Source organism: Sphaeramia orbicularis, chromosome 11, assembly GCF_902148855.1.
Source record: "Sphaeramia orbicularis chromosome 11, fSphaOr1.1, whole genome shotgun sequence".
In the NCBI taxonomy this organism is placed as follows: Eukaryota; Metazoa; Chordata; class Actinopteri; order Kurtiformes; family Apogonidae; genus Sphaeramia; species Sphaeramia orbicularis.
The window spans coordinates 7,134,753-7,206,841 of NC_043967.1; the positions used below are offsets into that span (position 1 = coordinate 7,134,753).

The 72,089-nt window shown below is 41.8% G+C and overlaps 1 protein-coding gene, 1 long non-coding RNA gene and 1 pseudogene across 3 annotated transcripts; all 3 read right to left on the reverse strand.

Annotated features, from left to right (window-relative positions):
• Positions 1–3,038: 3,038 nt before the first annotated feature.
• LOC115428827 (piggyBac transposable element-derived protein 4-like) lies at positions 3,039–5,666 on the reverse strand (annotated as a pseudogene).
• A 12,236-nt stretch (positions 5,667–17,902) lies between these two features.
• LOC115428801 (uncharacterized) lies at positions 17,903–18,681 on the reverse strand. Of its 2 annotated transcripts, none has more exons than XR_003936684.1 (4): positions 18,555–18,681; positions 18,332–18,462; positions 18,186–18,252; positions 17,903–18,067 (listed from the first exon to the last, which is right to left on the reverse strand). It is a non-coding gene; the product is annotated as an uncharacterized LOC115428801 (long non-coding RNA). The 2 variants fall into 2 exon arrangements; XR_003936685.1 differs by having other exon boundaries at positions 18,573–18,665.
• A 7,003-nt stretch (positions 18,682–25,684) lies between these two features.
• Positions 25,685–33,468, reverse strand: LOC115428797 (uncharacterized). The gene is made up of 2 exons (XM_030148020.1): positions 32,583–33,468; positions 25,685–26,996 (listed from the first exon to the last, which is right to left on the reverse strand). The coding sequence occupies exon 2, from the start codon at positions 26,989–26,991 to the stop codon at positions 25,978–25,980; it is 1,014 nt and encodes a 337-aa protein (XP_030003880.1). The 5' UTR covers positions 26,992–26,996; positions 32,583–33,468; the 3' UTR covers positions 25,685–25,977.
• Between the last annotated feature and the right edge of the window lie 38,621 nt (positions 33,469–72,089).

Here is a 72,089-nt window from a genome sequence, read left to right on the forward strand (position 1 = left end):
TCCTATTGTTTAAAGTCCCTAACCTTGTTTTTTCTCTCTTAGCCTCCCTTTAACTCATTCAGTTTTTGCACACTCAAAGTTGGCGTTTTAGGAAAAATACCCATGCTTACCCAATAATCAGCATATTAAAGCACAATTTCCCCATATTTTCTTTTTACCCATGGGTTTTGGAATAGGGGCCTCTCTGTCCACACCCCCGTCACTGTGCCCCGGCCGGTTCCCTATTTTACACTTAGAACGTCTTCTAAGTGGTTTTTGTTCCTTACTTGGTGTACAAATACTAAAAAAGCCTATTTTGATTTTTCTTTTCAGTTGTCAGCGAAAAAAATCACCTAAAACACTTTCAAGTTTGTTATAAACTTTACTCTACTGTATTTACATACAGTTGCAACCTTATACAATTTTTCTTTTTGGTTGAAGGCGAAAAAATCTCCCAAAAACACCTGTACTCTATTGCATTTGCATACAATAGCAACCCAACTCAGGTTTATATTTTTTATCCTTTTTTTTTTTTTTTCCCCTATATAAACCTGAATTATATACCACTGTTACAGTGGTCACTAGTGACGTGAGTTTAGAACACAGAGAGTAAAAGCCCCACACACCCCAAACTGTAACTTTCTCACCGTGTGTGGCGTTGAACTCAGTCCTGATTCCAGTGGTGAGACGGGCGGGGCTCGGGGCCGGTCCCCCGTCTGCGGTGTCGTTTTACCACGGGGCTACAGCCGCTTTTTGGCCCATAGGATGATCAGTTCACCAACCTCCGTTCCCCGCCCGACAGCACACATGGAATCCTGCCGACAACGCCAATTTGTTGTGGAAATGTTCAACTGATAACCCACACACAAAGAGGAGGAGAGAAAGTTAGAGTTAAAATAAATAAATGCATTTATTGAGAAGTCAATCACAGAGAAACTCTCTAAGTGAAGTCTGATTAACCATGAAAATTTTAAAGATTATATAGACCAAAAATCCAACCCCTCAATGGTGACACCCAAATGACAACCCCATATGTTAATCATACCACTCCATACCAGTCCTTCCAGTTCCGGGGGGGAAGAGGCCATATTGGCCTCTTACCCCTTACCTTGTTTAAATAATATCTAGCATGCAGGCGCCATCACATATCCAAACATTTAGGTGTTTGGGTTTTAACTCAAGGTAAGAACTCCGTTTCCGAGTCGGGGGTGTTACAGAGTGGTAACCATCACATAAGCATATGCATGAAGAATGACTCAGCATTAAAAGAATATGTACTAACAGTATAAAATATTAAAAGTATAAAATATAAAGAGTATAAAATATAAAAAGTAAATTTTTCCACCACAGGTTCAGTTAATGGTTTTTACTTCAGTCCTAATTGAACAGGTGGTTCAGTATCTAGTTTCGACTTAAGTTGTACTTAAATATGTTGTTCAGTATATGGTTTCTTATTCAGGTCTACTTGAATATGTGGTTCAGTATACAGTTTCTAATTCAGTTCTGCTTGAATATGTGGTGCAGTATATGATTTCCACTTCAGTTCTACTATAATATGTGATTCAGTACATGGTTTCACTTCTACTCTAATGTGTGGTTCACTATATGGTTTCTACTTCAAGTCCACTCTAATATGTGGTTCAGTATATGTTTTCTAGTTCAGTTCTACTCTAATTTGTGGGCCAGTAAATGGTTTCTACTTCAGTTTTACTTGAATATGTTTTTCAGTATGTGGTTTCTACTTTAGATCTACTGAAAAATGTGGTTCACTATATGATGTCTACTATAGGTCCACTGTAATATGTGGTTCAATATATGCTTTCTACTTCAGTTCTACTCTAATATGTGGTTCAAGCATATGGTTTCCACCTAAGTTCTACTCGAATATGTGGTTCAGTATGTGGTTTCTACTTAAGTTTTATTTGAATATTTTTCAGGATATGGTTTCTACTTCAGTTCTACTCTAATATGTGGTTCAGTATCAGGTTTCTCCTTCAGTTTCCTCTAATATGTGGTTCAGTATATGGTTTCTACTTAAGTTTTACTTGAATATGTTTTTCGGGATATGGTTGGTTTCTACTTCAGTTCTACTCTATATGTGGTTCAGTAAATGGTTTCTACTTCAGTTTTACTTGATTATGTTGTTCAGTATATGGTTTCTACTTCAGTTCTACTGTGATTTCTGGTTCAGTATATGGTTCCTACTTCAGTTCTACTCGAAGTGCTCCATACTGTGGGAGACATCCTGGTGGTGACCAATCACCAAACCCAGATCTTTCAGTGCAGAGAAATAAGCGTAATGTCTATCACATCTTAGGTTAGTATGTTTTTGATATAAAGTGTTATGTTAATTGCTACAAAGAAAATAGATAAGAGTCTGACAAAAGAATCAAAAACCACTTATTATTAACTTGTTTTTAACCCTTCCACTGCCTTTGTCTTGTGTCTTTGTCTTGAGCTCGATAGGCCTCTTTGACCTGACAAAGACAGCAGGAGGGCAGGTTTATACACAACAGTGTGGATCGGTCCGTCTGACCTGACAAGGGCAGCAGGGAGAGGTTTATACACAACAGTTGAAATTTATAGGGGTCTGTTCAACCCGCCGAGGGCAGCAAGAGGAGGGCTAGGTTTCGTACGCAACAGCTGGGATCCTGAGGGCCCGTCCAACCCGACAAGGGCAGTGGGGAGAGCAGTTTATACACAACAGTTGGAATTAACAGGGGTCTGTTCAACCCGCTGAGGGAAGCAGGAGGAGGGCTAGGTTTTCGTGCACAACAGTTGGAATTCAGATGGTCCCTTTCCGACCAGATGAGGGCAGCAGGAGGGTGTGGTTTATATGCAACAGTTGGAATCCAGAGGGTCCAGTCTGGGTTGAGTGAGTTTTTTGTCACTAAACGCCTGGTCAGCACAATCAGGGCAGTATGTGAATGAACGGGCTTTGCAGACGTATTTCTGACAATGGTGGCACACGGTATGTGTCTTACAGCCCTTTCTCGAAGGACAAATCTGACACCTCTTGCATTTGCTCGGCCCAGCGGTCGCCATTGCTGCCGTTGTCGCTACAGCCTCTGCTGCTCATCATTTGCCTCCACATCAGCCGCCAGTTCAGCTTTGTCGGCTTCATCAGCTGAGCTGCTGGCTTCTGTCTCAGTCTCATTCGTCAGCACACTGGGTTTGTTGTTGTTGTTGAACTTGTTGTTTGACAGGGAGTGATCACGGCGTCTAGTTCTAGCAGTAGTAGTAGCAGTAGTAGCCGGAGGAGGGACAGCAGCAGCACCAGCACTAGAAGCAGAAGCCCTCCACAGGCTTGTAACGATAGCCACAGATGCTTCGGTGCGGGGTACATACCGCCTTCTTTTGATGAGCGGAGTCGCGAGCACCCTGCCCAGCTGCTCCAGGAACACTCTCCTCTTGTTGCACTTATGGGGCATCCAAGTAGGGTTGACCTCTCGCCATATCATGAAGGTGTTGTAGGCGGACACGTCAACGATGTTGTGGAAGATCGCCAGGGGCCAACGGACGGTCATCCTCCTGCAGCTCATCCAGGTTATCTACTCCCCCTTTATTACTGTTGTAATCCAGGATCATGGCCAGCTTTCTTTCCCAGCAATCGCTAGTTTCAGCCTTGTTGTGCCTGGTGCTGAGGAGCAGCACGTTTTTGTTTTTCTTGGGGCTATAGGAAACCAAAGCTGTGGTTGATGTGAAGGCAAACTTTGAGGAATTGACGTCTCTGTTTTTGAGGCCAACAACGTGGGTGGGAGCTCTGGTTTGTTTCGGACCGTGACGATGAGGGTGACCTTCCTGCGGAGGAACCGCCGCGTGCATTCATAAGAGGTGACGAAATTGTCACACGTGATGTTGCAACCACTCAGTCCTTCCATGATGTTGAGTACGAGCCGCATCTGACACAAGCACATGGAGAACCCAAATGCAGCACCACAGGATCGAGTCTTTTAACTGGTTTATTTACAAGCAAACAAGATTCAGACAAGGGGGAGATGATGGGATGGTCAGGGCAGGCAGGGGTCGAGAACCGGGAAATCCAGAAATCCAGAGGGGCAGGCAGAGCCGTGGTCGGGTGTCAGAAGGAGGTTCGGTATCCGGGGCAGAGACAAACAGGCTTGGTCAAACGAAGGGGGTCGGTACTGAGGGCTGAGGACAGGCAGGCAGAGTCAGACGAGTGGGGTTCAGGGATTCCAGACAGGCGGGTAAGGTCGAGGCAGAACAGGTTCAGGAACGGAGATTCAGACTGGGTACGCTGGATAGTAACTCTGGGTTAACAATCTGGTGACATACACATGCAGAGGGAGAGGTTAAATAGGCCCAGGCCTAATGTCGGCAGCTGGGAACAACAGGTGAACGGAGTTGAGTAATTAGGGGAAAGGTCAGAGAGAAGAGGAGATGTGAGAGAGAGAGAGAGAGAGAGAGAGAGAGAGAGAGAGAGAGAGAGAGAGAGAGAGAGAGAGAGCAGAGCAAAGCAGGTAGAGATGTGACAGCATCCCCTGGTTTTCCTTCTTGTCCGTCCCTCCTCTCGATCCTCTTTCTTCTTCTTGGTTTTTCTTCTCTTCTTCTTCTTCGTCTTCATCTTTTCTTCTTCTCCTCCTCCTCATCCCCTCCCTTGTCCTCATCCTCGCCCTCTTCCTCGTCCCCATCCTTGTCCTCTACTCATCCTGTGTATTTTTCCTCTTTTTTCTCATTTTTTTCTCCTCCTCCTGCTCCCTCTTCTTCTCCTTTCTTCTTCTTCTTCTTCTCCTCCTCCATCTCCACCACCTCCTCCTCCTCTTCGTCCTTCATCTATTCCTCTGATTGCACCTCTACGAGTGCTGGCCGACTTCCCGGTGTAGACTTGCATCTTCCAAGCATAGCTGGACTTGGCATCGCAAGCCACCAACAACTTGATTCCATATTTCGCCGGCTTGTTGGGCATGTATTACCTGAACGCACAACAGCCTGTCAGAGAAGAAGAAACATAAAAAAGTGCATGAGGGCCAGCAACGTGAAATTCACATCATCATTACCATCACAGTCCATGTTTTTTTTTTTCTTTTTTTTTTACCTCTGAAAGGAACCATTCACTTGTCCACCATTACTTTGGGCCCCGGGTCATACAGGTATGACAACTGCTCTACCCACGCATCCCAGACTTCTCTTACAGCCGCCAGTTTGTCCTCAGCTTGCCTGGCGCTCTCAACTTGTGGTCTTCGAATCACAGCACTGTGGAGTACGCATGAAACACTTTCAGAGGCATTGTGGCCTGGAAAATCGCCCTTCCACTCTCTGCGTCCCACAGGCTGGCTGCTGCTTCACCCTGGGACCTGCAGAAGCTGCTAAGATCAGCAGCCCTACGTAGGTGCGCAGATCGGTCTCATCCATCCATTTCCAGTTGTCTTTGTATTTTCGGGAGCCATGCAGATTAGTCATCTCCAAGATTGTCCATTCTATCATCGGTGTCACAAAGAGGCGCAAAGAAGACGCGATGTCTAGGGCGCGAGTGATGGCGTACTCTGTGGGTCCTCCAGCGGAGTCCTTGGCTCTTCCGTCATCACTGCCGCCATCCTAATTGCAATACGCCACTGAAGACCATTTTATTTTTCCCTTTTTCGACACAAACATCTTTCTTGTTTCATGACCTTTGGGGATTTCTTGTTCTTCTGGTTCTTCTTCATCTTGTACTTGTTCTTCTTCATCTTCTTGTTGTTGTTGCTGTATATCCATTTCTTCATCATCTTCTTCTTCTTCCTTTTCTCCTACTTCCATTTCTTTGTCTTCTTCGTCCTCTTCATCTTGCTTGTCATTTCTCACAGACGAGGTGGTAACAATAACTATAACCAGAACTGAGTAAACTGGGCAGAAGAGAGAGGAAAAAAAACAGAACAAACAAAACTACAAAAAAAAACCAAAACACAACAATGAAATACATAAGACCTATGAAATGAAGAATATAAGAAAGCATGACAAATATCGTATACCACGTTTGCACAAATAATACCTATGACAAATAATACCAGTAACAAATCCACACAACATCAGTTGTTCACATTCATCTGCTGTGACCGAGTGAACCAGGCAAACAGACTGAGGTGAAGAACACAGGCATGCAACCACAACCGCACTCCCTTCAAGGATCAGGGACCAACCAAGAGGCCCCAAGGCCCGGCCATCCAGCAGACACCACAGAGAGGGGGGATCCAGCCCGCCCCCCCGAGAGGCAACAGCGTGCCTGCCCCAAAGATGGTCGAGGTAGGCCCCCGCCAGAGGCCCCACAGCAGCCGAGCACAGGCCCCAGGGGGCCAGGGACACCAGCCGCCACCCCCCACCGGGGGCTGGCACCCAGGGGCAGGCAAGGCGCCGGTCCCCGAGCCCCACGAGCCCAGGAGCCACCCGTCTCCCGGGCAGGGGTCCCACCAGCACACTGGGCAGCCAGGCCGGCCCAGACCACCACCCGCTGCAGGCCAGTGCACACCCTGATGCCACAGCCAAGTGCCCTGGGGCCCGGAGGCCCACCTCCCAAGCCCAACCCCCAAACCCCACCTGTATTCAGATGAGAAGCCCCTCCCACAGTCTGTGTCAGTCCTGTTAAAGCAGTGTTTAAATAGGCTCCTTTAATTGAATAATTCCATGTGTGTGTCTGTGATCCCAGGTGAGCTCATTCATTCATTTAGAGAATTTATGGGAAGTTTTTAAGCTTAATTAATTGTAATTCATTATATTTTAGCTTTAAATGAATGGGCTTTTTTGTTTTGGCAACATGTCACCAAAACCTGTCTGGGTGCTGTATGTGTGTGTCTGTGTTGAATGTGAATTGCCTACATGGTGGATTTCCTGTCAGTTGGATGTCTGTGCCTCTGTGAAGCCTCAATCAGCTGTATTGTCTTCAGCTGTGCCTGACTCAGACCAGATATAATAATAACTACGTGTGATGTAAAAGAAGAAGAAACAGCAAAGAAGGACTGTTTATAAGTACTGTATATATTGGATGAAAGTTATGTTGTTCTACATTGCATTTGTATCTCCAAGTTATGTATTACAAAATAGTTACAATCACGTAACAGCACAACAGGAAAGATAAGGAAAAATAAGGATCAGCTGACCTATTGACACTTTCAAACCCTAAATACACATATCACATAAGATTAACAGCAGAATTTGTAATTTGCATGAACAGTTCACAATTTAAACAATTTCCTGCAAAGGATCAATAAAGTATCTATCAATTTTGAAAAAGGTTAATGTAATGTGTTACATTTCTCCTAAACACAGACACACCTAAAACACAACTCATGAATGGAGTTTGCAAATTGGGAAAGCCTCAAAACAAACTGCACAAAAACCATGAAAAGGGGTCTAACCTTAAATAAAGGGCCCTTTTAGGGATTCTAAAAGGAGACTGAAAATATAATTTATAATCATCCACTAAGTCGATCACATAGAGAGAGAAAACTAAAAGACGAGCCTTACACAGAATTTAAAATGGGAGACAGTGGTCAGGCTGGGGGGTGGGGCTAACTGAGGTGGGAGGAACAATCTCCTTATAGAGACTTTTTTTTGTTTTTTTCTCATACACTTGTCTTGTCCAGCATCCTCACAGTAGAATGGTAGTCTAGCTGCCTTTTGGTGCCGAACAAATTTGTTTTGCCAAGGGAAACTTCATAAGGTATATGCTAGTATATACTTTATACTAGCACAGTGGTTCTTAACCTGGGTTCGATCGAACCCTAGGGGTTCGGTGAGTCAGTCTCGGGGGTTCGGCGGAGGTCAAGACACTCACTGACTCATTAGTCAGATGTGTGTGTCAGGCTAGGTCCGTGTATGTAAACAAACGGCTTCGGAGACTCTTTCTCTGATTGACATCCAATATACACGGTGTATTGTTGTTGCTTATAGCACTACAACACAATCCGGAAGTGTTTATAATCCCTTCCACTCGTCTGACGATGAATTATTTGAATATTTTCCACATCGTTATGACTTTTGCTACTTCTGTTAACCACGGAGGCAGCCATGTGTAGCGTTGTTTACATTTTTCAGTCACCGCACTGGTCAGTTACAATCATGTGACGACCGACGCACCGTTGCGGAAAATGACATGAGAGTGGCACTTGCCAAGGTGAAGCCACGCATTTCTGAACTGGTCTCTCAAAGGCAACAGCAGAAGTCACACTGATTTGCAGTAAATATTCATTATTATGTAGCCTGATGGAAATTAGGTGATGGGTGTGTGTTAAAATGTTAAAAATGATAAATAGCATAAATACAATAAGTTCATTATTGGAATACATAAGGTTAAAAATTAGAACCATTTCAGTGTGGTTGTATTAAAAAAGGTCATGTCTTTGTGAAAAGGTATGGAATTTGTTGTGAGTTCATGCACTGTATTGGTTTTGTTCTTTGAACACAGTGATGTTAATGCACGGTTCATTTTGTGCATCAGTAAACATATGCCTGTGTCTTGAATTTCAAAAAAATCATTTACCTCCGCCAAGGAGGTTATGTTTTTTCCAGGGTTTGTTTGTTTGTTTGTCTGTTGTTTGTTTGTCTGTTTGTTTGTTTGTCTGTCTGTCCGTTAGTGTGCAACATAACTCAAAAAGTTATGGACAGATTTGGATGAAATTTTCAGGGTTGGTTGGAAATGGCATAAGGAAGAAATGATTAAATTTTGGTGGTGATCGGGGGTGGGGGGGCCCACGGGGGGGGCCACTGATCAGCCTTGGCGGAGGTCTGTGCTCTCCGAGTGCTTCTAGTTTGTTTTTAATAAAGAAGGGTTCGGTGAATGCGCATATGAAACTGGTGGGGTTCAGTACCTCCAACAAGGTTAAGAACCACTGTACTAGCATATACTAGCTTTATAGTATAAAGCTTTCCTTGATATTCTGCTATCTTAATTTTGAATTTTGTGAACCCCATTTCAATGCCAGACCTGACATGAAGGAAGAGGGGGAAGGAGAAGAAAGGGGGAGAAGAGAAGAAAGAGTGAAGGGGGAGAAAAAGGAAGAAGATGGTGAAGACCCTCACAAGAGGATATCAACAACACCAACAATAATAACCATGGTGATAATTATACTGGTAACCATAACTGTTATATAGAGACTTCAACTGACCAATGACAGCCAGGTGAAGAGAACAAAAATATCACTAAATTTACAAATGACATCAGATTAAGAATAGAATTTCTGATTAATTAATCAATCAAATGTTATTTATATAACAATAATAACAAAACTTATCTCATGACACTTTCATTTGCATGAAAATCTTTAAAAAGATAAATGTTATGACAGTGAAAAGATGTGAAGTCTAGGTGTTCCTGTTTTTTTGTTTGCCAAACATGTGAACTACCAGTGCAGAGTGGAAAATTTGTTGTCACAGTACTTTGCTACATGGGCAAAACACAGTGAACTGAGCATCAGTACGGAAAGGACGATGAATGATGTGTGAAAAAGGTGTGACGACATCATTGGCTCAGGGATCGTATCTGAAACAAAGGAAAAATAAAGAGCAGTGAATGAGACGATTCACAGCATCACATGCAAAATATTGTGTCATCTTAACCTGCAGCCATATTCATATTTTAACAGCTATCTCTCCAGTGGCTTTGTGAACCAGGTCTGTTGGTCATGCAGTCATCAAAGTTTGGTCCTTTAGTGATGAAGGTCTTGAAATGCTGTCATCAGGGGGCGAAGACTGGATCTTTGCTGGCTGATCGATCTGAATTCATTCACGTAGTTCTGAAAAGCAAAGAAAATAGAACCATACTTGATCAGAGGGGTCAGGATAAAACTGAGGGACTTTTGAGTTACCTATACAGAGTAACAGTTGACATAATTAACATTTTTGCTGTTTTCAGACTTAAAATCAACATAACCATAACACCACATGGAGTTTTTACAGAAAGGTTCTTCTAAATTCATATATACAATTGAGTAAAACTGAAAGTAATTTATAAATATATTGTAGTAACACTGATGCCATGAATGCAATAAATACACACTTGACACACACTACTTTATATTAAGTTAAGTAACTCAGAAAAAGGAGAAAGAACATATCTTGGAGTCTTGTCTGTTTTCTTCAGGAGGAAATGACATCACATTTGATTTGGAATTAACACGCTTCCTTCAGAGGTATTTTTGTAGTGGGTAACTTAGATAAAAGTGATTTCTCAGACACAGATACAATGTTATTTTCCATTTAAATATGATATTGCACTGAAAAAGTGTTACTTTCATCAGAAATAAAAAAAAATGCCAAATAAAAGCCAAAACATTTGAACATGCCAGCCAGTGGCAGCAAAGTGCATATTTTCTTTGGCAACAACAAGCCCTTTTCTTAACCAAAAATAATAATAATAATGATAAAATAAAATACAGTAGTGTGATAAAATTCAGTACTGCGACATATATTTCAAGGATGATAGGAAGCTCAATTTTATCACCAAAGCCACATCAGACAACTGGTGACTAGGATAAGACTTAGGTTGGGCGATATACGTCACAATTTTTTAAAAATTTTTGACTTACACAGAAGATTACTGCCATCATTGCCTTCATAAAATCTTTCTTCAGCAAATTCAATCCAATGTTCATCATACATAAATATTTACAATTTTTTATATGTACACTGACATTGTTGCAGTAAAAATGATGACAAAGAACAGAGCATAAATGAATACACTGTATCGCTATGCAACAAGCTTCCCAGATTACCAGATCATCACAGTTAAATGTTTGATAGCCATATCTCTTTTTTTTTTTATTATTTATACTATGTTCAGTGAGAATTCCAATACTATCTGCCGTGTACTATTTTTGTCTAATGCACATGTAGTTTGGCAAGTCAAATCACTGAATCACTCTGCTATGGCTGTAACCATAGCAACGTCTAAAAGCTGAAGCAAATTAAGATCGGCATAACTTGTGGCACCAGGTGAATGAGGGAAACGCGGTGTACCATGGATTTTGAAGTGACTTTCAATATTATTTGGCCAAAAAAACTTGAACGGAGAGGAGGAGAGCTGAAGTTCTCTGTGCACGTGAATAAAATCTCGGGCCAAGTGTTGTGTTTTGCCACTATGTGGATTATTATTTGAAAGTGTTTTTAAGATGAGTATTGACCGTGCATTTGTGAACAGACGGTGCACATCGCTAAAACACACAGTGCATCGAGGAGAAAGTCCGCAGTGCCCTGCTGAAACAGACATGGTAAATCTCATGGGAGATAGCGGGAAGGGTCATCAGTGACTGGCAGTGAGTGCGCCGCATTCCCTGTGCCAGGAGCCGCGATGCTCAGGCTCTGTGACCCGCGTTTGCGCGTTTCATGTTAAATGTCAGACTGATGTCTACCCAGACCAGGTGTATAAAAGTTCCACGTCATAAAAACAAGGACTTTCAGACTGAAGTCGGGCGTAAAGTGAAGACCAGGCTACAAGCAGCGGATGCACGTGGCTTCTAATATTAGTCACATCACTTTCACTTGACAATGATTGTTATGCATAAAAAACACATTTGGCAAGTTTTGCAAAATAAATACACATTTGTTATGAAAAGTTCACTGTGTGGGACCATGGTATGAGCGGAAACAACTCGGAAGAGTGGCTTCTACGGTTTCAATGCATTTCGCCGAGTAACACCGCTCCGATGTGTGTCGTGTCTTAACTCCACAATGTGCATTAAAATCATATAACGCATGCTTCCTTGTTTGAGCTGACTAATAAGAATTAATCTGCTGTAATTAATATTCTTTTACTTGGTACATTTGCTCACTTATCTTTACTTGAGTAAATCTACAGATTCAATGTACATCATATCCAGTGTCCATCTTAATAATTACTATTGATCCCTCCCCGTTTTTTATGAAATTAAACAGGCATTGGTGCAGTAAAAGACGAAGAGCTGAGCATAAATGAATGCACTGCATCATGATTAGCTGATTTTCATAACTTTATATCACAAATTGATTTTTATTGCCAATTTGCCCACCCATAAGAAAATGTATTTATGTAATATAAGGATTGTGTTTATGTAATATAGGTAAGGATTAAACTACGGACTTTCCCCTCGATGCACTGTGTGTTTCAGCGATGTGCACCGTCTGTTCACAAATGCACAGTCAAGTCTCGTCTTAAAAACACTTTCAATAATATTCCACATAGTGGCAAAACACAGCACTCGGCCCGAGATTTTATTCACGTGCACAGAGAACTTCAGCTCCTCCTCTCCATTCAAATTTAGTTTTAGCCAAATAATGCTGAAAGTTATTTCAAAATCCATATTACATTGTTTCTCTCATTCACCTGGTATCACAAGCTATGCCGATTTTAATTTGCTTCAGTTTTTACATGTGCTATGGTTACAACAATAGCGGAGTGATTTAACAGTGATTTGACTTGCCAAACTACATGCCGCAGATTAGACAAAAATAATGCAAATACTTAGAATTGGCATTCTCAGCAAGTGACAGCAAGACAAGACCTCTGAGTATTAATTTGATTTTTGTACACTTTTTGTATATATATCATCCTTTTGAAAACTGGTTATATCAACATTGATGACAATAGAAAAATGAAAGATTTTAAACCAGTGCAAAATAAGAACTTCAAACTAGTTCTAAAGTACTTGTGATAACGTTAGTACAGGCACTGAATCCAAATGCAGAACTCGGACACAAAAAATTAGGTTCAAAAGATTTATTAATTACACACAGGTGTAAAAATAATATCAGTGACAGAATCTTGAGGATAATGGTTGGGGATTTCCTCCTTAGATTCGTCCTCCAGATCGAGGGCGACAGCCCGTCTCCCCGAGCGGCCTTTGGGGTATTTTTCCCGACTAGGGAAAAGCAAAGGGAGGTCAGGGACGGAAACAGGTCATGCACAGGCAGGCTATCAATCAGGCGACAGGACATATGGGCTAGGCAAAACTCACGTACCAGTAGTCAGGGTGAGAAGGTCAGAACCAGGGAATCAGATGAGGCAGACAAACCGACAGGGAGCAGGCAGAAGGCAAAAAACCGAGGAATCCAAAAACGGGTCACAACAGGCAGACAAACGAACAGACGAGGTCAAAACGCTGGTAAGAACTACAAGAGTTACAAACTGGCGTCTGACAAGGGGAAGAGACAGGGTTTAAATACACAAAAGGGAGGGAAGACAACTAGACACAGGTGGCACAAATTAGGGCGGAGACAGGTAATCAGGGGAAAGGTGAGCACGATCAAGGAAAAGGAAGTAAGGACGACAGACAAGACACATGAGGGGAAACTCAAAAAAAAACAGGAAGTGACAAACAAAACATAAAAGACAGACAAAACCAGACTAACGTCTGGCTGCAGGTATGACAGTACTGGAGAGAACTGATAAGTGATTGACCATCTGCTTAATGATGCAATCATTGTAAACCTAGGTCAATTTCTTGACTAAACCTGTGTAGTTATTAGAGGGTTTGGGGCGCAAAGGATTCAGCCCAATGAAAAGTCTCTGGAAGACCTCAAAGGTGTGCTTAACTTTGGGTGGATATTTCAAATCAAGAGCATAGATGATACCAACCAGAAGACAACAAGATTTTGCCAACGTGGCTAAACCTTTCACGACTGGCTGGCCATCGATCGCAATCTCGTAGGTCTCTTCACACATGAAGATCATCACTGGGTAGGAGCCGAGATCCTCAGTAAACCCGCTGGTCTGTTTAAGGATACAAATATTGTTTAAACTTGACAGTCTGTTCAATGTTTCAAGACAACCTTTTTAACCTTCAGATCTTTTTAAAATTGTTCACATCAAGCACCACCTTGGAAAATATATTTGGTGTTCCAAGTACCACTTAGAATTAGCACATTCTGTATAAAAACAAAGTCTTAAATCAGAGTCTGAGCTTATCATATTTCATGATACTAGTGCAGGCTTGTCCCAGTCAAGCTCACCCGAGTTGGACTTATTAAACAGCGTACACAGGCAACCCTTGGGAGGAGTCAAGATACAATCAAATGTAACTCACCCACCTACGCAAATATAGGACTCACGTGCTACATTACAGAGGCGTAGCCTGAAAATTGAGCAGAAAACTGAGGAAAAGCACAATCTTCATCGGCGCACACAGCATGAGGAGAGGAATGAAACAATAAGCGAAAAGGGTGAACTTTAGAGCACTATAGTGTGAGGCTGACCAGTGTTCCACTGCCACACACCAACACCTCAACAGTTTGATTAGACCCAATCTGACGCGAGTATTTAAGTGCTCCTCCTTAGTTCATTATCTGACTTTCCGCTTAAAATAAAATAAACGGACCATATGTATCGAGGTCAATATTTTGTAAAATATGGAACGATTAACAATATCAGCAATAAGTAAGTCTTTACTCCACATTTAAAGTTGACAAACTAACTTTCTGAATTCAGTTGCAATGATCTGTTAAAATATTTTGGGGCTATAAAACGTGAGATAAAAGCACAATGTTTACAGTTTGTTTGTTTACAATGTTCAGGTTCATGCAGAAACTTAGGCCAAGTCTCTGGCTCAGTTTCCATAGTAACCGAGCCAGACTCAGAGTGAACCAGGGTTTGAAACTAAAATGACAATTAATTGGCCAGACTTGGCCAAGCCAATTTACGGAGTAAGCCATTTTTATGAAATAACCCTCCAGTGTAATCTGGGATTTAACCATGTCTAAACCAGAGATAAACTACAACAAGATGGATACAACCTTGTCTATTATATTTTAGACATAAATTCTATTAAAAATTGTTTTAGGAAGTAGGATATTAAACTTGTACTTTTTTTTTTTTTTAAGTCCTTACAAAAACGTTAAATGACTAAAATCATATAATACCAAGATACTGTATATTCTACCCCTCACCACAAACCTACTTTTAGTAACATGAATGCTCTTTAATTTTGGCCAATAAATTGAAAAATACTTTTAAGGATCTATACAAAATGGAATACATGGTACCTGGTTCTCACAAATAATGTCAGCTTGTTTCTCCCCAATGTACTTGATGAGGTATCTCAGCACAGTGTCTCTCCTCTTTTCAACCGTTGAAGATGGATTCTAAAATGCACATGAATTTAATTCAAATTTATTTAGAGAGACATGATTTATCCCCCACCACAACCAGCCAGGGACCCACATTAATTCACACTGCAAGACTAAAATTTTCATACACTGCTAAAGTACATACCTGAATTAACTCCATAAGTAAAAGCTTCATCCTTTTGCCGAGCGCTCCACCTTTTGAGTTGAATAGTGACAACATCTTGGCTGTGTGTTTGTCCAGCTCTCGGATAAATGTTGGCTCCAGAGATATTCCCGTAAGCCTCTGAAATGCTTGACAAATCTGCAAGCGGATGTGTAGTAGTGGTTAGTTTTAATGGAAGAAAAATCACAACTTTCTGTGCAACTTTTGGGAAATGTGCCGCGAAATCAGGCATTTTGGGCTGCAACAATCAGAAAAATTGGCTGCGAAATCCTGGAGGGACTGACTAATATTCCCTCCTCAAGTTATTGCATTACCTACACTACATATAGCAGAGTGGATGGCATTTGTCAAAATAATCTCATTTTGCAGTATTTTCTGGCTAAAGTTAATCTCTCCATTGAACATTATGGTCTTGCCTTTAAAACTGTCCGTTTACTAACTTTGAAAGGGTCAGTAAACAGACAAACAAAAAAAAACAGCTCCTGTGTGGCTACCTTTTTCAGTGGAGTAGAAGTGTATCCTTGTCCACTACCAGACATCTGAAACATCAGTAAGTCACCAGTCTGATAACAAAAGACAGCAATTATTAGAAAAAATATATATGCATATGTACACCTCTCCTGCTAAATATGTATAAGAGAAACATAAAAGCGAATGACGAAAGGGGTCTGTGTCTGCTCCGCAAATGCGATCTCAGAAAGCGGCAGTAAAACTATTATCGACTACAGTTAGCCACTTCGCTCCTATGTAGCTTGTGGCGGCTAACAACATGCTACTGTCTGAACGCTGCTGGGCAAACAGACTCAACTATCACCTTTCGTCCTCGCTGCCTTGCACATACAGGAGCACATGCAGGCACATATAGACACTTGGCTGCCCTACAGCGAGCACAACACTCACACTTTCTCTAGACATTAGACGAGGCTAACTTGTTAACTGTCAACAACAATGAAAATTAGCCAAGCTTAAATTCTTGCCAGTAGCCAAAAACTGTCGCTAACATTATGTACGGTGAATGAGACGTCTGATGTTATCAGTACCCCTCTTCGCTCACCTCTGTGCTCTCCATCCGGTCTGTTTCCCTCCCTCCTCCGGCACCTGTGTACACGCTGTGTTCCCCCGCCGTCTCGGCTTCAGCGGCTCTGGACCAGACCCCCCCCTTTTTTTTTTTTTTACGGATCTACAATATTTACATGAATGGTCCCTTTCGAGTTCAAAACGGCGATTTACGTCTAAAGGTGACAAGTTTGCAGCCCTGGGACATCTTAAACAGGTTTAATCGATGCATAGTTTACCCTTACCGAATAAGGCCATATTACAAAGTAACTAGAAACTTACAAAAGGAGAGAAGCTACCTGCTCAGACGCAGTGCGGCTACAGCACAGCCCCCAGGCAGCGTGTTACCCCACACGGCTTTGCGTAGCCGTTTCGCGAGGGAAAAATACCTCATCCAATACACCCCTCTGATCCCTCCACATACAACGATACAAACGGGCCCACCACCTCCCAGAACCCAGGATCCAAGCACTTCATGTTGGCTGAATGCAGGCCCCGCTTAAAATGGATAACTAACCCTGGGATGCGTGGATATTCTTGGCTTATTCTTGGCCCCTCGGGTCGAACTGGCCTCTAGATGTGTGTCGTATACTCCCCTTAATGGTGGCCAGTGTCGTGGGTAGCGGAGACTTTCAATATGACCCTCTCTGTTCAGGATGGTCCTCCCCAACACGCTAGCTTTCACGACCACATACAATGTTAAACCAAATCTATTCTTCCAATTTGCATTCAGGATCTCTACCGGTATTATTTGTATTTTGGTATTTCAATTCCGTTTTATTAAAAAACGTTTAACACATAGAATTTTTTCCAAAATAGTTTTTTTCAAATGACCAACAGCATGCTAACATCAGCTAATGCTAGCTGATTAACAAGCTAGCTGGAAAGCATGTATTTCAAACACAACTATTGCCTAATTTTTCCGACAGTTTTGACAAAAATAGCACCCACCGTCTTCGCAGTAAAGGATACACCTACCTTGTCCGTTTCACCAAGAAAACATTGCGAGCCACCCATGGATATATTTAATAGGAGCCACCGCGACGACGAAGGCACACTTCTCTTCAGATCCAAGCTGTAGCACCAGACTGGCTTGAACTGGTCTGAAATCCAGCCTACAATCCCGCCCAATAAAATTTGCTTTCGATCAACACTTTATATTTGTTTTGTCATTACAGGACCACCACTCAGACAAAATAAATACTAAAAGTGTTTTCGCTCAAAGCAATAAATCTGTATTGTATACAGTGCTATGATTATATTATTTAGTACTTATTTGTCAACTAAAAATAAAAGGAAAAAATAAAGTATATAGCAATTACTTAAAATATCTGAAATCAAAGTTTGGTCTGCAGCACTTATTACAGTGTGCCAAAAAGAAATATCTGTCATGATTATCTCAACTTTATAAAAAAAAAAAACACAATCCAAACAATTTTGAATAAGCTCATTTTATTATTGTTTAGCTAATTAGAAGATGGTTGTTACTAAATTTGGTTATTTAGTTGACATTTTAGTGTATGTAGTCATTTATTAATTATGTTTTAATAAGTGACTGTTTCCATAATTAAATAATTACGGAATTTTTAAGGTCTTGATGAACATGAAAAAAAAACTTCTTTTTTTTTTATTTTTTATTTTTTTTACTTTTCATAAATATATATCCCATGGACTTTAAAAGTTCCTCAGTTATATATTGACCCAGAGAAGCACATGTGTTTTACGAGTTTAATGATAGGGAGTGAATGTAAAGAAAAACACTTATCTTCATGTTTTAGTCTCCCCTTGGCAACACCATTAATCTGGACAGTCCTGGAGCCTCATGCCTCTTCTTTGTAGTTCCTATATATGACACAGCACATCCATGTGTGTATACCTGCAGTAAATGTTGTAAATGATAATTTAATTTTGTCAATGTGCTCTTCAATCAAATATTGAAAAATGATTTCAGTAAACTCACTTTTGGTTCCTCATTCTAGAAGGACGGAGACTTCTGGAAAATCACTGGTACTGATGTAGCAGTGTTCCTGCAAGCATACATGGAGTTAGGATACAATGAAAAGACAGAAAGGTACTGGAGTAGCTTTGAAGATGAACTTTTCCTACTTGTGTTTGTGATTATGGCAGGATCATGAACAGGAAGGGGGGTGCCTATTGCTTGCCCACCCCACTCCCACCCCCTTTGCTATGCAAGCCATGATACTTCTGGAAAGAAAAGCCCTGGACCCATCTTGTTTCTGTATAGACATGAAAGCGACAGCCATGATGCTGTAGTTATCATATCCATGCATGTAAATATGTACTTGGGTGGCAACAGAAAGGTACAAACATGACAGTGAGAATTCACCTTCATTAAAAATATCTCCTACTGAAGGCTGATGATGGTAGGATGCACAGGAAGCACAGGGTTTGCAGGCTGTAGAAGATGCTTCTGGAAACAATGAATCTGGAACCAACTTGTGCCTGGATTTTTACTACAGGATCATTTCAATAAGAAAAAAATAATGTACTGAGTACTAGCAATGATCACAGTTGTGAAATCTGTTTGATTAGGTTTGGACAGGCAAACAATTTGCAAAGCAAGGTGTAGTTACAGCAAAAAAATGTACCTCAATGTCTTTTCGTGGGATGGCTTATCAGGGCTTAATCTGCCAACATCCCTTCTGACTGACAGGGATGTGGTAAAGCATTTAGTAGGATACAAAAGGAATTTATCCTACTTTTGAATTTTGTCAAGTTTGTGTTCCAGTTTAGTAAAAAAAAAAAAAAAAAAAAAATTGTGCCAATTATTGAATTTACAATTTGTGGTTTTGTTGAAACCAAAACATGGCACAAATTTCCAGCCAGTACATAGCCCCACAACATCATACAGGAAAATCACATAAAGCATTAAGTGATTAAAAATAAAATATTGAAATATGTACAAATAGATAAATGTATAATATATGCAAGTATTACACATAAAATCAAAAATAATTGTTCTACAGCAACAGGATAAAAGAAAACATGATTAAACACAATGTGTTTTTTTTAAAATATAACACACAGTGGTTGTAAAATGAGGTAGTACAAGGACGAATATAGATGTGACCCAGACACTATTTGCTGGTAGAGAAGGAGGTGTTGACATTATTTTCCTCTTGCAGACCCAGAACATAGTTATAAATAGACATAAATAAATAGTATAAATAGATACAATAATTTAATAAATAATATAAATAGATAAACAGATATAAATAGAAATATATGCAAGTGACATGATTGGTGGAAGAGCAGGAGGTGTTGACATTATTTTCCTCTTGCAGATCCTGAACATAGTGTGATGAACATGATTTTCCCAATACAGATGGTTGAATCAGCAGTCCACAAGACTTAGACCAAGTCGCTGACACCTCAGGTTTGTTCGAGTAAGCCCACTCTGAGGTGTCAGTGTTACACTCAACTACAGCTGTGGCTGAGCATTCCAGGGAGCACTGAGGAGGAGGCAGTGAGGGAGATGTTAGACTTTGATATAAATAAATAAATAGTATAAATATATGGACAATAAGTTAATAAATAATATAAATAGATTAAAGCTGCAAGCAGCATTGGGCGGGACCTTGCACCGGACATTCTGCCTCCTGTGCGTTCCGCCTCCCGTGACTGTCGACACCTCAGCTCCACTCACACCTGTCCGTCCCGATACGAGCTCCCACTGTTTAGTGTCCGTCATCTTTACATCCCTACAGAACACCAGCAACCCTCTGCTGAAAGCACTATAACTTTTTAATGAGGCTTTTATTTTGGAAATCCTTACTGTGTATGTGTGTGTGTGGGAAAGAGACAGAGTTACTCTGAATGAATTGAAATTATACAAATAGTTGAACATAAAAGTCATGATTTACCACATTTCAGGCTTTTATTTTGAAAAAAACCTATTGTGTGTGCGTGTGTGTGTGTGTGTCTTTGAGAGAATCATTTTTAATGAATTAAAACTGTAGAAACACTTGAGTGTTTGGTATAAAAACGGAGAAATTATTTAATAGTCATTATGTATTATTTTAGATAAGGCTTTTATTTTGAAAAACTGCACTCCTTGTACACTGTAATGTGTGCAAAATGTCAAATATCCGCAACACAATGCAGAAAAACCTCTTTTAAAATGAACGGGGAAAAAAAAAAAAATCACTTAAACTGCTTGGGATTTGAATCAGGGTCCTCCTGTTCAACAAACAGCAGCTCTAACCACTGCACGATACACAGACGCTTCACAAGATGCACCAGCAAGAGTTTCATTGGGATTTTATTCAATGAGATCAGTAAAAAACAAGTACTCTTCAAAAAATCACGATTATTCCATAACCGTAGGTCGTATCTCAAAAATTCTTTCAGTTTTGGATTCTGCAGACTTGTGGGAATTTAATGAGATATAACTTTTGTGAAAAAAGTTGGAAATTAATAAGCAATAATTGCAGAAACGTAGAGTAACTTTGAAAGGCAGATTGCCAACTTCCTGTTGGAGTTAGCTCATGAGTGTCAGTGTATGATTTGTTGGGCTCAATCAGACCAACATTTTGGCATTTGTTTCATGTTTCTGTGACATTCCTACTGGCTGCTAGGGCAGTTTTTGTCTATTTTTTTAGTACATAGGTGGCGCTACAGAGACCATTTTGGCACCCAAGGGGTTAATTTTGATACTGAATCAAAGTGTTCACCAGCCATGACATGCATGGCAAATTTGGTGAGTTTTGGAGCATGTTAAGGGGGTCAAATGTAAGTCTAAAGTGGAAAAAGTATGAAAATAAACAAATTGTTATAAATCAATAACCGTACATCGTATCTCAAAAATTTTTGCATGTAAGAGTTGTGGTGAGTCCCGTGAATGGATAGATGTTTCACATGTGGGGAAAAACTCCAAAGTGAAAAATGAGTTCCAAACATCGCAACTTTGCGGGCTTCAAAAAAAAAAAAAAAAACTAAGACAGTTAAGACTAAGTACTTAACTTTTTTGAGGAGGAATCACTCTATCTTTTGGTGCTATTTAGAAGTCAATACGACATACAGTGTCATACGAGTTAGTTTTAAAAATTTTATTTTGAAAGGCATATTGCGAACTTCCTGTTGGAGTTAGGTCATAATGGTGTTATGGAAAAAATAATACTCTTCTAATTTGTCTAAAATGAAGAAGGGTCAGTTCAAGCGATCAGTGTCTTCAAGGAAGAAACTTTATTGGAGCTCCAATAAAGGGGTACAGATCAGAAAGAGGCTGAGGCTGTCTGTCTGAGAGTCCCAAGAATCATCTGAGTTTCTGTGTCTTATACCAGCACCAGAGGGACCCAGAACTCAGAGATAAGGCCTCTCTGAGAGTCTGTGAGATCTCAATTTTACCCCCCTCCCAAGTGTCACACTGGTCTGTGGCCTAAACACAACAGATAAGAAAGGTCATAAAAGGTTAAGAATTTACAGGTGCCATGAACTACAAAGAAAGTTATCCACTCTTATGTGATCTATGCGAAGACACATGGAATAGATGTAAAAGCCTATGTGACAAATAGAATGCATGCAAATATATATAGAATACATGTAACTTCCTCTACAATGATCAGTGTATTATTTGTAGTGCTTCATCCAACAAACATTTTGGCACTGGTTCCATGTCTCTACAACATTCCTTCTGGCCACTAGGGCCGTTAAGGTTTTTTTTTTTTTTCATAGGCGGCGCTAGAGAGCACATTTTGGAAGTTATGGGGTGAATTTTTTCATTTTATCAAATTTTTCGCCAGGCCTGACATGTTTGCCAAGTTTGGTGAGTTTTCGAGCATGTTTAGGGGGTCAAAATCCAGGTGAAAGTGGTGGAGTAAGAATAATATCAAAACGAACGACAAACAATAGGGCCTTGCTTGCAGGCAAGGCCTCTCACTGTGTGAGAGGGCCTTACTTTCGGCTCGGTCCCTAATAAATAGATATAAATAGATAAATATATGTGCAAGTGACATGACTGGTCAGGGCCGGACTGAGACTCATTTTCAGCCCTGGAGTTTCATACCTCAGACCAGCCCACTTTAGATCACGACCAATTATTATTAAAATTATGGAATTATAACCTTACATGTTAGGTCTACACACTGTTCTGCAAAGCCTTGTAATTCAGTGTATTTTCTAAAATATTTCCAATTCAGTGTAAGTAAAGGTTGCTTCACAATGTGGATTTATTTCAACAGTGAGTGCACATCGACATCTCCAACATTATTATTCCTCACAACACAACAATAACAGAATCTATATTTTGTTCTTATAAGTGTTAACATTTTTCAAACATTTAAAATGTTTGAAATGAAATAAAAGAATATATAAAAATATTAAATAAAAAATAATACAAAAAATAAAGCCTGCTGCACTTTCTAATAACTCTATCATTTTTGTATCCTCTGCAACAAAAGACTTCCATCACAACTTAATTGCGGTTTGTTCCATCTTTGCTATTCAAAACTTTTAGTATAGTGATATTAGGGGTTTGACGAGGATGATAAGAAAAAAATGTCTGTATATCCTGTGACTGAGGGCGAGCAAAGCAATCAAAGCTAACAACAGACTCATCTTCATCTGTCTCATTTGTGCCTAGTGGTTCAGGGTTCTGCTGCTGAGCTGCTCCTCTGTCATCAGTAGACTCTGCTCTCCCTTTCACACTTCCTCCAGTTTCCCTTGACGCGCCTGCACCTGGATCACAATAAAAAATAATATCTACAGACATTTTGACTTAACCAATTCAGATATTTACACTGGCAAAATATGCAGGCTTATTTAATATTACTTTATGCTATTGCCTTTCAGTTGTGGGCTTTGTGTATTTACTGTCTCACTTTTAATAATAAAAAAAAAATAGGTCAGGACTATGGTTTGGGTATAGAAAGTGGTTTTACTGGAACTAATGCTTGTTCACACAGTCTGTTCCAACAGCTCACCTTTTCCTTCCATCCTGACAGTCACTACTGGCTCCTGGCTCTGCTTCTGACACTAAAGCACAGTTTAAAAATGCTCATAATTCTCAGCACAAATCTTCTATTTTGCAAAGCCTTGGTGTCAGTTTCATTCATGTAGTGCTGAATCATCTAGTATCTCAGAGCACCTTTCATACTGAACAGGCCTACACCATACTCTTCATTGGAGCCTATTTATTCTAATAATCTTCCCTCTATGAGCAGTTCTACCTGCCCACTCTGGACTTGTGGGCTCATGGCTGGTGTCTATATATATATGTATATATATATACAGGGTGGGGAAGCAGAATTTACAATGAACATTTTGTTGTTTTTTTCTCAGCAGGCACTACGTCAATTGTTTTGAACCCAAACATATATTGATGTCATAATCATACCTAACACTATTATCCATACCTTTTCAGAAACTTTTGCCCATATGAGTAATCAGGAAAGCAAACGTCAAAGAGTGTGTGATTTTGCTGAATGCACTCGTCACACCAAAGGAGATTTCAAAAATAGTTGGAGTGTCCATAAAGACTGTTTATAATGTAAAGAAGAGAATGACTATGAGCAAAACTATTACGAGAAAGTCTGGAAGATACTATTAAAGAAGAATGGGAGAAGTTGTCACCCGAATATTGAGGAACACTTGCGCAAGTTTCAGGAAGTGTGTGAAGGCAGTTATTGAGAAAGAAGGAGGACACATAGAATAAAAAACATTTTCTATTATGTAAATTTCTTGTGGCAAATAAATTCTCATGACTTTCAATAAACTAATTGGTCATACACATTCTTTCAATCCCTGCTTCAAAATATTGTAAATTTTGCTTCCCCACCCTGTATGTGTGTGTGTATATATATATATCCAGGTGACATGACTGTTGGAAGAGTAGGAGGTGTTGACATTATTTTCCTCTTGCAGATCCAGAATATAGTGTGATGATCATGATTTTCCCAATACAGATGTTGGAATCAGCAGTCCGCAAGACTTAGACCAAGTTGCTGACACCTCAGGTTTGTTCGAGTTAGCCCACTCTGAGGTTCAGTGTTACACTTGACTACAGCTGTGGCTGAGCATTCCAGGAGTACTGAGGAGGAGGCAGTGAGGGAGATGCTTGACTAAGATATAAATTAATCAATAAAGTATACATATAAATAGAATAAGTTAATAAATAGATATAATACATGAATAGATATAAATACATAAATAGATATAAATAGATACATATATATGCATGTAACATGGTTGGTGGAAGAGCAGGAGGTGTTGACATTATTTTCCTCTTGCAGATCCTGAACATAGTGTGATGAACATGATTTTCCAAATATGGATGATGGAATCAGCAGTCAACAAGTATTAGACCAAGTCGCTGACACCTCAGGTTTGTTCAAGTTAGCCCACTCTGAGGTTCAAGTGTTACACTCGACTAAAGCTGTGGCTGAGCATTCTAGGGAGCACAGACGAGGAGGCAGTGAGGGAGATGCTTGACTCAGACCCAGAACATGATTTGATGAATAATGCCTTTGTCAATATGGATGTTGGAATCAGCAGTCCACAAGACTTAGAACAAGTTGCTGACACCTCAGGTTTGTTCGAGTTAGCCCACTCTGAAGTTCAGTCTTGCACTCGACTACAGCTGTGGCTGAGCATTCCAGGGAGCACTGAGGAGGAGGCAGTGGGGGAGATGCTTGACTCGTAAATAAATAAATAAATAAATATAGATAGAATAAGTTAATAAATAGGTAGAAATACATAAATAGATATAAATAAATATATATATGCAGGTGACATGATTGGTTGAAGAGCAGGAGGCGTTGACATTATTTTCCTCTTGCAGATCCTGAACATAGTTGTGAGGAACATGATTTTCCCAATACAGATGTTGGAATCAGCAGTCCACAAGACTTAGACCAAGTCGCTGACACCTCAGGTTTGATCAAGTTAGCCCACTCTGAGGCTCAGTGTTACATTCGACTACAGCTGTGGCTGAGCATTCCAGGGAGCACTGAGGAGGAGGCAGTGAGGGAGACGCTTGACTCAGACCCAGAACATGACTTGAAGAATAATGCCTTTGCCAATATGGATGCAAAAGCATACACAGACACCATTGTTAAAAATGTAGAATAAAAAATATGGATGTGAATACATTTAAATATATACAATATAAAACTCCGGCTTCCTCCCACCATCCATAAACATGCACTGATAGGTTAATTGGTTAATCTAAAATTGCCCATAGGTGTGAATGTGGGAGTGATTGTTTGTCTCTATAGGTCAGCCCTGCGATGAACTAGCGAAATGTCCAGGGTGTACCCCACCTTTGCTCCTATGTAGCTGGGATAGGCTCCAAGCGACCCCCTGTGACCCTAGTGAGGATAAAGCGGGTTCAGATAATGGATGAATGAATGAATGAATGAATGAAACAAAAAAAAATACATCTGTATATATCCTTTTCAGTCAGAGCAATGTTATATTGCACTGATTACAACAAAATAGAAATGATTTAATAAACATCTGGGGTCCAGCCCCATCAACATAAATGACATTTTGTTTCAAAAAACATTGACATATAAAAGCTAAAAGTGGTATGTACTGGCTGGTAAGGAACACTTACAATGTCAAAATACAGTAAACAGGCTCATGATAACTGTAGTATGTCTGTAGGACTCCAGATTGAAGGCAGATTTCAGGTATATATGGATCACATACGTATATGCGATCCAGGAGTGTGCGCTTTTCAGTCATTACATTTGTGACAAGTTGTGTGAAGCCTCTGGACTGAAACAGCTCGTTTATTGGTTTTCTGCCTTGAGATAAAAGGTTCTCATTAAAGTCACCACAAACAATGATACGGCGATGACTATGTTAAGAAAATCCAAGAGGTTTTTCATGTTGGGTAAAAACTTGTCAAGACTGTAGTTTGGAGGCCTGTACACAGCTGCAACCATTGCTTCAAGTGGTTCCTCAATTTTGACAAGCACATACTCGAGGTCAGTGACATTAAATATGTAGGTCTGAGGATGTGTTTTAATATGTGCCTTGAAGTACACTGAAACTCCTCCTCCATGTTTCTGTGCCATTTGAGGGTATTTGGTGTAACAAACATGTCGGTTGCGTGTAAACATGTTGTACCCTTCTAGGTGGACAATTGGAGAAACACATGATCCATGCAAATGTGTTTCTGTTAGACACAAAATGTCAGCCAGTCTGAGCTCATGATGACTTTTGATGTCCACAATATGAGATTCAAGCCCTTCTGTGTTGTGGTGGATGATCTTTAGGGTCTGAACAACTGGGTCTGTAGTTTTGAAGTGCTCCAACAGCGGCGTGACAGTGTGAAATGAGGCTCGTGGCATATTTTGAAGTGCAGCAGTGATGAGAGGATCTGCATATATCTTGTTTTCATTATAATCAACAATATGCAAACCTTGAAGTAAGGTTGTGCGACTGAGAGCTACATATCCCATTCCAGACTCAAACACATATTTTAGAGACACAACCGCTCTCTGCATTGTCATGCCTTGCACCTTGTGAGCTGTACATGCAAAGGCTAATTTGATGGGAAACAGCTGGTGAACCACCCCTTTTTTGGTCATATTTTCCTCATTCCTTTCAATGTAGACCAAGTTATCAGATGCACCTTGTATCTTTTTGCGAAACTTTTGACCAGCACGAGGATTGTCCAGTTCAAGACCAATTACACACACTGTATGGATTGCAGATTGTGTGTTGGTGCCTATGTGTCTTATTGTTCCAAAAGTTCCATTTACAATACCATCCTCAACATCTAAATTTCTTGTGACCATGACACGTGACACAAGCACACGGTGAACCCAAAGCAGCCCACAGGATCAAGTCTTTTACTGGTTTATTAACAGGCAAACAAGATTCAGACAAGTGGCAGATGATGGGACGGTCAGGGCAGGTGGAGGTCAAGAACCGGGGAATCCAGACAAATCCAGTAGGGACAGACAGAGCCGTGGTCGGAAGGGAGTTTGGTATCCAGGGCTGAGACGAACAGGCTTGGTCAGACAAAGGTGGTTCGGTACCGAGGGCTGAGGACAGGTAGGCATAGTTGGATGAGTGGGTTCAGGGATTCCAGACAGGCGGGTCAGTCGAGGCATAACAGGTTCAGGAATGGAGATTCAGACTGGGTACACTGGATAGTAACACTGGGTTAACAATCTGGCGACATACACATGCAGAGGGAGAGGTTAAATAGGCCCAGGCCTAATGACAGCAGCTGGGAACAACAGTGAACGGAGTTGAGTAATTAGGGGAAAGGTCAGAGAGATGAGAGATGTGAGAGAGAGGAGAGAGAGAGAGAGAGAGAGAGAGAGAGAGAGCAGAGCAAAGCAGGTAGAGATTTGACAGAACCCCCCCTTAAGGGACGGCTCTTGATGTCCCAAACAAAAAAACAAAAAAGGCAGGGAGGGTGATGGGGGTCTGGAGGAGGGTCAATACTCTTTGGACATGGGTTCCTCTTCAGACCCAAACCCCTCCTCTTCGTCCAACAAAGACCCCTCCTCCTCTGATGGCGATCAGCGTGGGGAGGAGGAGAAACCACACCACTGTCCACAGTGTGGCGGCGGTTGTTGGATGGCTGATCTGGGTTCTGGCGGTGAAAATCACGAATCAGCTGGGCATCCAGAATCTGACGGGCCGGGACCCATGACCTCTCCTCAGGACCATACCCCTCCCAGTCCACCAGGTATTGGAGACCCCTGCCTCTACGTCAAGGACGTAGCAAACGGTGTACAGTGTAGGTTGGTGCTCCATCAATGATGCATGGAGGCGGCAGTGGCTGTGGATCTGGTACCAGGGGAAACTCTCTTACTGGCTTTTTCCTGGAGACATGAAAAGTAGGATGAATGCGCATGGAGCAGGGTAGCTTTAATTTAACAGCAACCGGATTAACAATCTTCTCGATGGGAAACAGCCCTATGTATTTAGGGGCCAATTTTTTGGATTCAGACTGGAGGGGCAGATCACGAGTAGACAACCAAACCTTCTGCCCCACCTGGTATTGAGGGGCCTGTGACCGGCGACGACTGGCAGAAAGGGAATATCTTTCTGCCGCTCGCCTTAAAGCGGCTCTGGTCTGGACCAATGTCCATCTGCAGAGGCATTCATCCGCCGCTATAGAAATGCCCTTTCTGCCAAACTGATTCAGCCTCTGCTATGGGGAAAAGTGGAGGCTGATAACCATTGGCGCATTGAAACGGGGTGAGTCTGGTAGCGGAGCTGGAGAGGGTGTTATGGGCGTATTCAACCCATAACAATTGTTTGGCCCAGGTCGTCGGGTTCCTTGAAGCCATACAACGGAGGGTGGTTTCCATCTCCTGGTTCATCCTCTCAGATTGTCCATTGGATTGGGGGTGGAGCCCGGATGATAGGCTGGATGAAGCCCCGAGCAACCTGCAGAACTCCTGCCAAAACACCGAGGTGAACTGGGGGCCTCGATCAGACACCACATCCATAGGGATGCCGTGTAAACGGAAATATTCTGCAGAACAACTTCCGCAGTCTCCTTGGCTGAGGGAAGCTTCAGCAAGGGAATAAAATGAGCCATCTTGCTAAAACGGTCTGCGACCGTTAGAATGACGGTGTTACCTTATGAAGGAGGCAGTCCAGTGACAAAGTCTAGGGCAATGTGTGACCAGGGGCAGTGAGGTATGGGCAGTGGGCGAAGCAGACCTGCAGGAGGGCGACGAGGGGTCTTATGCTGACTACACACCGGACATGCGTTGACAAACTCAGCCGTATCCCCGCCAGGGAGGGCCACCAGAACTGTCGTTGTAGCACCTCTGTAGTGCATTGGATATCTGGGTGACATGTGAGGTTAGAACCATGTATCCATTGCAGAACATCTGACCTGAGTTCTTGAGGAACAAACAAACGGTTCTGGGGGCAGGTACTAGGGCCAGGCTGATCCTCCAATGCGATCTTCACCCGTTCCTCGACGTCCCAGGTTAGTACCGCCATCCAGTGGGTGACAGGTAGAATGGGTTCCGTCATTTCACCGTTCTCCTCTTCAGCCAGGAACTGACGAGACAGAGCATCAGGCTTAATGTTGCGGGAACCTTGCCGGTACGAAAGTGAAAAGCTAAACCGAGTAAAAAACAGTGACCACCGAGCCTGACGAGAGTTGAGTCTTTTGGCTGTGTGAATGTATTCTAGGTTTTTATGATCAGTCCAAACCAAAAATGGAACCTTTGTCCCCTCCAGCCAGTGCCGCCATTCCTCCAGGGCTAGTTTCACGGCCAAAAGCTCTCAGTTACCGATGTCATAGTTTCTCTCCGCTGGAGTTAAGCGTCTGGAAAAGAAAGCACATGGATGCATCTTTTGATCATCAACAGCTCTTTGTTAAAGCACCGCTCCCACCCCCACATCAGAAGCATCCACCTCCACCACAAACTGTCTGTCAGGGTCAGGAACCCGTAGGACTAGTGCCGTACTGAAGCGGTCCTTAAGGTGTCTGAAGGCTGTGTCAGCGGCCTCTGTCCATATGAACAGTACCTTGGTGGCGGTCAGCGGAGCTGCCACTGTGCTGTAATTACGGATGAACCTCCGATAAAAGTTTGCAAACCCCAAGAACCTCTGCAGCTGTTTGCAGGATTCAGGGACGGGCCATGATTTGACAGCTGATACCTTGGCCAGGTCCATCTCGAGCTGATCTCGTCCCACGATGTAGCCCAGGAAGAAAACGGAAGGAACGTGGAACTCACACTTCTCTGCCTTGACAAACAGCGAGTTCTCCTGCAGCCGCTGAAGAACCATCTGGACATGGAGCACATGTTCCTGCTCAGATTGAGAGAAGATCAGAATGTCATCCAGATAAATGAACACAAACTTGTTTAACATGTCTCTTAACACATCATTTATAAGTGCTTGGAAAACAGCAGGAGCATTAGTCAACCCAAACAGCATGACCAGGTACTCATAGTGACCAGTAGGGGTGTTGAAGGCCGTCTTCCACTCATCTCCCTCCCTGATCCGGACCAGGTGGTAGGTGTTGCGGAGGTCCAGCTTAGTGTAGATAACAGCCCCCTGTAAAAGCTCAAATGCCGATGAGATGAGTGGAAGAGGATATGGGTTTTTAACAGTTATGTCATTCAGCCCTCGGTAATCAATGCAAGATCTAAGTATCTTATCCTTCTTGTCCACAAAGAAAAACCCCGTCCCCGCCGGAGATGAAGATGGTTGAATTATGCCCGCAGCTAACGATTCTTTAATATCTATATAAAGTCTCCATGGCTTCCCGTTCAGGAGCTGACAGAGAATAAAGCCGACCCTTAGGGGAAGTAGTGCCTGGTAACAAGTCTATAGCACAGTCATAAGGGCGGTGTCGTGGCAGGGACATAGCCCTGGATTTACCGAAAACCTCCTTGTAATCATGGTATTCAGGAGGACATGAGACAGATCTATGGCCAAACAGGCACTTACTGTGGTCCCTGGGTGGGGGGACTGCTGAAGACAAACTGTCTGACAGGTGGGGCTCCAACTCAAGATGGAACTTGTGGACCAGTCAATGTGTGGGTTGTGTCGCCGGAGCCAAGGGTAACTCAGGATCAGAGGAATCTGTGGAGACTGGAGAATAAAAAACTGGATAGTCTCACTATGATTACCAGACAGTTGCATCGGAATGGGTGGAGTTTGGTGTGTTACTGTTCCCAGAAGGTGACCGTCCAACACACTTACTGACTGAGGCTTAGGCAGAGCTACCCGGTCAACCCCCAGCTGTCTGACGAGCTCCTCGTCCATTAGACTCACATCAGCTCCAGAGTCAATGAATGCAATGAGCGTAACAGGCTCCAAAGCTGGTAGGAGCTGAACGTGAAAAAGAGGACAGGAAACAGGAGCAGAGAAATGGGAATGGCTCAGCAGAATGCCCCCTAACTTTGCTGAGCCCTCCCCTTTAGCTGGACATCGGATCACGAAATGTCGGGGCTGACCACAATAAATGCACAGATTTTCCCAACGTCGACGCCCCCTCCTCCACAGAGAGGCTGGTTCAGGGGTTGGACGGAGGTCGGCTGACGAACCCGGGTAGCTCACCGATGGATGTTGGTCTGTCTTCTCCTGTCATTGCTCCCCCCCCATACCCGCATGCGTCTGTCCAGTTTGGTGGTTTTATCTATGAGACCATCGAGAGAATGAGGCAGATCAAAGGAAACTAGGTGATATTTTATCTGTGGTGACAAACCACTCAAAAAGGCGTCACACTGAGCCTCTGTATTCCAAGAGCTGAGGCGAGCCTGGGTGCGGAACTCCATGGCGTAATCTGCCACTGACCGGTTCCCCTGTTTTAAACTCATGAGACTACCTTCAGCATCAGGTCCCTGCAAGACAGGTCCGAATACCTTTCGCAGTTCTTCAGAGAAGGCCTGGAATGAAGAGCAGGCGGGAGTCCCCTTCTCCCACTCCACCGTTCCCCAAAGCTGAGCTCGGCCCATCAGATGGTTAATGGCGAACGCTACCTTGGCGGCTTTGGAGGAATAGGTGAATGGCTGGAGAGCAAACAGGATAGACCAGTTAGTAATAAATGAATTACAACCTTCTGGACCCCCGGAGTAATGCTCCGGCTCCCCTACCCAGGGCTCGGAGGCAGCCCCAGAGAGTGGAATCAGGGGGTGACCGGAGCCGGAATCACCGCTGTAGGAGCTGACGCTGCCTCGGGGTTAAACACCCGGTCAGCGATTCTTAGTACTTCCAGTGAGAGGACCTTTAATGAGTCCATAATCTCCTGGAGAGTCTGGTCGTGTCGACCCACGAGCACTCCCTGGCTGGAAAGCGCCTGACGGAGGCTGTCGGTGTCTGCTGTGTCCATGTTTGGCCAGATTGTACTGGCACAAGCACACGGTGAACCCAAACACAGCACCACAGGATCAAGTCTTTTCACTGGTTTATTAACAGGCAAACAAGATTCAGACAAGGAGCAGACGATGGGACGGTCAGGGCAGGCGGAGGTTGAGAACTGGGGAATCCAGACGAATCCACTAGGGACAGACAGAGCCAGTGGTCGGAAGGGGGTTCGGTATCCAGGGCTGAGACAAACAGGCTTAGTCAGACAAAGGTGGTTCGGTACCAAGGGCTGAGGACAGGTAGGCGTAGTCGGACGAGTGGGGTTCAGGGATTCCAGACAGGCGGGTCAGGTCGAGGCAGAACAGGTTCAGGAATGGAGATTCAGACTGGGTACGCTGGATAGTAACACTGGGTTAACAATCTGGCAACATACACATGCAGAGGGAGAGGTTAAATAGGCCCAGGCCTAATGACGGCAGCTGGGAACAACAGGTGAATGGAGTTGAGTAATTAGGGGAAAGGTCAGAGAGATGAGGCGATGTGAGAGAGAAAGAGAGAGAGCAGAGCAAAGCAGGTAGAGATGTGACAACATGTGCTCCCAAAGCGGCTTAGATGTTGTCTGGTAATTCCCTCCTTGTTCCTTTGATTATTTTTCCCTGCAAAGTCATTTCTCCTGTGGCTGGGTCTTTTATGTAATCCTCTGCAGGAATGTTGATGACGTTTGAATGTAGTGCAGTGACTGTCATAGTATGTTTTTCTACTTCTTTGTTGGTCGCAAATATGTGAAATGCATCACGAGGACAATATTCATGGTCGGTGATAGCTTGGGCAAGCAAGGCTCTGTCACTGTCACTAAGAGCTTCTTTCTTTTGCTTCACTCGTAGCCGGTTCAAGAGTTCAGCAAAAGCCAGATCGTCTTTTTGGCGCAAAATCTCTATGATGTAACCATTTTAAAGTGATCTCGCCAGAAATCCAACATATCCTCCTCATACACAGAGAGGTCTGGCTTTACAAATAGGTGGTAGTTGGTAAAAGTCTCCCACTGCCAGCACAGACATACCAAAGAGTTTTTTGTTGCCTTTGATCTGCTGTAATCTCTGATTAACAAAGGCAAAAAGGCTTTGAAACCATAGAAATTTCGTCAATGATTAAAATCTCTGCATTGGATAGGGTGGCTCTGACTTCATCCAATGTTTACCCAGACCTTGATAGGGTGGTTTCAAAGATTTGGGTAATTTAACAGTGAATGCAATGTTTTTCCAGAGATGTTGAAAGCCGCAGTGCCAGCAAATGCAGTCAGCAGCACTGCGGGCATGGACATATCTGCTTCATCTCAGAATCTAGACAGCTGTCAAAGAAGTTTTGTCACCTCCTCATATATGCATTTAATTAAGTGGGATTTGCCACAGCCAGCTCCCCCAGAGACAAAGTATAAGAATTGCTCTAGATTGTGATCCCACATATGCTTCAGGCACCAGTCGCGGTGTTAGGACTGGAAGTATGAAATCTGGACCCAAAAGCACGACCAGCAGACAAAAATACAATATAGTTGTGTTTATTAAACACAGACAGGAAATACAGTTCACATAAAAAGGTTTTGGGTGAGTCCTCAGTGAACTGTCTATGCAGATTCGTCACGACGTCCGAATCCAAAGGAGGAAACCCACGGCCCGGGTCGGGAGCACACGAGGGGAACCCGACTAGGAGAAAAGAGAGGAGCATCAGGGGACAGACCAGGTCATACACAGGGAGACTAGCAGACAGGCAACAGTACATAGGGGAAAAGGCAGAATCACGTACCATGAATCCGGGCAAAAAGGTCGAACACGGGAGTGGCTGGAGAGGCTGAAGTACAGACAGGGGGTCAGGCAAAACTCAGCAGTCGAGGAAAAATCCGGGTCGGAAACAGACAGGCAGGCAAACAAACAGGATCTGAGGAAATGCTGGTAAGTAGACACACCAAAAAGGAGGAATACGAACTGGCAACAAACAGGGGAAAACACAGGGCTTAAATACACAAGAGGGAGGGAAGACAATGAGACACAGGTGGAACGAATCAGGGCGGGGACAGGTAATCAACACAGGTGACACAATCAGGGAAGGGAAGTAAAAACACCAGACATGACACATGAGGGAAACTTAACAAAATAAAACAGGAAATGACAGACAACATAAAAGACAGACAAATCCAGACACAGTCTGGGAGCCGACATGACCAACACAGTCTCACCTCTTGTGCGTTGAAAACCGATGCTTGGTCAGGGCCCCTGTACGTTCTATACTGACGCAAAAGGTGTCTTTCGGCGTCCTATTCTGGCGCAGGGGGCTCTCCATTAAAACTGATACAAACCCACTGGCCGCAATATTTGACGCTCAGAGCAAGCGATCCAGCTGTCCATTCACTTAAGTGTCAATGCGTTATTTCTTTGATTTCTGTCTTTTGTGGTGATATAGGCAACGTTATTCCACCAGAAATACACCACTGCACTAATGTTTTCATGTATGATCTTCAGTATTATGAAGGGCTCTTATTTAAAACCAATACAAATCCACTCGCGGCGGTATTTGACGCTCAGTGCAGCGTTCCTGCCGTCCATTCATTTCAGTGTTATTTCGGACATTTTAAAATGATGACAAAAGCAGCATTGTTCACCACAGAGAGCCCACCTCATTAATGGGATGATTTTGGGATCATCAATATTCGTGTTGTCCCGTTTAATTCTGGCAAAACTGAGTTTTTGCTCAGTGAGGGATCTCTGGAGGCACTACACTACCCACAATTCTCAGATTACGACTACCGGAAGAAGGTATACCATTACACGCAATATGGAAAGCGTCATTAAAAATATACTCCGACAGTTTAAAATGATGACAAAATCAGCATTGTTCACCACAGAGAGACCACCACATTAATGGGCTGATTTTAGGATCATCGATATTTGTGTTCTCCTGTTTGATTCTGGCAAAACTGAGTTTTTGCTCAGTGAGGGATCTCTGGAGGCACTACACTACCCACAATTCTTAACTAGACGAGGGATGTCATTACAAGTAACCTGGAAAGCAGTATTATACAGTTTATTTAAAAAAAAAAAAAAAAATACAGTTTATTGCAGAATTATACAAAATGGGAATGGGAGCTCTTCAAAAGTTTTCTGACAACCAAACTAAAGCTTAAAAGCATCAACATGTACACTAGTTCCGAATAAGTGTTGTTTACTGGGGGTTTCTCAAAGCCAAGGAACATCCTCTTTTTTCCTCACAAAGAATGTATGTATTATTCAACAACAGAACAATAAATCCGCAGAGCTGTGAGGAATGGCTTTCACCGGCTGCAGTGCATCTTGGGACTCGCAGTTGATACTGGAATAGCGTTTGGCGTGCAAGACTTTTTGCGCAAAACTCAGGTAAGTTGAGAGAACTGCATCTAATCCTTTTAATCCTGACAAATTACGAGTATAATAAAAGTGATTTATCTGTTTTTAACATTGTTATAAGCAGTAGACACTAGACTAGACACTAGACTTAGGGTTTGTTTCTTTATAAAAAATGATCAGTTGTGTCATTATTAAACATGACAGATGCTAAGAAACCTAGCAAGCTACCGTTAGCTTGTACGGAGTACAGAGTCAATCAAGTTTTTGGGAGAGATTTTACTTTAAGAGATGTGCATAAAACTTGCATGACAGTTGCCAAGATGTAACAAAATTACTCTTAACAGGCACCTGCACAGATAGACCCCTAGTGGTGCTCAAAGCACCTGCCCTTTTGCCTGCAGACTGACGCAAATGCTTTTAATAGAGGGCTTAAAGCATGGCTAAAAGCAAAACAACAGTGCTCACATGTATACACACAGACTACTATTTCATTATTAATATTATTATTGTTGTGATTATGAATTTTGCTTGTTGTATTTCCTATTGTTGATCATATGCTCTGTGGTTTTAGAAAAGCCGCCTATGGACTGGTGTTGAAAAGTAGCATGTGTGCTATGTACATCCAAAGCATCTGGTCTGTCCTCTGGGACAGTCTCAATGTACTTGTGATGTCCATATCAAATTTATAAAATTAAATTAAATTTGAAAGTTTAATATTAAAGTTAATATAAATTTGAGTTCTTGTGAGAATTCTGCCCACCTGCCCCCGCCACACCCCTCCCTCCTCCTCCTCCTCCTCCTCCTCCCCTTAGCACTCATACAGTGCTGAACGCCAAGCCAAACTGCTATAGCCTACTTCTCTGACCCGCAGCATCAGACAGGCTTGTAAAGACAGTGTTTGTGCAATCCCCTGACATTGTTTGGTGATAAATTAACCATAACATTAGCACCGCTGAAAAAATTATGTCACTACTGGCCCAACATTTCCTCAAAAACAAACAAAAAACCTCACGAAATCTGTAACTTCAAAGCCTTGTTCAGCTGTTTACTGGCATTTGTTATGTTTAGTGAAGAGAGAGGGAGAGAGATACAGGTAAGCAGGCAGGCAGAGAATTTATAGACAGTTTATTCTACAAATTAGACAAGTTCATTAGTTTTGTTTCATTTAAAATCCTAATTATTGAAATGAAGGTAGGTCTGAAGTTGAGCTACATGACAGTCTGGTGAGGTATATTGTGGTATATTACTAATGTAATATTTATACTTCAACTCTGTCAAAAAACATTTTTAAAAAAAATTGCGCACTGGGTTGTCAGCTTTATAGAAATTCTCTAAGTCACTCTTGATTATGCCCTTTTTTTTGGCTTGAGCACCTCACCCTAAAATGTCTGTGCACGTGCCTGACTCTAAAGGAGTGTTGCCAATCATATAATGATTTTTAAATTAAGCATCACATTTTTAAAATGAAAATTCATGTTACCTTTGCCTACAACAATTGACAAGTACCTAACTAATTTGTTAATGTTGACTTCTGCTCTTTTCTCTTAACAGGTCCTGCAAAATTGTAATCTTCAAAACTAAACCAATCCCTTCCCATAAACAAAACTAAAAGACACTTTTAAGAGCCACGTCTCTCTTGTTAATCTGTCCTTGTTGTGCTGTACCTGTGTGTTGCTGTATCTGTCCATCTGTGTCAGTCTTTCTTTTGTCTGTGTGTTTCTGCTCCTTTATAATGAGTGATTCAGAACTCCAGGATTTGTTACAGAGTGTGGATGACCTGGTTGATCAGGGAGATCTAAGCAATGATCTCAAGGAGGTTGATGGCTTGCTTGGTGATATGCAGAAAGCGAAAGCAGCAGCACCAGTGTCCCCTTTGCCAAATGTTAGGTGGAGGAAGAGAGGCAGTGACAGGAACTTAATCCACACAAGACCACGATCAATCAGGAATCAGTCCACTCAGGGTTAGTATTGTTATTGCAAGTTGTTATTTCAGTAGATAATTTTAATAAATAATGATTTGGTTTTCTTTGTTGTTTGTGTGGTTTTTTTTTTTTTTAATTCTCCTGTAGCTGGTTACCGTGAGACCACTCCTCGCCTAGTCAGTTCTGCTGACACCAACTTTGAGCGGGTCTGTGCTCCAGAGACTCTTGGTATGTACATTTTTTGGTCTAAATTAGCCCTTCATGTAATTCTCAAAGTTTTTACACTTGTATTTATGTGATGATTGTGATACAGAGTTAAGATGTAAACTATATCTTTGTATTTTAACACACATTTATCAGAATTTTACACACAGCAGTTAGTCTGTTGCCTCTGACATTTTTGTGCCATTTTGTCAGAGGGTTTTCTATAAGAACTCCAGCAGTCTCTTAGGGACGAAACAGGAGATGGTATTGAAGCACCACCTTCTCTTCAAGCTTCATCAGACTGGGGCACACGAAAAAGCCATATTTCAGAGAGCTGGAGGGCAGAGAGACCACATTTGGTTAACATGACAGTGGCAAAAGAAAATGTGAAAAAACACATCTGCCAACAGTGTTGTGTCAAACCAGCTGTTATTCGTTGTCGGGATTGTCGACCTCGCCCCTTCTTCTGTTCTGCATGTGATGTTGACATCCACACCAGACACCCCCTTCCCAACAGAGATGCCAGTACTAAAGGGTTCTACCATCCGTTACCCCCATCAGCTGTCATCCAAAATGATGTCTTCTGCCCCTGTGGTAAATTCTGGTTTGTGAGTACAAAATATGTCTTTCTTGGATTGTTCAACACGTCATGTTTAAAATCATGTCTTCCATTACATTTATGTCTGTTCGTTCAGCACGACTTGTACCAGTGGAGATCCCTGGCAAAATTTGTCATTGTCCAACAGAGTCATTGAGAGTCAAAGCAGGAAAAGCTGTAGCTGTTATCACAATGGATGGTGGGAATTTCCTTCTCTAATTATAGTTTTAATAATGTTTTTAAGTATTCTTTATCCTTTTTCAGAAACTCCATGATTGTTAACAGGGTGGGTGAAAAGTAAGTAGGCATTATAAATTGGTGATAATATTCACATTCCTATTTTAGATTTATTGAAACAAATGATACATGTTCTTTATTACATGGGAAAATTAAAGTAAATCTTCATATTTCAACATAAGCACCAGTGGCGTCAAACAGTATCCTCAAACGGCCAGGAATGGAATGAACAACTTTCTGAAGGACGTTGTCTGAGATATCATTGAGAACCTCCTGAATCCAGGACATAAGAAATTAGGAAATCCCCATTAGTGTTGTCTGTTTAAAAAATGTTTTTGTCATAACTAAAGTGATACTAAAAATTCTGTAGGCAATTTATAATGCCTAGTTACTTTTCATCCACCCTGTATATAAAATCTTAATGACTATTTAGTAATGTAGAAGTACATTAGGAAAAAAAAGGAGATGGTAATTTTACATGACAGTGTGTGCTTTTTGTTTGTTTTTTTAAGGACGTTATGATCTCAACATGCCGGACTTCACCTGTGATGCCTGCAATGCCTCACGGACTGCTGGAATTGATGACATCCTGCAAAGTGACTACTGGCCAGCTACCCTTCACTTCGCTACGATGTATGCCATAGATGTTTTCTTGTCTTATGAAGAAATGAAAATGGCTGCACCTGGTCTGTTCTGTCAAGCATTTTTAAGAATGTTAGATCAGTGAACAGTATGCTTCAGTCGTGTGAGTATCAAGGTTACTTTTCCTTTTCTGTCTGTCTGATTTGTTGGTGGAAAGCTGAGCCCTTGTTATATGTTTTTTAAATGTCTCAATGTTGATGTGCTTTTTGTGATAGACTGGAAAGATCTCTGCAGACAGCTTTATTAAAAGTTTCTTTGAGTGGAAGGCTGTTGAATATGAAGTGGATACCATCTGCAAGGAAGAGCCCTTCACCTGTCCTGCATGCAGCCCAGATATGCTTGCAGTTTTTGTGGATGGAAATCGCAAGCATTATCGTTTCAAGAGTGCAGCAAGGTATTATAAAATATTGATGTCATGGTTTTTGAAGGGATTCCAAAACACAACGTGCTTAACATGCAGCAATTACCTTAAGGATACAAAATCTTGTAATCTTTCCTTTTGTTGTCTTTAGATTTGAGGAACAGGCCATTTTTGATGGCGTTTTCATCGCAAAGGATGAGGATGTCACTAGATTTGTCGACTACATACAAAGCAAAACCAAACATGTAATATTGCAAACTAATTATACATACATGAATAAAATTATCTCCTTTTGAACAGTTTATAAAGGTAACTCTACAGACCATTTCTAATTATCTTTTTTTTTTGTAGGTCTCTGGAAGAGGTATTTGTGGAGGGGAGTGGTCAGCAGCCAGGGAGATGTCACAGAGATCAGCCAGCAAGCTAGATGAAGAGGGACTGGAGCTTGCAGTGTGTCGGCATGGACTCCTCCTCTGTGCCCTCAATATGTACAGAGGAGAAATATTTGCATATCCCTTGTACATACAACAAAAGCTGGCCAGTCGTATTAGTGCTACATTTTTCTGCATGGATGTGACCTGCAAATACTGGCCATACCTCGAAGGAGTAGTGAAAAGCTGCCCAGAGCTTCATCCACTTCTGAATATGAAGCCCTTCCTGTCTGTGTTTCATGCCAAAGCTCATGACTTCAAATGTGAAGTAAGGAAAGATTACATGTGACAGCTCAGCTTGTGAAAACCTCCACACCATTACCTCCACACTGACAAGTTATAACTTACCTTGTTTGTATCATATTTTGAACAGGTGAAATGGAGTGGAGCATATCAGGAGGGGGCTGGATTAACACTCGGGGAGGAGGTGGAACAGGTCAATGCCTTCCTCTCACGTATAGCAGTGACCACAAAACATATGTCAAAAGCAGGTGAGATGGCAAATTTAAATAATCCTATTGAATGTATAAGAAATAAATAGAATACTGATAACATGCTGTTTTCTGTTGCAGGACGTAATGACATGCTGACTCTCATGTCCATGCGCTGGAATCAGCAAAAGATTAATAACTTGGCCACTACATTGTGCCAAAGATATCTGAAGGTAATGGCATAGTTTTTGGGGTGTTGAAAAGTGTTCGATAGAGGTTCTCAAGGTTGTGTGCCTGAATATGTATTTAATTTATTTATGGTAATTTCATTTGTAGGCCACAAATCTCTAGAAAGTCAGTCACAGAACCTAGAGTCCCTGAAAACAGAGTTGGCAGTGACTGACAGACAGTTAGAAGACTGGATGAGTGATGTGAAGGAGTGGGCTGAAGGTAAATTATGACAATTTTTGTAAGCACAGAATTTTTGGCAAACCTTAATGTAGTCATTATCAATAAAATGAAATTTGCAGTTTCAGAATTGTTGAAAACACTAAATGCAACCCATGTTACCTTTTCACAGCAACAACTGCCAACACAAATGACACGGCTGCCTTGTCCAGCAAAACTGAGGTGTTGGTTTCAAGCATTAAAAGACGCTCACTGCATCTTTACAAAGGCACAGATGGCAACAAAAGTCGAGCCAGAATCCGCAGAAAGATTAGGGAGGAGAAACAGATCCTGACCTCTTTTGTTGAAAAATATAACAGAATGGTTCCAAGCACTGAGACTGTGTGCTTGGAAACCATTCTGTCTGAAGAAGCAGCATGGCCATGGCAGTTACCACACTGTGGTAGGTAGACCATATTGCTGCATACTTTCTGCTAATGTGGCAGATCTGGAGTTTACCCTGTCTGAAACTCCAGCAGATGCTTTTAATATTTGTAATTCCTGTACATGATTATAAATTGTTCTTTTCTGATAAATGCTTTCCAGACTCTGTCAACCTCAGAACAAAAAGAAGAGCCTTTGACATGGTCATGTCAATAAGGAGACTTCAGGAGGAGAAGAAGATTCTCATCACAGAGATGAACCACCATTGGAAGTACCTCTTAACTCGTCATGATTCCATGAAAGAGCTCTACTGTTTGGTTACAAGTTCAACATTGCGGGGTATGTATTTTAAATATTACATTACATGAATGTACATATCAATTATGTGACCACAAAGTTGATAATACTTGTTTTGTCCTGTAATTCCATACACTAAAGGTTCACTTTGGGGCTTTAATGAAGATGGAATGCAAGGTCTGCAGAACATTATGAGAAAAAAGCTGGAGGAAAACAAGGAAGTGATGGCAACTGTGAAACAAAAATATCTACAGGTTTTGCCTGGAGCAGACAACGGCTTCTTAGGCACTTCACAGGATTATTCTGACAGCGACTCTGACTTTTCAGATGATGCACTCTGAAGCCCTGACCACAGGACCTTCAGTACTAAAAAACTTTAGTAAAACTTTGGCTTCACCAAACCACTAGCCACGAGTGAAAGAAAAGTTTTTGTATTTGTCATTCATATTCTCTGAAAAATGGCCAAAAAAAATCACAAATTCTGCTAATGTATGTAAACTTATGAGCACAACTGTATGTTTATCTGTCAGTATATAACTATTGCAGAGTGTGGTCTAGACCTGCTGTTTGTTTAGGTGCCTAGAGATCACTTGTGAATTGGTGCTATACAAGTAAAATTTAATTTAATTTCAATGTTGAAACAGAAAGATTTGTTAAAAGGTCCAATAGAACGTAAAGGTCACTGTATCCATATATTTCTTATTGCATATACTACTTTTGACATGTACTTTGTATACACATTGCATACACATTGTGTTGACACCTTGTTACCTCCGCCAGGAGGTATTGTGATCACTTTGCTTTGTGTGTTTGCATGCGTGCGTGTTTGCGTGTTTGTTCGCAAGATAACTCAAAAAGTAAGGAATGGATTTTCATGAAATTTTCAGGAAATGTTGATACTGGCACAAGGAAGAAATTATTAAATTTTGGTGATGGGGGGGACATCTGTCTTGGCGGAGGTCTGCGCTTTCCGAGTGCTTTTTATTGTTTCCCATGTTTTAAATTTGATATGCACATATACATGTACAAGAGTTACATGGGTAACATTTTAAGTGATGCTTTGTAAAAGGGAGGGCCCATACTCTCATACTCATCTTTCTTTTGTAATGTGATGCACACAGATGTGAACTGCTGTAATATATTATATGTAAGTAAATATGTCAAAAAATCCGTCCAGTCAATGTATGCTGTGTGTTATTCATAACCCTGTATAATCCTTGGTGTGTTCTTACTATGATGGGTAGCTTCTTTTGTTACATTGTTACCTTTCCATTCAAATGTGGACCTTTAAGAAATTAATAACAAAGACAGTACATATAACACAACAGAAAAAGCTAAGTGTGATTCCACTGCTGGGTAAAGTGAGTTACTCAAACGTATAGAATTTGATTTAGATTATAAATTGTAAATATGAATGATAAAGAGTCATTAATATAAATGTAATGAAGTAAACCATAGATTAGAAATATGAATGGCAAAGATTTAGTTTACTTTGAAGTCGGATTGTTCCGTCATACTGGAGCATTGATGATTGCTGTGGTAACCTGACGTCACATACCCACAAACCATGCGGGAACGCATTCATACTTTATATGGTCATATCTTAATATATGTCGGTGTCTATATTGTGTCTATATTAACAATAGGTTTTTATTTTTGTAATACGCACATTAAAAAAATAAAAGTCCCTGATAATGGAAATAACCCCATAATGGGAAACCCGAATGGCCAGAAAAGCACTGTTCTACTCAACACTGCTACCGATTCAACGTCACAATCCCAAACAATTCATTACATGTATAGTTTTCTTTATTTCTCATTCCGATTATTTATTTATTTATTTACTGTCAGTTTTGGATAGCAGAAGGCCAGAGGGCACGAAGAGGGAGCACCGCTTGGAGTACATTCACGAGCATACCTGTTCGCTAACTGCAACTGATCACTTGTAAAATTAATCCATCAAATGCAAGGTGTGTTGAACTGCAGTGACTCGTTTGGAAGCCATATTATATGTTAATAAACTTTAAACCATTTTACACCAGCCAAAATAGACGGAGGAACAAGGCTCACAGAATACGGATTACGTTTTGAAAAGTTGCATAATCCATTCAGCCATTGAACGCGCCCCTCTCAGATAGCGAAACTTTGCCACTGGAATCATGTCCGGAATAACAATAATAAATATAGCTGTTTACGGTTTATAACTTTTGTGTTTTCCCCACAATCTACATATATTCGTTATGGTTAGTTTTTAGGTTGAAAATTTAGCAGGTATTATATTTTCCACACTGTAATGAAACAAGTTTAACCCTAACCCGGAAGCTTGATGAAAAGAACTACAACTTGTGCAGATTTGTCATACACCGCAGTGTGCTGTGTCACATCTTTTGTAGTTCTACTGACTGCTCTCTAATTTCTACTATTGTGACATAAACCTCACTAACCTATTATAAGGGTTAGAGGATGTGAAGCACACCTGTTTGGTCAGATATGATCTGTCTTATTGGTAAGAGGGTGAAATCATGTTTTTTCTGGGTTTTGACACTACCCTGTGGCGCCCCCTATTGGGTCGCCTTAGGTTGTGGTAGTAGGGGTCAAGACCATTCCAAAACTGTTGACCCCATGTCTGTGGGATTTTTTGTTACTGTGCTATAAGCTTTCAAAAATGTCTCAAGTTCAAGGTTCAAAGGTCATCCCTGAGGAGCAGGAACCACTCACAGTTTTCATTCTGACATATGTTACTCCTCATGTCAAGACCTTTCCAACGATGCCTTTATTTTTGTCCAGTGACAAAATTTAATTTTCTTCATGCTGTGAGCTGAGGCCCTTTTGGGTGTATAATTTTAGAGCCTCTTTAGGGCTGAGCTACATAAAATCTATCAAATATGTTTCAAATTGTATTTAGTGACCAAATGTGTTATTGTTCTTGATATTTGCCTAATGCACAGTCCCACTTTTTGATTTGGTTTACTTTAGACCCAGTATCACCCAGAATTTGCATAATCTTAAATTACAATATTGTCTCATTTACCTAAAATGGCCATTAAGTTACTGTATCCATTTCCCCTGGCTTGCTCATCAGTCCTGCATGCTCATGGTTATAAATCAAATCAAATCAAATTTTATTTATATAGCGCCAAATCATGACAAAAGTTATCTCATGACACTTTACATATAGAGTTGGTCAAAACTAGACTCTTAGCCAATTTACAGAAACCCAACAGAATCCTCCAGGAGCAAGCACTTGTGACTGGTGACAGTAGAAGGAAAAACTTCCCTTTAACAGCAGAAACCTCGAGCAGACCCAGACTCCTGGAGGATGGCCGTTTGCCTTGACCAGTTGGGGTTAAAGAGAGAGTAAAGGAAGAGAAAAAGAGAGAGAGATAGAGAGAGACTGGAGGAGAAGGGGGGAAGTAGGGGGAGACAAATGGATGCAGTTGATGCACAGATAACTGAACTAGAACATCTATGGAACTATATAATAAACGCTATCATAACAATATGGGTAAGTGAATGATGATGATGAAGGCAGGAGAGAGGCAGGACCATAACAGCAGGTCCAGAGATGATCCTGGGAAAACCTGTGATGATCCAGGGAAAATGAAGAATAGAGTAGAATACTGTACACCTCCCTGTAAAGATTTCTAGGATATTAACTTCATGGCAAAAGGTCAGTAAGCTTGAACCATGCATAACATAAATCTAGCAGACTGGAGATTGCTCTCTCTCCCTCTTTGTCTCTCTCTCTCTCACTCATACACACACACACACACACACACACACACACACACACACACACACACACAAAAGGTTGGAGTCATTTATGAAGACCTTTAATTAAAATGAATTTTATTCATTTTAAATTACCAAACTTTCAAACAAAATATCATTCTGCAAAAACACTGAAAGACAAATACACTATTAAGTAGGCGATTCTTCATTCTGATTGGTATCTCACACACTCAGGCCCATGTCAAGGTACTCTTCATCTTGAAGGACAGAGGTCTCAAATCAAATCAAATGAGCTTTATTTGTCACACACACAACCATACATTGTGCAATGTGCAGTGAAATGCATTGTGTGTTGCTCCTCTGGATATTTACACACAACCAAACAAAAAGACAACAGTATAAAAGAAAAATAAAACAAACTAGAAAAGCATTCAGTGAGTGCAGACCTCCACCAAGGCAGATCAGCCTTCCCCACATCACCACCAAAATGTAATCATTTGTTACTTGTGCCAGTATCAACATTTCCTGAAAATTTCATCCAAATCCATCCATAGCTTTTTGAGTTATCTTGCTAACAGACAAACAAACAAACCCCGATGAAAACATTACCTCCACTGTTCCTTGGTGGAGGTAATAAGCAAGTACATAATAACTAAGAAGTATGTGAATATAATATGAATATAAATATAAAGCGTATTATATATGCATAAGTGGATTATACGTGCTTAGTTTGCAATTCGTACTTGTAAGAGTAAAGAAAAGTAAGAAAGAAGTCAGTGTTTGTTGAGAATGCAGATGGCCTGAGGAAAGAAGCTCCTCCTCATCCTCTTGATTTTAGCCCTCAGGCAGCAGTAGCATTTCCTTGAAGGCAGCAGTGAAAACAGTTTATTGCCAGGGTGACTGGGCTCTGTCAGGATTTTGGTGGCCCTGGTTCTGCAGCGTCTGGTATAAATGTCCTGTAGGTTGGGGAAGGTGGTTCTGATGATAAGCTCAGCTGAGCAAACTACCCGCCTAATGGCCAATAAGTCGATATTGAAGCTGCTCCCCATCCAGGTGATGATCCAGGTCTGTGGATATTGAGCAGTCTTGTAGTGCAGTAGGACCATCTGAAGTTGCTAGGTCACTTCAGCAGGTCTTGTGGTTGGCAGACAGTATAGTCTGGTTCCATCTTCTACAAGTCAAGAGAGAGAGGACAGAAAACACAACTGACTGAATGTATATTGAGAAAAATGTCTCCATCTGTTGCCATGGGAGAAAAAGCAGCTGACAGTCACACAAGCCTACTGTTATTAGTATGGTAGGTTTGATAGGTCATAGGTTAAACAGTTGGGAAAATGTTAGTAGAGTTTGGCTATTAATGAACTGAGCTGCTCAGTTTTAACAGCTGGAATGAACAGAGGGCTAAATAGGATTTCTTTTATTTATGTGGCTGCCAGCAGTTTTCATCCTGTCCACACGGATAGACATCCTGGTTGGAGTGAATGTTGTACATTGAATTGAATGTTGTGTATTACATCTTTAACTTACTGAATCTTGCAAGCTTTGTCTTCAGGACCACTGCAGGGTCTGCACCGTTGCACAGTTCTGGGCCATCTCCTACAAACCAATAGTGAGCTCCTCTTGCAGCCGTATTTGTCACATCGGGGGAAAATGAGAGGACTCAAATGCGCAGTACTGAAGGGAAAAAAACACACAAGTTTATTAAACATAAATAAAAACTGAACAACAGAAAAACACAAAACCTGGGTCAGAGTCCGTAGAGAAGATGAATAAATGTGGTTATGGAGTGGCAATGGAGAGGAATGGACCAGCGCTGCATGGCTGCAAACCTAAGCCTTAAATAGGCTGGAAGGTGATTGGCTGCAGCCACGCAGCGCCAGCAGGTGAGTCCGATAATGAGGGGATGAGGAGAGGGAGGAGCTGAGGGCCAGATCATGACAGTATTGTTAGCATGCTGGTCATGCAGCTTCTTTTGAATGCCGATTGTCACTAATGATCCAAAACAAGTACATCAAATGCATGAGACTCTAGAATATTTTTAAAGCTCAAACATAATGGCAATGAAATGTAACTGTTTTTTTTTTTTTCTTTATATTCCATCCATCCATCCATTCTCTTCCGCTTATCCGGGGCCGGGTCGCGGGGGTAACAGTCTAAGAAGGGATGCCCAGACTTCCCTCTCCCCAGACACCTCCTCCAGCTCTTCCGGGGGGATCCCGAGGCGTTCCCAGGCCAGCCGAGAGACATAGTCTCTCCAACGTGTCCTGGGTCTTCCCCGAGGTCTCCTCCCGGTGGGACATGCCCGGAACACCTCCCCAGGGAGGCGTCCAGGAGGCATCCGAAACAGATGCCCGAGCCACCTCAGCCGGCCCCTCTCGACGCGGAGGAGCAGCGGCTCTACTCCGAGCTCCTCCCTGGTGACTGAGCTCCTCACCCTATCCCTAAGGGTGCGCCCAGCCACCCGACGGAGGAAACTCATTTCGACCGCTTGTATCCGGGATCTTGTCCTTTCGGTCATGACCCAAAGCTCTTGACCATAGGTGAGGGTAGGAACGTAGACTGACCGGTAAATCGAGAGCTTCGCCTCTCGGCTCAGCTCCTTCTTTACCACAACCGACCGGTACAGCGACTGCATCACTGCAGATGCTGCACCGACCCGTCTGTCAATCTCACACTCCATCCTTCCCTCACTCGTGAACAAGACCCCGAGATACTTAAACTCTTTATATTCCTGAAATGCAAATTTTAAACACACTTTACAGTATATTTGATAAGCTAGTTCAGTACAGTATGACACTTACCATACCACTGTCAAAATCCTCCCATGGCCACATTGTGTCCATGCTCTGTCCAGCAAGAGACGGATCCACCAGGGTCCCATTGATCTTTCTGGAGTGGTCTGCAACAAGGCTGTTGCAAGTGTCAGTCTCCTGAAGAAGGCTCTTTGTGTCTACTGCCAACATGCTTCAGAAATGATAAAAGTTACCTACAAAGACAAAAACATATGACACACACATATGAAGACAGACACAGGTTTTTAGGAGAAACTGCAACCATGCACACGTATGTCTATTTTTTTTTTTTTGCAACAAATACCGTTAGTACTCAATATGCTTCACAAATGATGAACACATGAAAAAACATTAAGACAAAACAAATGTGGCTATGGAGCATGCCTTCCAATATTTTGTAGCGAGGCCTTGTGTAATATCTTATCTATGTGACAGTTCTAAACCATTGCATGCACAGTAAGCATGTCCATACATGGCATTACGACTTACATTGTGGTCTATGATCTATAAACACTATGAAATGATTAAGACGAACTCAGAGGTAATTAACTGTGATACCTGCTTTTCACATATACTTTGTTGTCAGAGTACACAGGGAGAGGTGGCTGTTAACTTACTCCACCTCCTCCTCAGCAGTTGTGCTGTTCCCTCCTGCTTTTGATAAATCCATTTTATCTGTTGACAGGAACAGAAGGGGTGCCTTAGAACCTATGAAGACTGTTCAGACAATGTGAAAAAGTTTTCTGGACATGGAACCCAGCTTAAGGCTGTTCATTCACATATCAACATGAACAAAACAACAAATACAAGATAATAGACAAACCTCACACTTGGTTACTTGAGCTCCTGTACATGTACCCTGTATTTGTGAACTTGGAGAATAAAACTGTTGATACAAGGCACAACAAATCAAAACTCTGTATTCTTGATGCCATTTTATTTTATGACTCACAAGGTCATTTTACTCCTTAGGTTACCCGAAAGATGTATTGACTATCCCCTTAAAAAAAAATCTATAATTTGTAATTTGCCTGCAATTCATTGTACACACACACACTCACACAAAGTTAAACACCAACATGCCCATATGCAAATGCATGGCCTGAATACATACAGAGAGTGAGATGTCACCATGAGCAAAGCTGCTCAGGGTTTGGTGTTTTGTTCAAGATTACCTCGTCTATGGTTTCTAGCGCCATGCTCATTTTCGACCGTCAGTCCTCAGATTCCCAGACTCAGTCCTTATGGAATGAGCCACTGGGCTTGGTCAAGGGGCGGTATACATGTGCAGTAAAAAAATTTTAAGTGTCCCCCAACACCCTATTATAGTGCCTTTTTGACAAAAAGTTACCACCATATGAAGACAGGCATAGTCGCTTGGTGAAAGCACATCTCAGAATTGCAATTTTCTATTTTCTTTCAAAATATTGTGAAGATTTGAAAAATGTAATATATTAAGTTTTTTTTTTCTCCATATTTTACTTTTTATTATGTGTATCCAGCTGTCCATTCACTTTAGTATCAATGCATTTTTTTCTGTTTTTTTAACGATTATATAGAAAACATTATTACACCAGAAATACGTCACACCATTAATGTTTACATTTTATGATCTTCAATATTATGAAGGGGCTGTTAATTAAAACCAGTAAAAATCCACTCAAAGCGATATTTGACCCTCAGAGCAGCGGTCCTGCTATCCATTCATTTCAGTGTTAATTCGGACTGTTTAAAACTTTTTATGTATTAGTGTTTTGTTTTTAAGGTACCTTACACAAAATGTTTATAAATTATCGATAACTATGTGAACTCTGCATGTCTTTTTCTTTGATCTGTTACCGATGACTATCTTACTAGCACTAAATATTGTACCAAGCCATCCTGAGCACATGGTTACATAACATTTAAGCTTACCAAGTGTACACAAATATGAATTTCCTTTTTAGACTTTATTAGGTATATGTAACAAAAACATTGGGCGCATGTCCAACATAAATTTAATTCAAGTGAATTATCCAGATTTTTTTTTATCCAGTTTTTTTTTTTTTTTTAATGTCCTCATAAGAATACCTATATGATTGATTCTATGATGTGATTTCACGGCCTTTTAGGTACCTGCAGGAAGTAGTGGTTTCATTAGCCTGCCATGCAGAGTAGCGGTTTCCTCACACTCCTATCAGATGAGGAAGAGAATTGGGTAGAAGCTTCTCATCTGATCTACTGAGTATTTGAGTTCCCTCCTGAGGATCTGATCAGTGAGGTTAACTGCAAGGCCCAGGACAGAAAAACTTGGCAGTAAATTAATTAAACTTCCCATCTTACAGCATCAGTGATATCAGTAGAGTGAGATGTTGCAGAGAGGTCAAAGAAACAGCAGTTTCTTTTATCATACTGTTAGAGTCCAATTTCATTACTACACCATTATGGTTTTTTTTTGTTGTTTCGTATAAAAGGACTTAATTTAGCATTTTGACAGATAAACAGATGGTCAATCTTGAGTGCTCTTCTATCATACTTTTCAAGGAAACAAAGATAAAGAAAGGAGAACGTACATTTCGAACTCTTCTGTCAACAATTTTTTCGTACAGGAACATTTTCTGGGTCCTGTGTTTTCTGCATTCTAGACAAAAGAGGAACAAAAACATAGAAGGATTAAGGGCTGTGAAATAGTAACATGACTAGTTTGATTTAAAATATAATAATATAAATCAATGAGGGTTAAAGGAAATCTAACCTGTTAGTTTGGGTCTTTTAGTTTTTTTGGAGAAGGAGGGGGGACACACAGGAGAGACTGAAGATTGACCAGAAGGAAGGAGCTGAGAAGAGAGGGACGATGGTGCAAGAGGCTGAGAGAAAAGGGGACAGAGAGGAGGAGACTGAGAAGAGAGGGAAGATGTTGGTGGTACCTGAGAAGGGAGGAGGGATGGCGCAAGAGGCTGAGAGAAAGGTGGACAAAGAGGAGGAGACTGAGAGGAGAGGGAAGATGTTGGCAGTACCTGAGAAGGGAGGGGGGATGGTGTAAGAGGCTGAGAGGAGAAGGAAGAGCAGAAACCTGAGAGAGGATGGGGATGGAGGCTGAGAGGGGGAATCAACAGGTTGAAGGTGAAGAATAAATTCTTCTTCAGGTTGTGGTCCAGACTCCACAGAGGGGGAAGGTGAATCGTCCATCTGATTCATGGGACCAGCTGTTGGTGTGGTTGCTGGAGCTGCCTTAGGTGCTTGTAGAGCAAACACCTCCGCAAACATTTTAAAAAAAAGAAAAAAACAAAGCAAATTTTAAAGAGAATACAACAAAATTGCAACAGCAATGATGCCTAAAATTTTGATCTTACTCTTTAGAAGGTGCTCGTAGAGTTTTATCATCTTCTTTATTATCTCCTGGACAGTATCATCACATTGGGAGATGTGATGTATTATGTCAGCATGAATCTGCCCATTGCGGCCCTGATGTCCGAGAAACAGGACAGGACAGTAGCCAAGGACATTTAGTTTAAGAACCTGCAAGAATTAGTGAAGAAAAAGACATACAGTTACAAATTGGAATTAAAAAATACCATAACTGGTGTTCAGACATGTACAAGCAGGGCTAAAAAGTTTCAACCTCACTTATTTTTTGCAGGCCTAACAGAGGTTGCACATTCACTGAAGCAAAACTGATTGACAAATAAGATTATTACCAATTAGAACTCACCGAGAGCTGGGCTGCTTTGACACTCCTGCTGGAATTTCTATTTTTTTTTTACGTTCGATGCCCATCCACTGTCCCACAGCTTATCTTGCTTTTTTTTGAAAATTCTTCATTAATCTGAAGAGGGCAGAGATACTCTGAGCAGGTCTTCCTACCTATGGGATTTGGGGCCTGGCAGGAGGGGCATGGCTTCATCTTGGGCTTTGTCATTTTGGATCTGAAAGTGAAACTTATAAACATCATACCTCTTTGCTGAAAGGTGATTGCAAAATCAATCCTTTGTAAAACAAACTAGTAAGCACTTTTTTCAAGTACAATAATCCTTTACATAACATGTGAACTATTATTTATTTCACAATAGAGCATAAACAACATTTCAGATGCTGAAACTGGGAAATTTTACCTCGCATGGAAAATATTAGCTCATTTTGAATTTGATGGCAACAGCACATTTCAAAATAGCTGGCTTGATAAGGAAGCGAGACAAATAAAATAAAGCAACCTAACTCTGTTTGGAATTGGGACTATATACTGTCAGTCATATAATTATATGAATGTAAACTAATTATATCTCAAATAATTCTTAATGTATGAGGGCAAGTTTGCTTCAGAAAGACTTGAAAAAAGTATTACACCTGATTCAGATTGATTATAAAATAGTAATAAACCTGGTTCAGATAAATTATAAAAGGCAATAAACCTGATTCAGAAAGAAAGTAAAATCTCTCCCAAAAACTTGATTGACTCTGTACTCCGTACAAGCTAACGGTAGCTTGCTAGGTTTCTTAGCATTTGTCATGTTTAATAATGACGCAACTGATCATTTTTATAAAGAAACAAACCCTAAGTCTAGTGTCTACTGCTTATAACAATGTTAAAAACAGATAAATCACTTTTATTATACTCGTAATTTTGTCAGGATTAAAAGGATTAGATGCAGTTCTCTCAACTTACCTGAGTTTCGCGCAAAAAGTCTTGTGCGCCAAACACTATTCCGGTATCAACTGCGAGTCCCAAGATGCATTGCGGCTGGTGAAAGCTATTCCTCACAGCTCTGCGGAATTATTGTTCTGTTCTTGAATAATAAACCCATTCTTTGTGAGGAAAAAAGAGGATGTTCCTTGGCTTTGAGAAACCCCCAATAAACGACACTTATCCAGAACTAGCGTACATGTTGATGCTTTTAAGCTTTAGTTTGGTTGTCAAAAAACTTTTGAAGAGCTCCCATTCCCATTTTGTATAATTCTGCAATAAACTATTTTTTTGTTTTTTTTTTAATAAACTGTATAATACCGCTTTCTGGGTTACTTGTAATGACGTCCCTCGTCTAGTTAAGAATTGTGGGTAGTGTAGTGCCTCCAGAGATCCCTCACTGAGCAAAAACTCAGTTTTGCCAGAATCAAACAGGAGAACACAAATATCGATGATCCTAAAATCAGGCCATTAATGTGGTGGTCTCTCTGTGGTGAACAATGCTGATTTTGTCATCATTTTAAACTGTCGGAGTATGTTTTTAATGACGCTTTCCATATTGCGTGTAATGGTATACCTTCTTCCGGTAGTCGTAATCTGAGAATTGTGGGTAGTGTAGTGCCTCCAGAGATCCCTCACTGAGCAAAAACTCAGTTTTGCCAGAATTAAACGGGACAACACGAATATTGATGATCCCAAAATCATCCCATTAATGAGGTGGGCTCTCTGTGGTGAACAATGCTGCTTTTGTCATCATTTTAAAATGTCCGAAATAACACTGAAATGAATGGACGGCAGGAACGCTGCACTGAGCATCAAATACCGGCGCGAGTGGATTTGTATTGGTTTTAAATAAGAGCCCCTTCATAATACTGAAGATCATAACATGGAAACATTAGTGCAGTGGTGTATTTCTGGTGGAATAACGTTGCCTATATCACCACAAAAGACACAAATCAAGAAAAAACGAGATATCGGACTTCCGGGTTGAGTTACTAAGATGGCGGCAGCTTAACTCTGTGGCTCTTCCGACAAAGTTTCAAACTGATCCTTTCTCAGTTAGTTAACAAGAGTAATTGGTTTAAGAAGAAACGATAAGAGAGAAATATGTCTAAAACTACAAAAAAGGGGCCCAAAAAGGCTCGAGGACAACCCCTACCCCACAGAGATGAGAACGAAAGCTGCTCAGCTAGCATGGCTAGCTTGTCTAGCCAGTCAGACTCTGAGATTGGCCCAGAACCAACGGAGGCAGCTAACGCTAGTTTACAAGCCATTCTCGAAGAGTTGAGAGCCTCACGTCGTGACAATGAGAATCATTTTCAAGAACTCAAGGAAGAGATGAAGAACATAACCGGAAGAGTGACTGACGCTGAAAATCGCATTATGGATGTGGATGACAGAACACAGCGGGTTGAAGAGGTGACCATCGAGCTGATTAGAGTACAAGAGAAACTAGAGGCAAAGATAGCAGATTTAGAGGGAAGATCCAGACGAGAGAATCTTCGCTTTCATGGTATTGTTGAAGGCTCAGAAGATGGCTCAGCCTCAGTCCCAGTTTATATTGAAAACCTTATCAAAGAAAAGCTGAACATCCCACCAACATTGGATTTGAGAGTAGAAAGAGCACATCGTTCGGTGAGCTCCAAGCCGCCACCTGATGCGCCACCGCGATCTATAGTGGTCAAGTTTTCTTCATTTAGAGCCAAAGAAGAGGTCCTTAAGCAGGCATGGCAAATGAAAGGATTTACACTGAACGGGAAAAAAGTGATTGTAGACCATGATTATGCTCCGGACGTTCTGAAACTACGCCGTGAGTACACTGAAGCAAAAAAAATCTTGAAAGAAAAGAAGATAAAATTTCAAACCCCCTATCCTGCGAAGATGAGGGTATTTTACGATGGTGAAACTCGTCTCTACAACACAGCAGCAGAAGCGACTGAAGACATGGCAAAACGAGGATTCACAGTTAATGTCATTAAATCCCCAACAACATGGGCAGACAAGATCAGGGGCACTATGTAGCACAGACCAGGAAAGGCGGACAGAAGAAGACCACTGGACGACCGGAGCAGTGTGGGTTACAAGAAGAAATTGGAGGCTTTCAAAAGGGACTAGATTCCACGAGCGTTTCTTAGATCAGGAGAAAGGAACTGATGTGACTGTCTTATTTCAGGGGAGATGTCGGAGACCAGCGGAGCTACACATTGACAGTTAACCGCTATATGCAGGTAACACCATTAGAGGGCTCACCGCAACCGCGAGGTTGTGGGGATTATCCCTCGAAATCTCTCACCACTTACTGTAACACCATCAAGGTCATTAAAAAGACCACAAGAAAGGAAGTTAATGCACAGACATGTGTTAATTTTGTTTTAACAAAATGGTTAATGTTACTTTTTTGTTCGAGTAGCAAAGGGAGCCAGGTTACTGAAAGTAAAATACACCTTAGTAAAAAATAATGACTTATCCAGCACTGATACGTTTTGGAACATATAATGTAAAGGGAGTGCTTGGCCCGGTAAAAAGATCCAAAATACTGGGAAAGATGAAAAAAGAAAAAGTAGATGTTGTTTTCCTTCAGGAAACTCATCTGCCAGAGAAAGAACATAAGCTTAAAAAACAGGGATTTGGTCAGGTATTCTCTTTATCACATAAATCAGGACGCAAAAGAGGTGTGGCCACATTGATATCTAACAAAATTGTTTTTGAGAAAATTTCAGAATGCATAGATAAAGAAGGTAGATATAACATAGTCATGGGAAGACTTGAAAGACTATATGTGAGTTTTATTAATGTGTACGCACCTCCAGGTTCTCAGTGGTCCTTTTACAAACATGTATTTGATATGATGATAACTAAAGCACAGGGTATAGTAATATGTGGAGGGGATTTTAATGTGCGATTGAATCCTTTAGAAGATTTGTCTAAACAAATACAACATAACAACATGGGGAATAAAATCAGAAAACTTCTGAAAGAAATGGGAATAAGTGATGTATGGAGAGAACTGAACCCCCATAAAAGGGATTTTACATTTTACTCAGCAACCCACCATTCTTATTCTAGATTTGATTTTTTTTTTATGTATAACAAGGATATTGGACGGGTAAAAGAATGCCAGTTCGGAACAATGGACCTGTCAGACCATAGCCCAGTTTATATGAAAATTGATGTAGACAAAGTTAAAACACCTTTCATATGGAGACTTAATTCCAGTATACTTAAAGGAAAAATTAAAGAAGAAATAAAGCAAGATATCAAAATGTACATAGAGGACAATGATAATGAAGCTGTATCCCCTAACATACTTTGGGATGCCTGTAAAGCAGTTCTAAGAGGCAAATTAATTGCGAAGACAACTCTTCTTAAAAAAATTAGACAAGAAAAAATTAAAAACTTAGAAAATAAACTGGTTGAACTGGAGGAGGAACATAAAAGAAACGTAAACAAGGAAACTTTACAAAAAATCAAAGAAACTAAAGAAGAAATAAACCAAGAGCTACAGATCCAAATTCAGAAAAAAATAACATTTTTAAAACAAAGCTTTTATGAAGCAGGGAGTAAATCAACAAAACTTCTAGCATATAGACTGCGAAAACAACAGGCTGAAAGAACTATTTACAAAATCAGGGATTCATGTTCAAATAAAATCACTTATAAAGAGGAAGAAATAAGAGAATGTTTTGCAAAATACTATCAAAAACTATACACACTAAAAGAACAGGGAGAAGATGAACACACAAAGACACTGTTAAATGAATTAATGTTACCCTCTGTTTCAAATGAACAAAATAAAGTTTTAACAGCAAAGATATCACCCCTAGAACTAACAAAAGCAATAAAAAGATTAAAATTAAATAAGTCGCCAGGATCGGATGGATACAATGGTGACTGGTATAAAATATATTTGGAAGAGCTTTCTCCTCTTCTCCTAAAAATGTTTAATTGGATATTAAGCGGAGGCCAGATCCCACCATCCTGGAATGAAACTATAATAACAGTAATCCCCAAAGAGGGAAAGGACAAGACGAATTGCTCAAATTATCGGCCAATTAGTTTATTAAACCAAGATTATAAAATTTTTACCTCTATCCTTGCCAGAAGATTGGAGCATATTCTTCCTGATATAATAAATTTAGACCAAACTGGTTTCATCAAAAAAAGAAAAACCAGAGACAATATTAGGCGAACACTTCATGTGATTAAGCATATACAAAAAAATCAAGAACAGGCAGTTATACTTGGTCTAGATGCCCAGAAAGCATTTGATACAGTTGACTGGGCTTTCCTATATAATGTACTCTCACGATTCAACTTCTCAGACATTTTTATAAATGCCATACGAAGACTTTATAATCATCCAACGGGGAAAATCAAAATAAACGGGGACTTAACTGAACCAATTAAGATTGAGCAAGGGTGTAGACAAGGCTGTAATCTTTCACCACTTCTCTTCAGTATATTTACTAAGCCTCTGGCACAATGGATCAGGCAAAATCCAAAAATACATGGTGTATTGGTAAATAAAATGCAACAAAAGATAGCCCTTTTCGCAGATGATGTTTTGATTTACCTGGCAAAACCCTGCGAATCTCTCCCCGAACTACATAAAATCCTAACGGACTTCGGCAAAATTTCAGGATATAAGTTAAATTCCCATAAATCCCAGGTACTGACGTTCAATTATTCACCCGATTTGTTAATCAGAGAACATTTTAAAATAAATTGGAGTATGGAATCAATCTCTTATTTGGGAATTGAGATTCCAAAAGATGTAAACAACCTTATATCAATTAACTATGATCCTTTAATGACCAAAATTAAAACTGATTTAAACAGATGGAATCTGATCCCCTTCCTAGGACTAACACAAAGGATAGATGCAATAAAGATGATTGTACTGCCAAAATTACTATACCTTTTTCAGACGATACCAGCTGAACCTAACAAAACAATGTTTCAAGAAATTGATAAATGGGTTTCTAGATTCATATGGCAAGGGAAGAAACCCAGAATTAAATATAAAACCTTGCAACTGGCTAAAAACAAAGGAGGCCTCTCACTTCCTAATTTGAGAAATTACTATAGAGCAGCTCAAATAAACCCACTAGTTGATATCTGTAACCCTTCCTATGTAGCTAAATGGAAACAAATTGAAAACCAAAACAACAATATCCCCACACCGGCTGTGATTGGTAATGTAGATTTAATAAACAAAATGACTACACTCAATCCATGGTCTGAAACCGCTCTTAGGATCTGGGCAAAGCTGGTAAAAGAAAACAATGAATCGTGTCTGATGATTAGATGGATAGCATTTGATGAAGATTTTATCCCAAATAAGACTGACAAGAATTTCAAGACATGGATCAAAAAAGGATTAGTGAAATACATTGACCTTTTTCATAAAGGTTGTCTTAGAAGCTTTCAAGAAATAAAACAGATTTACCATCTTGACAACTCAGATTTCTATAGGTTTTTACAAATTCGTCATTATTTGGACAAAATGAACAAAGTAGGTCTAGACAGACCACTTAATGGAATAATGACAATTTTACGGAAATCCTATAAATCATACCCAAACAACAAGCTAATATCAAGACTGTACACCAAATTACAAAACATTAGGGCTGAAAATACGGTTTATATCAAAGAAAAGTGGGAAAAGGATGGCAGTTTTGAATTGACTATGGAAGAATGAACTAAAATACAAGAAAATATATGGAAAAGTACATCTTCACTTAGTTGGAGAGAATTTGCATGGAAAAGTGTGATTCGATTTTTTAGAACACCTGCACAAAAAGGTGTCACAACGGGGGGAAAAGAGAGGACTCAAATGCTCGGTACTGAAGGGAGAAAAAAAAAGTTTATTTAACAAAATATGAAAACCAGACAACGAAAAAACCTAACACGAAAACTAAAGCAGAGTCCATAAAAAAAACAACATACAAAATCTGAATCAGAGTCCATGGGTGAATATGAACAAATGTCCGGGCTATGGAAAGGAGTAAGGAGAAATGAACCAGCGCTGCATGGCTGCAAACCTAATCCTTAAATAGGCAAGAATGTAATTGGCTGCAGCCACGCAGCGCCAGCAGGTGAGTCTGATAATGAGGAGAGGGAGGAGCCGAGGGCACACAGACACAGATCATGACAGAGGGAAAGCTGAGAGTCACACCAGCACAGATCCACGACCAAGAGGGAGGAGCCGAGAGTCACACAGGCACAGATCCTGACAAAAGGTTCAAATGTAGATACATCATGCTGGAGACAGTGTGGGGTGAAAAAAGCTCATCACCATCATATTTTTTGGAGCTGTCCCAAATTATCTCCCTTTTGGGAAAAAATCAGGAATAGTATTGACAAAGTCATGAAAATAAAAACGCCTTTAAATTTTGAGAATATGTTCTTAGGTAAAAGACCAGGTGGTATAAAAGGATTTAGTAAAACATATCTGTGGAACATCTTGTTGATTGCCAGCAAAAAAGTGATCACTAGGAAATGGTTGACAGACAAGACACCCTCGCTGGATGAATGGAAGGACCTTGTTAAAGAAATCGCTCAAATGGAAGAACTCACCTTTACACTAAGACTGGACCATGACAAATTCAAGGAATGCTGGAGACTGTGGATAGACTTTATAAATGCTTAAAAAGAACATACTTCACGCCCATTGTTCAATTGCTACTCAATTGTTCTTTTTGGGGTTTTTTTGTTTTTTTTTTGTTTGTTAGTTTTTTGTTTTGTTTTATTAAAAAAACAAAACTATCAATGTATAAAATATGTAAATCTGGCATTGTAAACCAAAAAAAAACTTGATTTAAAAAAAAAAAAAGACACAAATCAAAAAAATAACACATTGACACTAAAGTGAATGGACAGCTGGATCGCTTGCTCTGAGCATCAAATATCGCCGCCAGTGGGTTTGTATCAGTTTTAATGGAGAGCCCCCTGCGCCAGAATAGGACGTCGAAAGACACCTTTTGCGTCAGCATAGAACGTACAGAGGCCCTGACCAAGCGTCGGTTTTCAACGCACAAGGGGTGAGACTGTGTTGACATGACAGTACCCCCCCCTCTAGGGGACGGCACCGGATGGCCCAGGAACCCCCGGGTGGTGCTGATGGAAGTCCCTGATGAGGTCCGGGTCCAAGATGAAGGATGCTGGGACCCAGGACCGCTCTTCTGGCCCGTAGCCCTCCCAGTCCACCAGGTACTGGAAACCACGGCGACAGGCCGCTAGGAGCCGACGAACGGAGTACACTGGTTCTCCATCGATGATCCGGGGCGGTGGTGGGGGCTGGGTGGGGGGTACCAGTTGGCTCTCTCTTGCAGGTTTGACTTGACTAACGTGAAACGTAGGGTGGATTCTCATGGTCCTAGGCAACTTTAAACGAACAGACACAGGATTAATGACCTTAGAGATGGGAAACGGGCCAACAAACCTGGGAGCCAGCTTACGGCTTTCCACCCTTAATGGCAGGTGGGGCGTGGACAGCCACACCTGCTGGTAGGCCGGCGCCGGGGTCCTGTGGCGGTCTGCCATTATCTTATAGTAGCCGGTTGATCTTAACAGGGCCTGTCTGGCCTGTAACCAGGTCCTCTTACAGCATCGGATGAGGGCTTGGGCAGAAGGGACGCTGACCTCCTTCTCCGATGAGGAAAACAGGGGTGGTTGATATCTGAAGACCACATGGAACGGAGAAAATCCCGAGGAGGCACAGGGGAGGGTGTTGTGGGCGACCTCCACCCACTTCTGCTGGCAGCTCCAGGAAGCCGGGTTGTGGGAGGCCAGAATCCGCAGGCCGGCCTCCAGCACCTGGTTGACCCGCTCCGTCTGACCGTTGGTCTGAGGATGATAACCAGATGACAAACTGACAGATGCCCCTATGAGGGTGCAAAAAGCTTGCCAGAAGTGGTCAATGAACTGAGGTCCTCTATCAGATACCACATCTTTAGGAAAACCATGAAGTCTGCAGACGTTATATAGGACAGCCTCAGCCGTCTCCTTAGCGGAGGGGAGCTTGGGCATAGCAACGAAGTGGACCATCTTAGAGAATCTATCAACAATAGTGAGCACAGTAGTGTTACCGTCAGAAGGTGGCAGACCAGTTACAAAGTCCAGGGAGATGTTGGACCAGGGCCTCTTGGGAACCGGCAGGGGGCATAACTGACCAGCGGGTGCCGAATGCAAAGATTTGCACAATGCACAGGTGGAACAAGCCGCCACATACTCAGCCACCTACTTGTCCATATTGGGCCACCAGAACTGTTGCTTTATGACGAATACGGTGCGTTGAACTCCTGGGTGGCATGTCATCCTGGAGGTGTGTGCCCAGTGAATAACCTGTGGACGGAGGCACACAGGGACAAACAACCAACCCAGCGGTACCCCCTCTGGAACATCACAGTCTTTAAGAGCATTCAAAACGGACCTCTCAATAGCCCACTGAAAAGCCCCCACCACACAGGAATCAGGCAGAATAGTGACAGGTTCAGGGACAGATTTAGCGGGGGAAAACCTCCTGGACAGAGCGTTCAGTTTACCATTCTTAGAGCCCGGCCAGTAGGACAGAGAAAAATTAAAACAAGTAAAAAAAAGAGCCCACCTGGCCTGCCGGGAGTTCAGCCGCTTAGCGGACCGCAGGTATTCCAAGTTTTTGTGATCAGTCCATACCAAAAACGGAACCTCCATTCCCTCCGGCCAGTGCCTCCACTCCTCCAGCGCCACCCTGATGGCCAGCAGCTCTCGGTTACCGATGTCGTAGTTTCTTTCAGCTTTGGATAGTTTCCGGGAAAGGAAGGCACAGGGGTGAAGCCTGCCATCGCTTGGGGACCTCTGCGAAATAACCACCCCTACTCCCACATCCGAGGCATCCACCTCGACCATGAACTGTAACGCAGGATCAGGAATGGACAGGATAGGAGCTGTAGTGAAAGCCCTCTTAAGGCGTTTAAATGCCTCCTCCGCTTCAGGGCTCCACCTGAAAACAGTCTTAAGAGAGGTGAGAGAGTGCAAAGGGGCCGCCACATTGCTGAAACCCCGAATGAACTTGCGGTAGAAATTAGCAAAACCCAGGAACCTCTGTACCTCCTTACGAGACGTGGGGGTTGGCCAATCCCTGACCGCACTGACTTTGTCCGGGTCCATCTGTACGCTCCCTTCACCGATGATGAACCCGAGAAACGAAACAGACGGCCGGTGGAATTCGCACTTCTCTGCTTTCACATACAATTGGTTCTGCAGTAACTTCTGGAGGACTTGTCGAACATGCAAGATATGCATCTCCATCTGGGGAAAAGATCAAAATATCGTCCAGGTAGACAAACACAAACAAATTCAGCATGTCACGGAGAACGTCATTAACTAGGGCCTGAAAAACGGCAGGGGCATTAGTTAGTCCAAACGGCATTACCAAATACTCATAATGACCGCTGGGAGTGTTAAAAGCGGCCTTCCACTCATCCCCTTTTCTAATTCTTACCAGGTGATAAGCGTTTCTGAGGTCTAATTTGGTGAAAACCCGAGCCCCATGCAGGAGCTCGAAAGCAGAAGACATCGGGGCAGCGGGTATCGGTTCCGGATGGTTATCTCATTGAGACCCCTATAATCAATACAGGGTCTCAGGGTCTTGTCTTTCTTATCCACAAAAAACAACCCCGCCCCCGCTGGGGACGAGGATGGACGAATCAGCCCCGCCGCCAAAGACTCATCTATATACTTCTGCATGGCGGCGGTCTCTGGACCCGACAGGGAATATAATCTTCCTCTAGGGGGACTGATTCCCGGTCGGAGGTTTATGGCACAGTCATAAGACCGGTGTGGAGGTAAAGATGTGGCCCGGGACTTACTGAACACCTGCTTCAGATCGTGATAATGTTCGGGTACTTTATCCAGGGCTGGGAAATCTGCCTCCTCCTCCATAACAGCCTGGATCGGGGCCATAGTAACGGGAGTGGCCTGAGACAAAAGAACAGAGTCAATAGTTTTAACACCACAGGAAGTACAGTCTTTACCCTAGGCCCGGACCTCCCCCGTGCTCCAGTCCACATGAGGGTTGTGGCGCTGGAGCCATGGGAACCCCAGGATGAGAGGGTGAGCCTCTGACTGGTAGACGTGAAAGGGGAGAGCTTCAGTATGTCTGTGAGCGAAATGGACGGTCACAGGTTGGGTCTGATGCGTGATCCGGCAGATAATACGGTCATCCAGGGCTTTTGCCTCCAGTGGCCGTTCAAGAGACGACAGGGAGAGTCCCAGCTTCAGGGCGAGTTTATAGTCCATGAGGTTAGCGTCCGAGCCAGAATCTATCAACACCGGATGCTGCAGAGACAGAGATTCAGAACAAAGGCAGACCAGGGGTTGCTGACGGAAAAGGTTGGACATAAACACCATGCGACTCAGCAACTTGTCCTCACCTGCGGCTGACTTCTTCTTATTTGGGCAGTTAACCACTCGGTGGCCATCTTGACCGCAGTAGAGGCAGAGACCCGCCGCCAGCCGGTGCCGATGCTCCTCCGCCAAGAGCCAGGTGCGACCCAGTTGCATGGCCTCGTCCCCAGCGCCGTCCCCTGCTTTGGCTACTGGGACAGGGAGCTTGTGAGTGGGCATACTAACAGCTGGTTGAGCTGAAGGGCGGATCCCCGATGGTTCGGAATGCCAAACCAACATCTGGTCCGAAACCCGGATAGCTGCCACGATGACATCCTCCAGCGTCTCCAGTTCCTGCCGGAGTGCCATCTCACGGCCGATGGAGCGATGAAGACCAGACTGAAAAGCAGTGATTAGTGCCTACTTGTTCCATCCAGATTCGACTGCTAGAGAACGAAAATCACACACATATTGCCTAATAGAGCTACCCCCCTGCCTCAGCCTCATAAGCTGCTGGCCAGCCTGTTGACCCCGAATGGGGTGATCATAGACACGTTTAAGTTCGGAACATAGGTTGTCATAGGAACATGTTACCGGAGAGTCTTTTTCAAAAAGGGCGTTACAATAGCTTAAAGGGGGGCCTTCCAACAAGCTAGCCACGTAAGCTATTTTGGCAGAGTCACAGGAGAAACGGCGAGGCTGAGCCTCAAAAATTAACTGAAGCTGGGTGAAAAAGTTTCTACAAGTCTCTGGATCTCCAGCATACTTATTTGGCAGGGGAATGTCTGAGGAACGAACCAACGGAACAGGAGCCACAGGTTCGACTGGTTGGGACAGCACAGAGCCCTGGGTGGTAGTAATTTGGGACATCTGAACAGATAATTGATTCATTTTATCGAGCAGGGTATGACGTACCTGTTCATGCCCCCCCAACCGTTGCCCCTGCGAACGGAGCGCCTACCTGACCTGGTCTAGGTTGGCTGGGTCCATGCTTGGCCAGTTCGTACTGTTAGGACTGGAAGTATGAAATCTGGACCCAAAAGCACAACCAGCAGACACAAATACAATATAGTTGTGTTTATTAAACACAGACAGGAAATACAGTTCACATAAAAAGGTTTTGGGTGAGTCCTCAGTGAACTGTCTATGCGGATTCTTCATGACGTCCAAATCCAAAGGAGGAAACCCACAGCCGGGAGCACACGAGGGGAACCCAATTAGGAGAAAACAGAGGAGCGTCAGGGGACAGACCAGGTCATACACAGGGAGACTAGCAGACAGGCAACAGTACATAGGGGAAAAGGCAGAATCACGTACCATGAATCCGGGCAAAAAGGTCGAACACGGGAGTGGCTGGAGAGGCTGAAGTACGGACAGGGGGTCAGGCAAAATTCAGGAGTCGAGGAAAAATCCGGGTCGGAAACAGACAGGCAGGCAAACAAACAGGATCTGAAGAAATGCTGGTAAGTAGACACACCAAAAAGGAGGAATACGAACTGGCGACAAACAGGGGAAAACACAGGGCTTAAATACACAAGAGGGAGGGAAGACAATGAGACACAGGTGGAACGAATCAGGGCGGGGACAGGTAATCAACACAGGTGACACAATCAGGGAAGGGAAGTAAAAACACCAGACATGACACATGAGGGAAACTTAACAAAATAAAACAGGAAATGACAGACAACATAAAAGACAGACAAATCCAGACACAGTCTGGGAGCTGACATGACACGCGGAAGGCATAGAATATTGAGGCTTGCGTTTCATTGAGGCTTCGATACAGGTTTCTCACAAAGTCAGGGCTCAAGCTTGGTGCCTCAGTTGCTGGTGTGACTTCAACTGCCTCACTGAGTTGATACTCTGGGACATCATCTTGCTCAGTGTCTTCCTGTGCCAGTATAAATGCTCACAGTGCATTCCAGTCCAATCACTCCAAGTCAACTTTATCCGCATATGTATTCCAAGCATTTACCATTGGACCTTGCCATTCAAACTGCTCCATGGCTTTTTGGATGTCCCTGCCTCCTCCTTCAAATTTTCTCTTGTGTCTCTTAACAATATAAGACACAGGCAAAGGCATACTCCACCCTGCTCGAAGACAAGCATGTTTGTAAAATGCTTCATAACTGGGATGTGTTTTGCTTTTGAGGTCAGCAGCAGACCTGTGTGGGTAATAAAGTTGCAGCAGAGTGCCATAATACTTTTCTGGGTGGTTCTTGTCAGTGAAGCAAGCATATCTGACAACAGTCGGCTTCCCAACAGTCCATTTTTGAATGAAACCCATGTCACCCAGGAGAGGGATAACATTTGATGACTCAGTTTGGTGGCCATACACAACTCTGTAGTTTGAAGCAAAGTCAGCCAAACACATAGCTTCAAACTCAGGGGTTCTGGGTCTTGCATAGTATTTTTCTGGTAGCCCTGACATCCACGCATTCTCCTCATCTGGCTGTTTTGACTGAAGCAGACTCATAGGGAGACTCATTTTCAATGCGTTGTCATCTGTCCGCAAAGAGATAATGTTGTGTGACCATTTTTTTCAATGGTAAGCTGCATGTTTGGGCCACAGACTCTTGAGCACTAACTTGTCTGTGTTTTGAGTTTGCTTGCATTATCTTCTTCATTTCATCCTTTTCGTTGACACCTTTTGAACACACATCGCTAATGACCATATTCAGATACTCAGTCATTTCATGCTCTGGCTTGGATATGTAAGATAACATGTACATGAGACAGCTGTAGGGGTCAAGTATGTACTGAATGTCCATGTTTGCATTCCATGCTCTCAGTAGATCTGCATTGTATCCATTGACCCAACAGTCTTTGGGCTCACGGTTCATAAGGACAACATGGGAACTGGCCAGGTCATCGGCGTACTTAATGTAATCGTCATAGCTCAACTTGCATTTGTCCAGCAATTAAGACAAATCTTTGAATGAAGCACTTGGGTCACTGAGTTGATCCCAAACTGGTTGCAGCTTTTCCTTGGCTTCCTTCTGAAATTTTCCAAGACTCCTACTAATCTTTTTGTATTTGGACTTTGATTTGTCTTTGTTTTGGTGACTGTGATGTGTGCATGGTTCTGATCCTCCTTCTCCTCAGGTTTCTCAGGTGTTGGGTATGTTATTACTGTTTTGGGGGTGGGAAGTTTTGGGAACCCAAATCTGAACTTCACTTTGCCTCTCTTGCACATCTTTGAATGATTTCTACTGTGCACCTGAACCTCTGAGACAATTTTGTGGAGCTCTGGGTCAACATTTGGATCAGGCATTTGGCAAGTGATATAGCAATCAATGAACTCACACACTTTATTGTCAGGGTCTTCACCAAATACAGGGGGATCTTTTACCCAAACCAGCATGTGAATGTGTGGGCTGCCATGTGCCTGGAACTCAAATCTGTAAAAATAGTCCTCTATTTCACCTATGGGTTGGGCAGGTGAAAAGAGAAGATCCCTCAGTAGCGCCTCTACTCGTTTTTCAAACATGCGCATTACCGTGACGGGGTTACTGCGCAGTATCTCACATTTCTCATTCCAGTCAAGTTTGGAGAAGTCCACTTCTTCACCTTGCCTTTTACAGCTGTTACAACCTCGGGCCATCTCATTTCAGCAGCAGAAAGTCAGAAAGAATGTGGGCTGGCCCAACTGACGTATCATAGCATTGAGGTCTCTCAAAATCATCTCCCGATACGCTGGCGTCCCTCTCAGTGGTTGCATAAAACGGGTAAGGTCTTTGTTTTTTGATCAGTCTCTGAATCTCATGTTGGTCTTTAAGTTGGAAATTTTAACGGTTGGAAATTTTACGGCCGTCACGGGTGATGGGTTTACCTTTTCACAGCTGGATGGACATGCTGTTTTTAGCCATGGGTATTTCAGTGACAAACTGGGCAAAGAAAAGGTAAGTCTGGTCTCTAGCAAAACAGGAGTCTACAGAAAACAGTCTTGCATTAAAATACATGCTTGGAGATAGTTTTATTTTTCTTGCCTCATCAAATGTGTTTTCTCCAGTGGGGAAAAGTACAGGGAATGCCATGGCTTCCAGTTTGGGGATGGAAAAAAAGCCAACAGGCATTTTTCCTTGGGCTGGTGCAATACTGAAGATTCCCTCTCCATATGATTTTATTTCCCGAGCAAGGTCAGCCGGCTGCATGCAAGTGTCTAGGGTCAGGCCAGGTCTGAATTCTTCCTGCTCTTCCTCAGCACTGACCTGCTGAACCTGTTCTTTGCTGGTCCCTGCAGTGGCTTGTGCTGGCTGCTGATTTCCTGCAGCATTGGTGGGATCTGCACTTGTTGGTTCCTCAGGCTCATTAAGCTGCTCAGTATGCTCACAGTTTGCACTTAGCTGCTGTTGTTCATATGCATCCTCTGGATCATCTTCATCAAGGATATTGTTAAATGTGGCATGTTCATTTATGATTATATCCTTGTACTCTGAATGTATCCGTTTGAGCTTGGCCAGGGCTGCGAGCACATTCTTCATGCTAACAGTGTAGAAGTGCTGGTGTCCCTTGTACTTAAGCTGGCGTTTCAGTTTTACCTGTAACAGCTGGGATTCACTGCTGGGTCAAGGTAAAGCATTCACTGTTGCCTCCATCTCTGATGGCACACACACAACAACACCTTGTACTGCTCTTTGCTGTCCTTTGGGCAGTGCAATTATTTTCGCAAATGGCAGGATTTTAGCAATCAGTTGTCTTTCCAGTGCATTCAAATCTTGTAGTTCTGAAGGTATTTGTACTAGTTTCATCTTATTTGCTGAAGCAATACAAGGCATGCATCCCCTCTTCACATGGGAATGACAACTGTGGCAAATCCATTCTTGTGCTCTGTCTGGGTGAACGGTGCATGGCATTGAGCATTCAATGTCACAAACATGAACATTATTCTGCCCCTGCTTGTATGTACAGCGATCAGCATGGCAGATAGACAACAGGCCTCCCAAGAAAAGCCAGACACCGAAACTTCTCTCCAAAGCTTTTACTTGAGATTTTACTGTAAAACTGTAACATACATACAAAACATGTCTCAGTTACATTCATTTATCCAGCACATAAACATAGGATTATAAACTCAAATAAATAAGAAAAGACCACTAGCTCAATGCTAACAGAAATGGGAAAACCCATAGACATGCTAACGATTAGCATTTACAGATAAACTTAAGATTTATAAAGTCCTTTAATCTAGTAACAAAAGTTCACATCAGAGACAAGTTCTACTGTTCATTATCATAACAACTGAACATAAAATACTCACAGACAAATGTTCTTTCTGGCCATACAACAGAATGAGAAAACGTGTTTGCTGTTTCCTTCCCACGTCCGCACTGACTACGGCAACACCGAAAGTACAAAACACGCGCAAGTGCAACCCACTACGACCACCAGAGGGCCCCCTTTGCTTACTTTTAACAACAGAACATCACAAACATACATCCCTGCCAAGCAAGCTGCTACAATGTTTGGTTTTTTAACATATTTTGGTCTGTTACACAGGTCAGGTAATAGACATATGTGGCACACTGTGCAAACACGGGTGGGTCCATGTTGAATTCTTTCATGGAATGCTGAAATTGCAGTTTGCAAGACAGTGCTGATAACAGGTTGGTTTTGAGCATCAGACTGTGCAGTTAACTGGTGGTGCATTAGGAACTGCATGTATTTTCTTCTTATTTTCAATGCACACTGCAGTTTGTGATGAATTTGAAATGACACAATGCTACCACACTTTTGTTGTAGTTTCTTACATTGTTGTATATGATATGATCTGAACTCTGGGTATTGTTGGTACCTTTTCAGAACAGTTTCCTTGTGTTTCTGTCTGAACTCTGGGTCTTGTTGGTACCTTTTCAGAACAGTTTGTTTCCATTTCTGTCTGAACTCTGGGTCTTGTTGGTACCTTTTGAGAACAGTTTGTTTCCATTTCTGTCTGAACTCTGGGTCCTGTTGGTACCTTTTGAGAACAGTTTGTTTCCATTTCTGTCTGAACTCTGGGTCTTGTTGGTACCTTTTGAGAACAGTTTGTTTCCGTTTCTGTCTGAACTGTGGGTCTTGTTGGTACCTTTTGAGAACTGTTTGTTTATGTTTCTGTCTGAACTCTGGGTCTTGTTGGTACCTTTTCAGAACTGTTTGTTTATGTTTCAATCTCACTTGTGAGTCTTGTTGGTACCTTTTCAGGACAGTTTGCTTATGTTTCTGTCTGAACTGTGGATCACATGCATATCTTGATGAAATACAGGATTTTTGCTGCTGTCAGACATCTGAATCTATTTGATGTCTCCTTGCTGTGGATGCTTCCACCTTTGCCTTCCGCATTTGTTTTATTCGTCATTGTTTGTTTACTTTTGACAACTTGGCAGTAACATCTTTTGTTGTGTTCACGGGATCATTTTCATCTACTTGTCCTTCTGTGACTTCAGCTGTGGGTTTGCTGGCTTTTGTATTCAGCGAGGTTGAAGGCATTTGTAGTTCCTGCCTTGTATTTTCCACCTTGATTTTGTGTGTTGCCAGAACAGAAGATGTTTCTGACATTTTTAGATTAGTGTCACTGCCTTCAGCTCCATCACTTGTTGATTGTACAGGAGTGACAGTCTGTAACATGCTCTCATCACCTGATACTACTGGCTGTTGTTCAATTTCAAACGCAACAGGCATGAAGTCATATCTAGAAACAGGACTGCAGTCTCGGAACACTTGGTTCAGTGCATTGATCATATCATTCAGCAATGTGAAAGTTAACATCACAGCAGTTCTATCACCAGTAGGATGTGGTAAGCCACTTGTGGTTCTTGAATGAGTCAAAAAATCCATAACGGCCAGAACTGTCTCGGAAAACAGCAATGACCTCTGGGGGTACAATTAACAGTGCATGGCTGACATGTGTTGACAGACACTAAAGTGTCTGTGGTAGTCCTGCCAGAAAATCCTGTGTTGGTACAGGTGCATTTACTTTGTATGACTGCCTGTCTGTTGAAATACAGCGTGGTACTTCGTCCATGTCAAGGAAATAATCTTGAAATCTTCCCTCTATCTGAAGCTGCAGTATTGTGCCAGTATATAAAGCATCTCCGTCCTCCAAGATTTTGTCAAGAGCAGCCATGTTGAATTGTCTTCCCTCAAGGTGATATGCAAGAAATGAGAGGGCCATGCATGCACACTGACGATTTCTGTGTTGATACCGCATGTCATTTTGACAGTGGGATGCTTGCACAGAGATGACTTTGGGTCTAAATTCAACACATTCCACATGTTGTTCACAAAGAACTGCGCCCGTAGACGTGTTGAGTTCTTCTGCATGCAGCTCCTCTTGTGGCAGACTTGACAGCTGAACAAAGTATGGCGCAAATGAATAATTAATGCTATTAATGTAACAACATATTCCTATTTTATATAATCTTATTTACTTACTCAATTACAAGTCATACTTACCAAATAAACAACCTGATAATTTTCCTTGTGCCTTTCTCAAATATACTACCTTTTGGTTACATTCATGGAAAAAATATACACACACTAAAAAACTACTGTAAATTTATACATCAATAATTATTTTGCTTTTTTTCATATATCTCTTAAAAGTGTGGGAGAATTTCATGACCAATTTTTCATCAAACCTGTAAAACCTCAGTCACAGCCTAGGTATCACAAATCTTTGAGTCTTTCTGTGATTACTCACCTGAATCTCTTGCATTACGGTGAACAGTTTCTTTGTGCCATCCACCATAAACAAACCATGTGTTTATAAACAAAGCCAGGAGGTAACTTGGGCATCTTCGGAATTTTGTCGCGGCGTGCATTGTGGGAAGCGAAGGCTCGCGCCACCACCTGACAGCAGCAGCGCAACCATATAATATTATATGGATGAAACAAACACGAAAACACGAAACGGCTGAAACGCGGAAACGCCTGGAGGAATATGCATACAGGGAAATGAGCTCCTGCCGTTTCCACTTTGTGTCTGTAGCAGCTGCTGCTGCGGTGCGAACCAACCACTACTACTAAAAATACTACTACTACAACTAAAATACTACTGCCACTACTGTTAAGACTTCTGGGTGAAATGACAAAGCTGTTAAGACAGTAAATGGGTTTAAATAACTTAACTGCTGAAAATGGTAATTGTTTGGTTTCTTTAAATTTCTTTATATGTTTACATATTTTTGTCTAATTTTATTAATAATAGTAACGTTTGTATTATGGTTAAACAAGTCTGGCAATTTATATTTATGAGCAGGCGGGGTTGCCTTTGGTTATATATGGCGGCTGCGGCCCATTCTAATCAATCCATTCATTGATCTGTTCACCATCGGCAGGAGCACACAGCCCATTGGTATGTAACAAACGCTATCAGCTAATGTAGACTGCTAAGGGTGTTTAATCATTAATAGATGCTTGTGTATGTTATCATTTGTCATGCTAAGTTAGCGTTACTTTACAGTGGAAGGATGTTTATGTTGTTTAACTATGAGTTGTGGGAATGCGGAAGTTCGGCTGTGGCGTGAGTGCTAATTATCAATGCTAACCGTATCTTACGTTGCCTTAAATATTCTTTAAGTTAATGATGCTGGCGACTGCCATAGTAAACACCATAGTAAGCGACAACGTTTAATCCTTAATCTGTAACAATGTCGCGCTGCAGCGCATTTTGGGTTTGTTTACGTTGTGGTCGGCATTTGTAGTCATTAGCCCACGGGCTCCCATACATTAAAAGGCTGCGGTGGCGCTGGGATGCGCTTTGCGCATGCTCCAAGGACACTAAGCCTTCTGGGTAATGTAGTTTCCAGGTTAATACAGTCACTGTAGTTAGTCTAATGTGTTTTGTCTTTTAAGTCTATTTGTCATGTGAGAGATGACTTTGTTTGCTTGTTGTTGTGTTTTATGTGTGAAGAGTACATTGTAATTATGAATTTCTATGTGTTTGTTTCTATTTAAAGGTTTATGACCTGTGATATATCCTGTGATAAACAAAGAATAAATTAAGCAAGAAAAGGATAAACACAAGTTGTAACATTGTGTGCTGCCTGTCCAACCTTTTCAGAGGGCTAAAATTTTGAAAAGTCCGGACAGCTACTATTACTGTTACTTCTACTCCTTCTCCTTCTCCTCCTATTACTGATAGAATAAACTGATTCAAACTAATTCTCTTTCATACACACACAGACACAGCTCTTCAATTCTCAGCTGCAGACAGAGTATAGAAAACAGACAGCTGAAGCT

Excerpts from the sequence above, each read along its gene's own strand:
- LOC115428797 (XM_030148020.1), bottom strand. The coding sequence starts at position 26,991 with ATGGTCACAAGAAATTTAGATGTTGAGGATGGTATTGTAAATGGAACT.